Genomic DNA, 52500 nt, shown 5'->3' with positions numbered 1-52500 from the left:
TAGTCATATTTGACACCAGTCTCCTTACTTTCTAAAATGCACCTTTTATTTTATCTATTCTTTTACTTATTTCTTCTTCACAATCAACCTTTTCCGTTATCACATTTCCTAAGTATTTAAATTTCCTCGCTTGTTTTATTCTCTTTTGCTGTAGCATTACATTGACTGCAATCCATTGACTGTTTTTTTTTTTTTTTTTTTTTTTTATAGTTAATCCTTAGAGTTTGCAGACTCCACCTAGTGATTGCATAATTTTCTGTAATTTTTCCTCGGTATCTGTAATCAGCACCGTGTCATCTGCATATCTAATGTTGTTTATGTATTTCTTCCCCCAATTTCGATACCTTCCAGGTCTTCTAATTCCTTCACCACAGTATGACTATATAATGAAAACAAATCGGGCGACAGAACGCAACCTTGCCTAACCCCTTTCTTTATTTTTCCCAAAACAAATTTGCAATTGTTCTAATGTCCTTATTGTCTAAATTAGTATTTCTCAGCATTTTTATTATATCCTCGTGTCTTATTATATCAAAGGCCCTTTCGAAATCAATAAAACACAAATAAACGTTTCTTTGCATTTCTACAGCTCTCCCTAGTAACATATCCTAAGAGCAAAGATGGCATTTTCCATTTCCCTTACTAAAAACCACACTGCTCTTGCGTTAAAATTTCATCTATTCTCATCTTCATTCTTGTTCTCATCACTTTGAAAATTATTTTCCCAATGTCATCTAATAAGTTTATTATGCGATGCTTCTCGCACTAAATGCAGGGCCCTCACATGGGGGAGGGGGGGGCAGGGGGTACATATGCCCTGGGGCGGCACATTTAGGGGGGGGCGGCAATTCTAGTCTGGACATGCCGCTCACAAGGCTAGCAAAATAATTGTAATAAAAAAAAAAAGATCCAAGGAGCCCTGAATATCGTACCGCAGTATAAGAATTTTGCTTCGAATCAACAGAATATGAAATAGTTTTCCTTTATCCTTTCTACAATGGGGACATCAGATAAAAAAAATTTTTTTTAATTATTCCGCAAGCCAATAGCTATAATAGACAGGGATTGTGGAGATGGGAAGGGGTGGTGGGGGGAAGGATGCGGGGGGGAGGAGGGGGTGTCTCGCAGAACTTTGCCCCGGGGAGGCAGTAAGGCACGTTAAGTCTCTGTTCAAATATTCCTTCCTTTTTAGGTGTTGTAATAAACACAGACTCACGCAATGCCTCCGGAATATAACCTTTATATAATTTTATTACATACGTACACAATTTCCTGAATTACTCGTGCAAACTCTCCAGCTGCTTCTATTATTTCCAGCCTCCCTTGCAGCTTTCGTCCTTGTCGTATTTCTGATGCCCTCCTCAAAGGATTACAAAGGATAAGCATACTAACAGGAGACCTTTTGGTCCATAACTAGGTCGGATGCGAAAAAATATGATAACGATAAATAGATAAATAAAAATAATAATAATATAAATAATAATAAATAAAATGGATAAATACTAATAAATGGACAGATGAATAATAATAAATGATAAGCAAATGATAATAATAAACAAACAGATAAATAATGGTACATTCTGGTCTTGCTTCAATGTCGTCGTTATACAACTCTTTTTATTCTTCTCATCTATTCAATACACGTCAGTGAGGTTCGTTAGCATATTTCCAATTCTATCCTTTATTGCGGATTTCCCAGTTGCCCTCCTGTCCTCAGTTATTTCTTTGATCGACTTGTACATTCTACGTGAATCCACTCTAGAAAGTTCTTCAATTTCATCACGTTTCTGAATCAGGCACCCTTTCTAAGGAGGGAGGGGGAAGTCTTTTGGCATGCATACACTGTATGTATGCATGCATGTATGTATGCATGTATGTGTTGTATTTATACATGCATGTATTCATATGTGTATGTACACAAGCAGGATATATGTAATGTAGGTATATATGTATGCATGTCTGTCTGGTTTTCATTTATTATTAGTTATATGTCAATTTATTATTATTTACTATTTACCTGTTTGTTTATTATTTAACTATACCTATGCATTTATTCATGTATTTTATTTGTTATTTACATTATTATAGTTTTTATTTATTATTCTATTATTAATATGATTTTTTTTCGCATCCGACCTAGATATGGATCAAAAGGTCTCCTGTCGGCATGCTCCGCCTTTGTAATCCTTTGCATGTATATATGCACTGTATGTGTGCGATGAATGTTTAAATGTATGCATGTATGTATATATGCATGTGTATGTGTGCGTAATGTATGTAATACTGTATATGTAATGTATGTATATACAGTATCTCTGCAATGCATATATGCATGCGAGTACATACTGATTTAGGTGGATTCCACAGCATCCTGATCTACGTCGGGCGGTCATCGGAGCCCATCAACATTCTAGAAAGAGAAACTCGAACACTTCTACATTCACCATAAAATACATCCTAGTGACCGACGTAAAACCATGAATGTATACAAATATTCGCCAACAATATTTCCTCATTTTATTCTATTTGTCACAAGTCACAAGTAATACTTCAATTATTTACGTTGACATTTAATATTCATTCGTTTATTATAATTATTTATGAAAAAATACGTTTAAGTAATTGATGTTGCTAGAGGAAATTATTTTGCAAACGTTCAGTTTTGTGTTGCCATGAGGGCGCATCCCGCCAAAATTGAAGCTAGCGGTCCCGTTCGCATCCTAGCGACAAAACCCATGTCGAGCATACCAGAACAGCTCAGAATCCGGTTTAGTACGTTCCTGCCTTGCACATGCAAATTAAAATGGGGCCCAACGAATCTCCTAAAAAGGAAAATGACAAAAAGAAGAATTACCTACTGCTATACAAGGCATTGGCAGTGAGAAAAAAAACAAAACGCAAGAACAGCCGCCATGATTCCAAGCTTATGAAACCTCTTTTGCATTCGAGTCGTCGATGAAGATAATAATTAAATATGCAAGTCTCGCCTCTTTCGACAGGCCGAGGTGCTATTACGACAGGGAATTCTAGGTGGTCCACAGACATCATGTATATTTTTCAACTATTGTTTTACCGGATTAAAAAAACTTTTCTTGCTTTATTTACATGCAGCGTAAGCAACTAAATCCAGGAGATGGAATAACAAAAACTTTATCACTGGCTTTCCTCCTCCTTAAATTACAATCACACATTCTATCACATTCAACGTACAACTACTGTTAAGGCTGAGATTGATATCTGTTATGGAAGTATCCTGCCTTTATGCTTCTGATAGGATACACCGTGCACACAAAGAAAAAAGATTTTCCCGGATCTGGATTGTGAGCGCGCAAAAAATAGAAATGGCAATAATAATAACAATAACAATAATAATAACGATAACAACAACAACGACAACAACAGCATTAATAATAATATTAATAATAATAATAAACGTGTCTCCATGGTTATAAAAAAAAAATCACGATGTCCAGGTGTTCCTACTTAAGCGGAGCTTGATATGGAAAGAATAACCAGAAATTTTGTTAACCGGAAAGATAAGATGCTTGATACTCTATGATACAAACATATATTTTATATATAAAAACACACACACACACACACACACACATATATATATATATATATATATATATATACTGTATATATTATATACATATATATATATATATATATATATATATATATATACATACACACAGTGTGCCCCAAAAATGCACTCACTTTTTGACGGACTATTATTAATGTGTCCCAAAAAATGTATTCACTCTTTGACTTATAAGTACTCATGCATTTTGTGTTCAAGTGGGTGTTTATCGACTTAAATACAATCCGAAGGGATTACATTAAATTCAGGAAAATAAAGTGTTGTAGAAATGATTACTTAATGCCATTTAGAATTATTTAATGTTCTCATACCTGCGTGTTCACAAATGTTCAGACTGGTTTCCATTATTTTCCAAGCAAAGCTGATAACGTACAACAATGGATTCGACAACTGCCAAATATTTCGTTTGGAATTGCAAGACATTGTCTTCGGATATCATTATGTCTGTTAACTGATCCATTTGCACCAACTGGGCCCTTGAAAATCCACATTTTACTATGGAACACCATTTGAACTTAACAGGCCTTACAGTGTGGTGTGGGATGTCAGCATTGGGCATGATTTTTTTTTTTTTTTTTTTTTTTTTTACACCAAACTGTCATTGACCCAGTTTACTTATATTTACTGATGAAAAATGTCGGTCCAAGAATTGAAGAGACCTCACGCCAATGCATTTTTTTTTTAATGGGAACATCTCAAAGATAAGGTTTACGCCGCAAAACCAGCGATAATCGATGATTTTAAAATAAAATCCGAAGACACTGTCTTGCAATTCCAAACGAAATGTTCGGCACTGTTGTCGAGTCCATTATTGCACGTTACCAGCTTTGTTTTGAAAATGATGGAAACCAGTCTGAACACTTGCGAACGCGCATGATTGAGAGAACATTAAATAGTTCTAAATGACATTAAGTAATCATTTCTACAACATTTTATTTCCCTGAATTTTCTAATTTAGTCCTTTCGGATTGTATCTATGTCAATAAACACCTTCTTGAACACAAAATGCATGAGTACTGGGAAGTCAAAGAGTACATATTTTTTGGGACACATTAGTAATTGTCCGTCAGAAATTGAGTACATTTTTGGGACACCCTGTGTATATACTGTATATATATATATATATATATATATATATATATATATATATATATATATATATATATATATATATATATATATATATCACTGATGAGAAATGTAGTAACACTTTTGTAAATCACAACTAACATCACAGTCGGACGAAAGAAAGAGCTGAGTAAACGAATCTATATATTTCGATTGCTAACTGCAATCCTCTTCAGTAGTACTTGTAGTGTTAGTTGTGATATATATGTGTATGTGTATATATATATATATATATATATATATATATATATATATATATATCACAATAACCACAGGAGAAGGGAAACTTGTAGCCAGTACGTACTTTCGTATATTACATCTTCAGACTAAATGACAGAGATACAGAGTTGTGTTTAAATGTAAGTATTAGGAGGCAACCATAGGGGGGGAAGGGGGAGACAATACAATATGAGAAGGGGGGATGACCTTACCTCTATCGACCTGACCAACACATAAGGCTCAATCTGGCGGAAAGATCTTGAGCCTTATGTGTTGGTCAGGTCAATAGAGGTAAGGTCATCCCCCCCCCCTTTTCCCATTGTATTGTTGCCCACCTTCCCCCCTATGTTTGCTACCTGATACTTACATTTAAACACAACTCTATTTCTGTCCTTTAGTCTGAAGATTTAATATACAAAAGTACTTAGTGTCTATAAGTTTCCCTTCTCCTGTTGTTGTTTTGCATTTTTGAATCACGGTGATGTGATCACTTGCATATATATATATATATATATTTATATATATATATATATATATATATATATATATATATATTGCAAAAATAATCACAATAACGCGTGACTAAATAATATTGCAGAAACCACAGGGAAAAATAAAGTCTGAATACTAAACGTTTTCGTCTAAGAAGACATTCTCAGAGTACGTCGTAATACACGAAAACGTTTAGTATTCCGACTTTATTTTTCCCTGTGGTTTCTGCAATATATATATATATATATATATATATATATATATATATATAATATATATATATGTGTGTGTGTGTGTGTGTGTGTGTGTGTGTGTGTGTGTGTGTGTGTGTGTGTGTGTGTGTGTGTGTGTGTGTGTGTGTGTGTGTGTGTGTGTGTGTGTGTGTGTGTGTGTGTGTGTGTGTGTGTGTGTGTGTGTGTTGAGACATTCTGACAGGTTGACGTATGCGGAGTAGGAAACACAGGAGACTCAGTCTTGAGTTTATTCCTGACTAGTTTCGCAGGTATGCTTTATCAAAGGAATGATAAAGCACACCTGCGAAACTAGTCAGGAATAAACTCAAGACTAAGACTCCTGTATTTCCTACTCCGCATATATATATATATATATATCTGTATATATATATATATATGTATGTGTGTGTGTGTGTGTGTGTGTGTGTGTGTGTGTGTGTGTACACGTGCAATCGTCCAATGAAGCTAGGGAAGAAGCAAAATACACGATACATTCCATTCCAACAAAATGACAGATATATATATGTATATATATATATATATATACATATATACATATATATACACATACATATATGCACATATATATAAGAAATATAAGTGCTCGGGTGCATCTAATGACTATGAAAGTTATGTATCAATACAGAGAGATTTAAAAAAGACAATAAGAAAAAGAAAACGACAATACGAAATGAACATCGCTGAGAAATCCAAAGAGAATCCCAAAGAATTCTATAGTTACATTAGAGATAAAAAGGTTGTTAGGAATCACATTGGTCCACTATTATCTGCTGACGGTCAACTTGAATATTCAAATGAAGGAATGTGTAATCTCTTAAACAATTATTTTAGCTCGGTATTCGTAAACGAAACACCTCAAAGTGAATTCCAAACTGAAACCTGTGAAAAGTCTGGGGTAAACTTACTCACTACGGTAAATATAACAAAAGAAACAATTAAAAGGTGTATAGACAAACTCAAAGTTAATAAAACACCAGGGCCTGACGGTTGGCATCCAAGAATCTTAAAGGAAATGAAAAATGAGATTGTTGTTCCATTAGAAATTATTTTAAAGAAATCCATCATATCCGGAGATGTCCCAAGAGAATGGAAGCTAGCTAACGTTACTCCCATATTCAAAAAAGGTGACAAAAAGAAACCAAATAACTATAGGCCTATTAGTTTGACTTCGATCGTAGGAAAAATAATGGAAACTATCATCAGAGATGCTATCGAATATCATTTAGAAAGTAACCGTTTGATAAATGATAGCCAGCATGGTTTCAGACGGAAACGTTCTTGCGTGACTAACTTACTCGAATTCTACAACACAGTTATCTCGAATTATGACAAAAGAAACAATATAGATTTAATATATCTAGACTTTGCAAAAGCTTTTGATACCGTCCCACACGAAAGACTACTTACTAAATTAGCTTTGCATGGAATAAGTGGTAGCCTATTAGGTTGGACTAGTAATTGGTTGAAAGGTCGAAAACAGAGAGTTGTTTTAAATGGAAAAACTTCTGGATGGAAAAGTGTTGCAAGTGGAGTTCCTCAGGGTTCCGTTCTTGGGCCACTTCTATTCATAGTATATATAAATGATATAGACCATGGACTAAAATCTACTGTTTCCAAATTTGCTGATGATACAAAACTGTGCGGAGTGGCAAATGATCACTCAAACCAATTAGATATTCAAGAAGATTTAGATAAATTACAGCAATGGTCTGAAAAGTGGCTAATGAAATTTAACACAAGTAAATGCAAGGTAATGCACATAGGTAAAAATAACAGCAAGTACGATTACAAGTTATTTGGAAATTCGTTAACAAAAGTGGATAGTGAAAAAGATCTCGGCGTAATTATCAGTAACGACCTCAAATCATCCAAGCAGTGTATTTCAGCCTCTGAGAAAGCAAATAAGATTCTGGGATTGATTGCGCGATCTTTTGATTTCAAAAGTCCATCACTCATTAACAAGCTATATAAATCGTTAGTTCGTCCACATTTGGAATATGCTGTTTCCGTATGGTCACCGAATCTCATTAAAGACATTGACAGACTGGAAAAAGTACAACGGCGAGCCACAAAACTGATTCCAAATATCAAAAATAAATCATACGAAAATCGACTTAAGCACATGAATCTGTTTTCCCTAAAAAAGCGTAGACTCAGAGGTGACTCGATACAGGTCTTTAAGATTTTAAAGGGAATTGACAACATCAAAAGTGACCAAATTTTCACATTGAATGAGAATCAGACAAGAAACAATGGTCTCAAACTGTCCGGAAATAGATTCAATTTGGAAGTAGGTAGAAACAACTTTGCCAACCGTGTAGTTAATGAATGGAATAAACTTCCTGCACAGGTAGTGCAATGTAGTTCAGTTCGAAGCTTTAAGAATCATTTAGATAAATACCTAAGTAAGATGCTGTAATTATTATAATTTATGTTATATTATTTGTTTTTGTTTTGTTATCATTTGTCTGTCTGATTTTCATTTATTATTAGTTATATGTCAATTTATTATCATTTACTATTTACCTGTTTGTTTGTTATTCAACTATACCAATGCATTTATTTATGTATTTTAATTGTTATAGTTTTAATTTATTATTAATATGATTTTTTTTTCTTTTTTTTTGCATCCGACCTAGATATGGATCAAAAGGTCTCCTGTCGGCATGCTTTGCCTTTGTAATCCTTTTATATATATATATATATATATAATATATATATATATATATATATATATATAATGTATACTGTATATATATATATATATTATATATATATATATATATACTATATATATATATAAAATATATATATATTCACATATAGACATATATATATATATATATATACACTATATATATATATATATATATATATATATATATATATATATATATACATATACAATGTGTTTTTCTGTTATATGATTAAAAATTGACCAAATGATAGTCTTTTGTTAAAAAAATATATTTTGGAGTCGCGACGTGCTGATAAGGGTGAATTTTCAATTTCACCAACATCAATTGGACAACATTGGAATACAGAAGTTTCACTAGTAATTTGACATAGTTTGTTCGTGAAAGTTACTAAGTACATCATCATCAGTGTCTGCGACATGACGCAACTTATTTCTAATTTCTAGACTTGTTATTAGTAGTTGTCCTGGGAATGTTTATTTTAGCAAATCCGCGGTTTACTAATTTCCTTTGATTTCGTTCACCAGACTATGACAAATCGCAATATCCAGAAGATCGCCGTTTGTCGTCAAGTAATCCAGTTTCTTTAAAATTTAATTCATAGAATTCATGTGACGTGTTGGTATACCATAAAGTTAATTCAGCAAGTCAAAATATACTGCTCACTTTTCTGTGCTTGTTTAGTATGAAAATAATCAAGACAAGAATGCCGTGTCCAATACATCGTCTCGCTCGTAAACTTTACTGACGTAGAATCGGCCTGGCAACAGGCACCAATTGCCCAATTGCAACGAAATTCTTCTACCGTCGTTCACCGCTTGAAGTGAACTGAATATAAAATACAATATTCATACATTGCTGCAGTTATTATGTAAATAAGAATTAATTATATTAAATGTTACGTTACTTAACCAATTACTGAAATATTAAAGTGTACAAAGAATTGTGCACTTCCTGGTTTTTCCATCATTCTTTACTGCTAAAGCCTTAGAAGGTAAGGCAAACATAAAGATATTTGCCAGTCTCAATAAAAAAAAAAGTCGCTATCTACGTTACTGTTTAAATTACTCAGAATAGTAAGGGCTAGCCGATTATGGAGAATTGCAGCTGTGAAACTGGCAAACATCTATAAATCTGAGTGTGTATATATATATATATATATATTCATTTATTTATTTATATTATTGTTATTATTAATATTATCATCATCATCATCATTATAATTATTATTACCATCACCATCATCATCATCATCATCATTTTACACGTGTTCTGTAAAGGTACTGGTCAGGCTTGGGGAAAGTTCCAGTGCAGCTTGCAGACTCGCTTTTGCAGTCACCCATGGTTGCTGGTGGCCTGGCAATTATTATTCCCGGCGTCGCGGAAGGACGAGATGGCGCCTTGCCAGTTAAACTTTACATCATTTAGCAAAACCTCTGCGCCGTTCCTTACACGTGAACTGACTGGACAATACTAGGATACATCGTGCCTTGTAAAACATATTAACTTTTACTTTCATTTTCCCCGCATGAATAAGATTGCATGATTTTATTAGTTTGGGAACTTAGTGAATCTATACACAAGTCACACAACATTTCTGATTAGAGACTTTAAGTTTAACTTAAAAAATTGAACACTTTTAATTTCCATTGTCTCTCGTAATATTTTCCATAAATCTCTCCTTTACAACCTCAATAATAATTGAGCGTAATTCAGGAAGGTATTATCAACAAAAAATGCAAATACTGCATTATGAAATGCAGTTTGTGTTGCAAATGAATATTAATTCCTGTGACGTTACAGACTTGGGAAGAAATTGGTATGTAACAATGAAAGGTTGTTCAAGGGTCCAAGACACTCATCACATCTTTCGTTCCTACGAAAAAAAAATAAAGAGAGAAATAAATAAATCAGTATTTAATAGATTAAAATATTATGTTCTTAGCAGGTAGTATTCAATATCTCTTGAACATGTGATTCGTAGAAGTAAATTCACATTGCCTTAGAAATTTTATCAGCTGAAATTAAGAAGAATACGTTCAACAAAAAATGTCAAAGAACCGAAAAAAGTGGCCCCTAGTAACGTTACGATCTAGTAAGGCAAGTAAGTATTTGCGAGTATTTAAAGGTACGCAGTGCAATATTACGCATGGATACTGGCTTACATAACTATGTTATCGATAATCTATTTTGCATTTCATATTGCTAATGTATTTGACAATAACGTTTATATTTTTCGACTCGTGCCGCTCATAAAGCTAAAATTGTCCTCTTATCAATAGTGGTTGTGAGTAGAGACAAATTGTTGGGTTTTAATTTAGCGACCAGCTGATGAGACCGAATGGCTCGAGTTGCTTATTTAGACACTGGTAACCGCATTATATAATGAAAACTGAGTTTATTGTAAAATTACAAAATATATTTGATATGGGAAAAGGGTTGGTTTCACTGTTCTGTGTTGCGAGGGGGTGGTAAGGGAAAACATGATTTTATAAACAGATGTCCTATATGTGAACATTCGGAGGGGTTCGGGAGTAGGGAGAGAACTCAGGGAAGTGGAGCGGCGAGGTTGTCAACAAAGTGAGTAGAGTTTCTCTGAGAGAACTTGTTTTATATAGTTTGTTTGCGTTGACGCACATTACAAATGTAGCTAACAAAGTTCAGTGCTAACATTTTTCATGGAATACAGAAAATAAATTAAGATATTGTATTATTTTTTCCAAGACAAGTGTTACTGAGGCTGAACTGGGATGAAACCACTGAGCAGGATCAATCTACAGTATTATGTATACTTGCATACTTGCTTGTAGTTGTAATTTTTTCGTGCTAATTTTGAACTCTGTGTTGTATTCTTTGGTGTTGTGACACATTAAGTAGAAATAAAAAATACCCAGTGACAGGGCTATTAAACAACAGAATATACGTGTGCAGTGTACAGTATCTTGCAAACCTGACTAATCTAATGCATTTTTTTTTCGCAAGTAGAGTACAACAGTAACAACTGGAGTTATTCAGCGATCGTTGATATTATTAACACAAATTTGTAAAGGAATTTCGAAATGAAATATACGTTGTCCTCAGGTTTTGGGCATTATTTCAGAATTACACGCATTTTTTCACATCTTTTTTGTATTTGAAAGTATTTTTCTGTGGAATTATTACATTAGGTTAGGAGCAATTGGATAACAAATTTTACATGAAATATGTATGTCTGTGGGGTTATGGAATTTTACAGTTTGATGTAATTCTAATGATTTTTATATTAGATTTTATCAATAACCACTGGTTCCCCCCCCACTCATCCCCCACTGCTCCATCAGTCTTCGGCAAATCTGTACTTGTGTACATTTCATGTAATGTATGGTACTTGGTAGTCTTTAGACACAGTATAATGAGTATTGAGAGGGTGTATTTGAATTATATAAAAATAGATTATTAATAATGTTTTGGGATGTGTGTGTAATTTTTTACACTCAAGTAGAGGTACATTTTCTTAATGATTATGCAGCATACCTTTTTAACAGTCCAATAAATGGAGGGAACCATGACAAGTACCTGGAGAGGGTTGTTGTGCAAGATAAATGAGAGACTTTTAATCTTATAAAAAAAGGAAAGTATCAATAATATAACAGACTGGATGTGTATATAGGTATGTTTTCCTTGTACTTACTTAGTCAACATTTTCAACAATCCAGTAAGAACGAGTGCTGTCTGTAAGTGGTGATCCTGCAAGACGGATGACAAAGAGAATTATTTCGTAGTTGTCCATTGTCAGAACCTATCGGCATCCATGTCCCTATCAGGAGATGCAGCCTTAGGGGCTGACATTTGATTGTATGTAATCGTGTATTATTGTTGTTACTGTTGCAGGTTTGTTGCCGCCCTCCTTCAAGGGTATATGTATCCTCAAGTGAGCTTTATTAACATGATTTTGGTGTGTTGGTCACAATACACATATAAACTTGTTGGGGTGGAATTATGGGTTTCAAAGGACCTCAGTACCTTGCATTCGGAATCACTGAAATAGAGTTTACATTCTTCATTTTTTATTCTCTTTCACTATACATTTTCCATGTTCAGAAACATTCTGTATGAGGGGGATCATGTGTGAAACAGTTGGAATAAGTTTTACATTTGTTACCGATTACTTTTTTATCTTTTTTAATTTGTCTCATAGTATGTCATTATTCTATTTCCAGAAAGACTAAAACATGACGGAAAAGAAACCAACACCGTTCTCTCTGAAGAACATGGCGTTCAACTTGATTGCTGGAGGATCTGCTGGTATGTAATCTTTTTGGTTCCATTACATGTTCAAATCCACCAGCATGAAATAATGAACATTTTATATTGTTGGAGTTTACTTAAGAATGAGTTGTTGATACTAATATTCCTGATGACCCAAATGTTTGAAAAAAAAATTGCTTGTGTTTTGGCTGTTACTATGCTTACATACAGTGCCCATAAATATTTATAATGTTTTGGTGTACTCCATTCATATGTCTAAAAGAGGGAGGTATAGTGATGGTGGGCTGGCAGGTGAGGTTGTTTAATTTCGTCTGAAATCAGGTTAAGTGCTGGAGGAGTGCCTGTATAAGACCACTTTCAAAGGGAAAAGGGAGCACGTCTGAGTGTAGTGGGTTCAGAGGGATCAGTTTGTTGAGTAGTCGGGAAGGCATATGTGGGATTTTGATTGAGAGGATTAGGAGAGGGGCAGAGGGAGTAATTGGTGAGGAACAGTGTGGCTTAGGACAGGTAGGGGTTGTGTGGATCAGATTTTTGTGGTAAGGCAGGTGTATGAGAAAGTTTTAGGAAAAGGTAAGGATGTTTTTTGGGCCTTTATGTATTTGGAAAAGGCTTATGACAGGATAGACAGGAAGGCACTGTGGGAGATATTGCAGATATATGGGATAGGAGGAAAGCTGTTGAGGGTAGTCACGAGTTTTTACGAGAATAGTAGAGCCTGTGTTATGGTTAGAAATGGAGAGAATAAGTGGTTTGAGGTAAAGATGGGGCTTCATCAGGGATGTGTTATGTTGCCTTGGCTGATCAATTTGTACATGGATGGGGTGGTGCAAGAGGTAAATGCAAGGGTAGTGGGTCAGGGATTGGAGATGGTTAAAGAAAATGGAGAAAAATGGCAGAAAAGCCAGTATTTTTTTGCTGACAACACTGTGCTTGTGGAGGGATTAAAGAAGTTAGTGACAGTTTGGAAAGGTGTTCAAAAGAAGGAAATTGAAGATAAATGTGGGCAAAAGTAAGATGATGAGATGTACAAGGGGAGAAAGTGGCAGCAGACTGGAAGTGAGTATTAAGGGATAGAGACTGGAGGAAATGGATAGCTTTAGGTACTTGGGTGTGAATGTGGTGGGAAAGGAAGGAGTGGAGGTAGAATGTAGATTGAGAGAAGCAAGTAAATGCCTTGGAGGATTAAAAAGTGTAATGAGAAATAGACATTTGGGAATGGATGCTAAGAGGAGATTATATGAAGTAGTGATTGTGCTGACAGCACTGTATGGGGCAGAAACTTGGAACAAGAGAGAAAGAGTTTAAATGTGTTTGAGATGAAATGCCTGAGAAGTACGGTAGGGGCTACTAGGCTGGATAGAGGGAGAAATGAGGGGGTGAGGAAGAGAGCAGGTGTGAAAAGATAGTTGGGAGATAGGGTTGATGAAAGAGTATTGGGATAGTTTGGACACACAGAAAGAATGAGTAAAGAAAGATTAGTAAAAGAGGTGTGGAAAGCAGAGGTGGAAGGAGTGAACATGTGGAGGCAACCAAGGATGGGATGGATGGATTGGGTAAAGGGGGCATTGGGAAAGAGGTGAATGTCTGTTGAGGAAGGACGGGAGAGGACAGAAGATGGGAATGAGTGGAGAATAATTGTGTATGGATGATGCTGTGATGCATGGAAGGGAGTGGGTGGGGGATGGTGAGGGTGAGGGACTGTGAGTGAATGATATTTTGATGCAGCCCAAAGGAATTTCTCCCCGTCTTCTCTTTTTCTGGATGAGGGGATAGGGTTGGGGGGGGGGGGTTGCCGATTAAATGATGCGGCCTTGCTGTGGATGTGCTGTATTTTGCTCCATTGCTTCTGACCCAGGGCAGTGGGTGAGATACAGGGATGACCCGTCATCCAGGAGGACCCAAGAAAAGAGGGGGTTGGTGAATGGGAGTGGAGTATGTGGGGATGAAATGGTTGGGAGTGGATTTATGCCTCTGTTGTTGCCTATCTTCCTTGTAAGGGGAAAAAAGCCATTGGTATATGTATGTACTCCATCCATGAGTCACCATTGTCATGACACAGAATATTTTATGTGAGAATCCTGAAAGAAGCAGCAAAAAGACATATTACCTCTTTGATAGCTACACATATTACCTCTTTGATAGCTATTGGGTAATAAGGACATTTGTCGTGAAACATTTTGTTGTGGGGAGGTTCGTGGTTTTGCAAAATGGGTGATGGGGCTCTTGTTTGAATTTTTGTATGCTGGGTTAACTGAGTATCACCACAGATTTAAAGAGCTCTCCTCAGAGCTGCTTCAAGTTGTCTGGAAAAATTTAACTAAAGTTGTACAGACTACTGTTAATGTGTTTCTGCCATATCCTTATTTGGGTTTCTGTGGCAGCATTGTTGACATCTCCCTCATTATGTATAATATGCACTATCAGTGATTTTTTTTTTTTTTTCTTGTTCTTTTTCTTTGAACTAAAGAATTGCATATGCAGTTTTGGAGTTAACAGTCTTTAATCATCCAGGAGCAATATTTATCAACACTTAACACTATCCTTCATATGAATGGGTGACCTCTAAATTGACATGATCAATTCATTGTGGTCTGAATTGGCTGTCAGACACTAATGTGAAACCACTGTCTTGCTGCTTTGACTTTGACCCGGTTTTGAGGCAGGGGATAGGAATGACCCTTCATACACAAGGTGATGAATGGATATTGGATGGATGTTTTTGGTGTAGGGTGGATGTATGCTTTGACTTAGCCACCCACTTGTAAGATGGAAAATGCCTTGTAGTATGTATGTATTTATTTATAAGTAGATTTGAAATTTTCTAGCACAGCTTCAGACCTGGGCAAGAGACAGGGATGAACCTACATCCACAGGGAGCTAAGATAAAAAGGAAACAAATGAGTGGGGTTAGTGCATGCTTTAGTAGGCTGCCTCCCTTGTAAAGGGGAGGAAGCTTCTTGATTTGTAGATACACTAACACTTGAGTTTCATATTTGGTTTACTGTCACAAGCTCGCCTTCTCAGAGAAGGTTAGGATGCTACCTGGGTTTTATACTCCTACAGTAATACCTTGTTTACACACAGGTTTTGCCTGAAAAATAGATTTACAAAGATATGCTGATCAATATTTTGTATATTTACAAGGCAATAGGCGAGATGCAGGGATGACCCATCATCCAGGCGTATCCAAGGAGAGAGGGAGGGGTGGTGAATGGGAGTGGAGTGGGTGGGGATAATATGGATGGGAGTGGAATTATGCCATTTAACTTTGGGTACCTCCCTTGTAAGGGGGAAAAAAACCCTTGTTATATGTATATATCACAAGATTTCACAAACTTGTGACAAAAAAAAGCAGATCATTGCAGTGATGTAAATACAGTTTTGACTTGGTAATAGGATTAGCAGAAATGTCTGTCATGACCCCGACATATAGCTCAATCAGGTAAATATATAGGTAATGGCGGGTGGCATGGAATCATGTTGCACTATTGCATCCTGTGTGAAGGAAAGTGTTGATATGTTGGAGATGACACTAACATTTTGAGTTTTCTAACTTTTTGAGCTTTGTAGATTTCAGGTGTGAAAAGTTACATTTCCCCCTTTGGTATGTACAATAGTCTTATTATTTTAATCACGTAGTCTTAATATTTTAGCTGCCTTTTTTCTAGCACTGTAGATGGTTTAATAATTTTGATTGAATATCCTTGAAAAACAGGATTTACAGAAATTTGCATCATGCACCCGCTTGATGTGGTGAAGACGCGGTTTCAAATCCAAACCACAGGAAATCCTGCAGACCCCTTTTACTATACATCTATCTTCGACTGTTTGCGCAAGATGGCTCGGAATGAAGGTCTTTTATCCTTGTACAAAGGGGTTTTGCCTCCTGTTCTTGTGGAAACTCCGAAGAGGGCTGTCAAGGTATATGAATCAATGTTTCTTTTGGCAAAACATGTTTTGAATGTTTAGAAAGGAGCTGAGATGTCTGGTTTCTAGTCATTTATGTGCATGAAAATTGTGGACGTACAATAATGTATTCACAACATGCTTTGCACACACTCAGGACATGCTTTAAGGAAGTGGTACATTTCATCAGCATGCTTGTATTAGGTAAGCCAAGTAGGAGCAGATGTATTCAACTTACTTAAGTCTTAGGCAATTAAGGCAGTAGAATTTAAGTTAGAGAAGTATAAAATCATCCCCTTTGATTATGAAATTCTTGAAGTCCACTGCTAAGATTACACACTTAAAATCCAGTGTGCATTTACCTAAATGAAATTCACTGCCACCTATTTTAAACTTCAGAACTTTTACTTTTTATTTGTGTACACTTTTATTTATTATCCTTTCTTGGAGACTCGTTCAGATTTATCCTTCTGTAGTGGCTTTCATTTAGGTTTTAGCAAGTGTGACAAAAGTAGTTGCTTCACTTTACATGCTTTTAGACAAGTTACAAAGTACAACATAGAAGAACCCATATAGAAAACATCATAGATTGAAAACTAGAGGTGAATTTACTGAACTCAAACAACAAATAGATACAAGAGGTTAGAAACTAGTTATATAGATAAAGTAAATCACCTGTTATACATTATAAATTATGGTGAATTTTGGGTTTGTAATCCTTACCTTTAAAGAACTCCATTAATGATTATATATCTGCCAGTAAATGAGAGTTTGGGAAATGTGTGTGCATAATGACCCTTTCTTTACATAGGTTACATTTTTTGTAGAAGTATGAAATAGTATTGAAAACATACATACATATACCAAGGCTTTTTCCCCCTTCCAAGGGAGGTAGCCAAAAAGGGAAAGGCATAAAAACACTCCCACCCATTTCATCCCTAAATACACTCCACACCCCTCCCACCCTTCCTCTCATCTGAGCACCTCCTGGATGACGGGTCATCCCTGCACCCTGCCCACCGCCCTGGGTCAGAAGCAGTGTCACAAGACACAGTACATCCACAGCGAGGCCGCTTCATTTAATCGGCGACCCCCCCTCTCCGTCCCCCTTTGCATATAAGGCGAGGACGGGGAGAAATCCCTTCGGGCTGCGTCAAAATTTACTCACACATACTACCCCACCCCCCACTTCCCCGCCCATTCCTCCTCATGCAGTCACAACATCATCCATATACAACCCCTCTCCACTCACCTCTATTGAAAACATGAAAATAAAAAAAATATTGTCTTTTCTGTACAAAGTTGCAAGTGTACGATTGTGGTGGCTGTAATGGTGCTGGTGCTAGTATTGTAGGTACACTTAACACGGCATAGTCCCTAATGAACATTAGATATAATTTGCTTTCGAGAAGAAAAGGGTCATATATCTTGTCCCAGTTACTTCCCTTCCATCCATACACATAATATAAGCACTCTGTAGATCCTTCATTTGAGTTTTACTGCTCCAGTCATATATATGTCTCACACTCATCTCATAGATGTTGCCACCCCACCAAAGCTACAACTCCAAAAACATCCATGGATTATGTCATTGTTTTTTTCTGGAATGCATCCCATGTAAATTATAGGGTCCATTTTATTTAACATGATCATTAGAATATTATGGTTGGTAAGGCATTGCTGTTATTTGAGTATCAAATGAGAGGTGCTTTACTGTACAGAATTTATTTGAAACTGATGGATGTATTTGATTTCCTAAGGACTTTTTTTCGCTGGTAGGACGGACAATGACCAGAGCAGGATAGATGTTAGAAGTAATACTCTCCCCACCACGTGTTTAAGAAGCCCATCAGCACCTCTATCCTAAAGTACTACTGCTTCCAGATTTTAGCATCATTATCAGTGTAGTTCTGAAAGTCCCTATTTTTAGTTTGATTTCTTTGAGCCTTGTGTCAGGCATCATTTAAAGATGACATGGCATTTTGTGACCAGAATGACAGATGCCATGCATGTATGTAGCAAAGTTACAAATCATTAAGTAGGTGAAGTAAATAATTGTTTCCAGTCATGTCTTTAGGGGGACCAGTAAGAGCTACTTGGAGGTACAGTCCTGAGGTGCTGATACTTGGTGCCTTGACCAGGCCTAGGACTACCTGTTGCATGGTTGGGTTGTCATGTGACTAAACCAACACAGGTTTCACTCCAGTGAGGAGTGGGTGACACCCAAATGAAAAAAAAAATAATAGAATAGATAGATTAAATAAGATAAAACCATCCAAAAAGAGATGAACTACCTATTGGTCAGTGACCCTTGAAGCTCATCATGAGTCACTAACCCATGTGTTTGCTTAGTGTGTCATCACTTTAGGGCTGGAAGATGGGCAGTCCTGGAAGCTCAATGATGCCCCTCTGTTGTGGTTGCAGTGAAGCATTCCACAAGAGCGAGCAATATACCTTTTGTTCCTGATTCAGGCCAAGACAGGTGGTTGCTCTTGGCTCAGAGAGGCAAATCAGCAGTGCAACATGAATTGAATCTTTGAGTTAGGCACACCCTAAGCAAAGCAGCTTCTGCCTGAGCTTCCACCACATAGTCTGTAGCTGTCCCTTGCAGTGCAAAGGTGATGAGTGTGTATACTCTCCCATGACTACTGAGAATCTATGATTATAAATCCAGTGCTTAATCTCCTCCCTGATGGATTCCATGGTTAGTTGGGGCACGGGAAAGTGAATGGTGTGTGTATGACATCCAGACACAACAATATTGGTGATTCAACTTGTAAAATATGTGCAAACAAGGCATTAGCACCTCATATAACTTTAGAAAGGGATGCCGGACATAATGTCTCTGAACGACGGGAGGCCAGCGTGAATCACGGTGACGTAGGGGGACAAAATGTACAAAAGAGATCGGATGACCGTGATCGACCAGATGTCCGTGATGGGGGAAATGTTAATTTTGATAGGAGAAATGTTAATGAGGCATTGAACGTCAATGAAGGACCAAATAATAATATAGAGCAAGGTATAAATGAAAAACAAAATGATAATGTAAGATATGATATTGAAATTCAAAATGTGTCAAAAAGAAATAATCACGAGTTTCTTAAAACCATGTACTTTAATGCTCGTAGTATTAGAAACAAATTTCAAGAAATACAGGCGTATGTCAAAAGCGAAAATCTCGATATGATAGGAATAACTGAGACATGGTTAAATGGTACAGAGTTCGAAGCTGAATTTAATATTGCGGGATTTAAACACTTTCATCTGGATAGAAACCACACAAAAGGTGGGGGTGTTCTATTGTACGTTAAAAACAATGTTCATGCTTGTGTTTTAGAGAAAGTGAAACAGGATGCATATGATAGTTTGGGTTGAGTTAACCCCAAAAAAGGGACAAAAAAGGAATGTAGGTGTAATATATAGGCCAAAGACATTATCATTAGCAGACGACAAACTATTATTTCAAGAACTGTCTAGTTTCTGCAACCTGGATTTATTGATAATGGGTGATTTCAATTTTACTGACATTGATTGGATGACCCTTGAACATGGCCATATAGGTAGTCACTTGATTGATTTTCTTGGTGACAATTACTTAATTCAGCATGTAAAAGAGCCCACAAGATATGGAAACTTACTTGATCTTTTGATCACTAGCCGCGAAAGCATGGCAACTGATGTAGAAGTCGGTGAATCTGTTGCAAATAGTGATCACAACCTAGTTAGATTCAAACTCCTAAACAATTTTAGAATAGATACTTGTGTTTCTAAAATACCTGATTTCAGTGAAGCTCAGTTCATAGAACTCCGTCAGGAGCTTCAGCTTACAGATTGGGAGGCAAAATTAAACGAAAGACCTGTAGATCAGATGTGGGAAATATTTCAAAATACGCTCACTAAGATGATTCAAACTTACATTCCTTTTAAGGACAGACGTCCCCCAAATCAGGCTCGCCCAAAGTGGCTCGACAAAGAAACTGAAAAAAGTATTGCTAAAAAGAGACAGGCTTATAAGAAATATAAGTGCTCGGGTGTATCTAATGACTATGAAAGTTATGTATCAATACAGAGAGATTTAAAAAAAGACAATAAGAAAAAGAAAACGACAATACGAAATGAACATCGCTGAGAAATCCAAAGAGAATCCCAAAGAATTCTATAGTTACATTAGAGATAAAAAGGTTGTTCGGAATCACATTGGTCCACTATTATCTGCTGACGGTCAACTTGAATATTCAAATGAAGGAATGTGTAATATCTTAAACAATTATTTTAGCTCTGTATTCGTAAACGAAACACCTCAAGGTGAATTCCAAACTGAAACCTGTGAAAAGTCTAGGGTAAACTTACTCGGTACGGTAAATATAACAAAAGAAAAAATTAAAAGGTGTATAGATAAACTCAAAGTTAATAAAACATCAGGGCCTGACGGTTGGCATCCAAGAATCTTAAGGGAAATGAAAAAGAGATTGTTGTTCCATTAGAAATGATTTTCAAGAAATCCATCATATCCGGAGATGTCCCAAGAGAATGGAAGCTAGCTAACGTTACTCCCATATTCAAAAAAGGTGACAAAAAGAAACCAAATAACTATAGGCCTATAAGTTTGACTTCAATCGTAGGAAAAATAATGGAAACTATCATCAGAGATGCTATCGAACATCATTTAGAAAGTAACCGTTTGATAAATGATAGCCAGCATGGTTTCAGACGGAAACGTTCTTGCGTGACTAACTTACTCGAATTCTACAACACAGTTATCTCGAATTATGACAAAAGAAACAATATAGATTTAGTATATCTAGACTTTGCAAAAGCTTTTGATACCGTCCCACACGAAAGACTACTTAATAAATTAGCTTTGCATGGAATAAGTGGTAGCCTATTAGGTTGGACTAGTAATTGGTTGAATGATCGAAAACAGAGAGTTGTTTTAAATGGACAAACTTCTGGATGGAAAAGTGTTGCAAGTGGAGTTCCTCAGGGTTCCGTTCTTGGGCCACTTCTATTCATAGTATATATAAATGATATAGACCATGGACTAAAATCTACTGTTTCCAAATTTGCTGATGATACAAAACTGTGCGGAGTGGCAAATGATCACTCAAACCAATTAGATATTCAAGAAGATTTAGATAAATTACAGCAATGGTCTGAAAAGTGGCTAATGAAATTTAACACAAGTAAATGCAAGGTAATGCACATAGGTAAAAATAACAGTAAGTACGATTACAAGTTATTTGGAAATTCGTTAACAAAAGTGGATAGTGAAAAAGATCTTGGCGTAATTATCAGTAACGACCTCAAATCATCCAAGCAGTGTATTTCAGCCTCTGAGAAAGCAAATAAGATTCTAGGACTGATTGCACGATCTTTTGATTTCAAAAGTCCATCACTCATTAACAAGCTATATAAATCGTTAGTTCGTCCACATTTGGAATATGGTCACCGAATCTCATTAAAGACATTGACAGATTGGAAAGAGTACAACGGCGAGCCACAAAACTGATTCCAAATATCAAAAATAAATCATACGAAAATCGACTAAAACATATGAATCTGTTTTCCCTAAAAAAGCGTAGACTCAGAGGTGACTTGATACAGGTCTTTAAAATTCTAAAGGGAATTGACAACATCAAAAGTGACCAAATTTTTACATTGAATGAGAATCAGACAAGAAACAATGGTCTCAAACTGTCCGGAAATAGATTCAATTTGGAAGTAGGTAGAAACAACTTTGCCAACCGTGTAGTTAATGAATGGAATAAACTTCCTGCACAGGTAGTGCAATGTAGTTCAGTTCAAAGCTTTAAGAATCATTTAGATAAATACCTAAGTAAGATGCTGTAATGATTATAATTTATCTTATATTATTTGTTTTTGTTTTGTTATCATTTGTCTGTCTGATTTTTATTTATTATTAGTTATATGTCAATTTATTATTATTTACTATTTACCTGTTTGTTTATTATTTAACTATACCTATGCATTTATTTATGTATTTTATTTGTTATTTACATTATCATAGTTTTTATTTATTATTTTATTATTAATATGATTTTTTTTTTCGCATCCGACCTAGATATGGATCAAAAGGTCTCCTGTCGGCATGCTCCGCCTTTGTAATCCTTTGTAAAGTCAGCCAATTTCTAGGTTTAGATTTTGTTAGTGTAAGACTAAGTACAACATAGGCATTGAAAGGTTGAATATAGATTATTGATTTGATCGTTTTCAATTTTCTCTTTCAGTTCCTTTCCTTCGAGATATACAAACAACTTTGTGGCACTATGACTCCAACAGTAAGTAGTTTATGCTTAAGCCAGATCAAAATCTGTTAAAGGCATCACCATACTTGCTGAGCTCATATTGTCTTTTAATAAATATTGCAGGGTTTTATTTCAACTCGTGTGACTTAATGCTAAAGTGTCATAGAAATAAATTAGAAATATATTTTCTTCCTGAAACTCAATGATTTTTCTTGTACTTTATAGATGAACACTTGTCATTTTTTTTTCGCAGACCTTCTTCTTGGCTGGTCTTGGCAGTGGCGTGACTGAAGCTATTCTCGTGAATCCTTTTGAGGTGGTTAAGGTTGCGCAGCAAGCTAACAAGTGAGTATGTTACCAGGCTATTTAGTGACTACATTGAATAGTCTTTTATCCTTTTGAGGAGTGCTTTCTACAGGCTTAGGCACCTTAGCTGGCATGCTCTGGAAAGATGCAGGGTGATCTTATAGAGGTGTTCAAGTGGATCAAAATCTTTAACAAGAGTGATGCAAACAAGGTCATCATATTAAGACAACAGGTCAGGACTTGCAGTAATGGATTTAAATTGGACGCATTTAGATTTAAGAAGGATCTAGGAAAGAACGGGTTTACTATTAGAGTGATCAACGAATAGAATAGATTTAGTAACCATGTAGTTAGTGCTGAAACTAGTTGTTTTAAGAAACTGTTAGACAACTTTAAGTATGGGGATAACAGGTGGTAATGGACATGGAACTGCCTAGTGTAGGCCTTATAGTCTCTTGCAGTATCCTTTATTCTTATGTTCTTATGTCCTTATCATTTTCAATAATGTGTTTTTGTTTCCTTTGGGACAATATCATGCCAAAGAGGTGATACAGAAGAAATGTCTGGAGAATAATAGGAAGGAGACATTGAAGAAATTGAATGGTGATCATTTTTCTTTGAGTGAATTTCTTTGTAATATTACTAAGGGTTTTAATATTTTACTGTCGATTTTTTTTTTTTTTTTTTTTTTTCTGTCCCCATCCCATTTTTGTCCCCTTTTACAACTCAAATGGGAATGCTTGGTGGCAGTATTCTTTCTCCCCAACCACAGGGTTCAGCAAAAAAGGAAATGTATATTCAGAGAAGTGGCACAGGACCGTATTAAGAGTGGGGGGACAGTCACAGTATAATAAAGTAGCATCATTTCTCAATGAGATATTTTCTCTGCCATAGACAAAATGATGTGTGGTTCTGGAGTTTTAGAAATAAATATTAAAAACTACATATTTACATCACTGCATTAGAAAAATATTAAACACTTTGAGAAGTAAAGATTTAAAACTACATATTTACAACCACACTACATTAAGATGTATCATTGGGAAGAAAATTATTTATCTTTAAAGAACAAAAGTATATACGAATCATCATCTGAGCTAACAAAACTGCTCAATATTTTGTTGTTCCAGCATCTGTAGTGATTTGTAAAATGAAAGAACATCTGGATGTTCTTGAATGGCAGATGGATGTAAGTCCAAAACTCTAATGCTCCAAATATTACGAGCTCTTGAGAGAGCCACATAAGCCTGGCCAGCTTCAAACACCAGAAATAAGGAGAAGACGGGGAGAAATCCCTTTGGGCTGCGTCAAATTTTGCTCACACATACTACCTCATCCCCCCCCCCCCATTCCACCTCATGCATCACAACATCATACATATACAACCATTCTCCATTCACCCCTGTCTTCTGTCCTCTCCTGTCCTTCCTCAACAGACATTTCCCTCTTCCCCAAAGTCCCCTTCACCCCATCCATCCACCTCATCCTAGGACATCCCTTCACGTTCACTCCCTCCACGTCTGCCTTCCATACCTCTTTTACTAGTCTTTCTTCACTCATTCTTTCCATGTGTCCAAACCATCCTAATACTCTTTCATCAACCCTATCTCCCAACCCCCCCTGTTCTCCTCCTCACCTCCTAATTTCTCACTCTATCCAGCCTAGTAACCCCCATCATACTTCTCAGACACCTCATCTCAAACACATTCAAACTCCTTCTCTCTTCTTCTCTTATGTTCCATGTTTCTGTCCAATACAGTGCTGTTGGCACAATCACTCCTTCATACAGTCTTCTCTTAGCATCCATTCCCAAATGTCTATTCCTCATTACACTCTTTAACCCACCAAGGCATTTACTCGCTTCTCTCAATCTACATTGTACCTACACCTTCACTCCACCTTTTCCTGTCACATTTGCACCCAAGTATCTAAAACTATCCACTTCCCCCAGTCACTCTCCCTTAATGCTCGCTTCCAGTCTACTGCCACTTTCACCCCTTGTACATCTCATCACCTTACTTTTACCCACATTTATCTTTAGCTTTCTTCTATGACATACTCTCCCAAACTCTGCCACCAACTTCCTCAATCCCTCCTCCGATCCTGCCACAAGCGCAGTGTCGATGAAAGAGTATTAGAATGGTTTGGACACATGGAAAGAATGAGTGAAGAAAGACTAGTAAAAGAGGTATGGAAGGCAGATGTGAAGGGAGTGAACGTGAAGGGACGTCCTAGGATGAGGTGGATGGATGGGGTGAAGGGGGCTTTGGGGAAGAGGGGAATGTCTGTAGAGGAAGGATAGGAGAGGACAGAAGACAGGGGTGAATGGAGAATGGTTGTATATGGATGATGTTGTGATGCATGAGGTGGTGAGGTAGTATGTGTGAGCAAAATTTGACGCAGCCCAAAGGGATTTCTCCCCGTCTTCTCCTTTTTTGCATGGGGGGACGGAGAGGGGGTGTCGCCGATTTAATGAAGTGGCCTTGCTGTGGATGTGCTGTGTCTTGTGACACTGCTTCTGACCTAGGGCAGTGGACAAGGTGCAGGGATGACCCGTCATCCAGGAGGTGCTAAAATTAGAGGGAGGGTGGAAGGGTGTGGAGTGTATTCAGGGATGGAATGGGTGGGAATGATTTTTTGCCTTTTCCTTTTTGGCTACCTCCCTAGTAAGGGGGAAAAAGCCTTGGTATATGTATGTATGTATGTATGTCCACTTTATTGGTGGGGTGCAGAGAGACATAAACCAAGAAAAGTGAACCATTAAAGGTGCTGGTGGTATCTACCTTACAAGAAAACAACTGCCCCTCAAACTAGCTTGGGCCTTCTCAATTCACAAATCTCAGAGCATGACATTTGATAGTGCTGAAATGTCATTATTTCTGGTGTTTGAAGCTGGTCAGGCTTATGTGGCTCTCTCAAGAGCTCGTAATATTTGGAGCATTAGAGTTTTGGACTTACATCCATCTGCCATTCAAGAACATCCAGATGTTCTTTCATTTTACAAATCACTACAGATGCTGGAACAACAAAATATTGAGCAGTTTTGTTAGCTCAGATGATGATTCGTATATACTTTTGTTCTTTAAAGATAAATAATTTTCTTCCCAATGATACATCTTAATGTAGTGTGGTTGTAAATATGTAGTTTTAAATCTTTACTTCTCAAAGTGTTTACTAGGCTAGATAGAGTGAGAAATGAGGAGGTGAGGAGGAGAACAGGGGTGGAAAGGGAGCTGGGAGATAGGGTTGATGAAAGAATATTAGGATGGTTTGGACACATGGAAAGAATGAGTGAAGAAAGACTAGTAAAAGAGGTATGGAAGGCAGATGTGGAGGGAGTGAACATGAGGGGACATACTAGGATGAGATGGATGGATGGGGTGAAGGGGGCTTTGGGGAAGAGGGGAATGTCTGTTGAGGAAGGACGAGAGAGGACAGAAGACGGGTGAATGGAGAATGGTTGTATATGGATGATGTTGTGATTGCATGAGGTGGAATGGGTGGGGGGATGGGGGGTGAGGTAGTATGTGTGAGCAAAATTTGATGCAGCCCAAAAGGGATTTCTCCCCGTCTTCTCCTTTTATGCAATGGGGGGATGGAGAGGGGGGGTCGCTGATTTAATGAAGCGGCTTTGCTGTGGATGTGCTGTGTCTTGCGACACTGCTTCTGACCCAGGGCAGTGGACAAGGTGCAGGGATGACCTGTCATCCAGGAGGTGCTAAGATAAGAGGGAGGGTGGAGGGGTGTGGAGTGTATTTAGGGATGGAATGGGTGGAAATGATTTTATGCCTTTTACTTTTTGGCTACCTCCCTTGTAAGGGGGAAAAAACCTTGGTATATGTATGTATGATTCGTGATATCATTCACATCTTCTTTGTGTGTGCACAACCATGTTGCTTTGATCTTCCTTTGTTCTACTCTATTGTCTTCTGTTCCTTTCAGCTGTTTTGCCATTGTTTCTATGCATTTTCAATGCTAATATTCTGAAAAATGCTTATGAATTTATCATCATCTTGTCTGCGGACTTGTTTTAGTTCCATGTTAAGACTGATGCATCATGACCAAACTAATGTTTGGAAACAAAAGATGTCCTTCTCTCCAGGCTTTGTGACAGGGGGCAGTTGCAGAAAGTCCCCACACAGGATTAACTGGATGCCACCGAAAGGTTTGCCATTTCCCTGTACTGCCCAGGCCATAGCTTCCAGTTTCTCAAAGAATGTACCATCAACCACTGATATTTCATCAACAATTAAGTGTACATTTTCTCCATTGCTGTGCAATTACTCTCTAAGAAGCCAACAGAATGCACTGCTCCAAAGTAGCAGTGCCACTCCCAGTTCCTCCAAAGACATGGAGTGTAGTCCCTCCAATCTGACAAACAGCAATGCCAGTACTGGCTGTGGTGAAGGTAGTGTCTGGCATCAAGGCACCAACAATGCACTACTGAAGAAAGCTCTTGCCAGTTCCTGCACTACCAGTGAAGAAGACATTGTTCTCAGCTTATGTTGCCTGAAGCACATGCTTTTGTTCACCACCAAACGCCAGTGGATTAAGGAAGTGAGGGGCTTTCGTCTTTGTAGGGGGTAGAGATAGGGGTGAATGGAGGATGGTTGTGTATGGATAATGCTGTGATGCATGGAAGGGAGTGGATGGGGGATGGGGGGGGGTTTGAGGGAGGGGTTATGTGTGAATGATAGTTTATGCAGCCCAAAGGGTTTTCCCCCTGTCTTCTTCTGCATGAGAGGATGGTGAGGGAGGGTCCCTGATTAAATGAAGTGACCTTGCTGTGGATGTCCTGTGTCTTGCTGCATTGCGTCTGACCCAGGGCAGTGGATTAGATGCAGGGATGACCTGTCATCCAGGAGGAGCCAAGATAAGAGGGAGGGAGGGAGGGGTGGTGAATGGTAGTGGATTACATGAGGATGAGATGGGTGGGAGTGGATTTATGCTTTTGACCTTGGCTATCTTCCTTGTGAGGGAGAAAAAGCCCTTGGTATATGTATACATGTATATACTGTTAACATTTATTACAAAAATATGATTGATTCAGTTAATGTCACAAACACCCCCTCTTAGAGGAGAGTTTTTTAAAGCAGGAAAATTATAGTGGAATACCCTTACTATGAACTTGCCTGCAAGGCAGGGTTTGAACTGCTTTCACTCCTGACTTCCACAGTACATGAATTCAAATCTAAATATGATCATTGTAAATTGAGGATATGGATCAAGTTGGGATTGCACATACATTTGAGGCTAGGCATGAGAAGGAAGCAAACGGTGTTGGGTGGGATTGAGTGCATGTATTGATTGGCTACCCCCTATATAAGAGGGAAGAATCCCTCAGTACAAAGAGAGATGATAAATTGGAAAGTAGGAGATGGGACTCAATGAGTGTTGCTCCTTTTCTTTTATACTACAATTAAGTAAATAGAAATATTAATGCTCTAACCTACTCAGCCAGCACATGACAAAGAATGTTGCATAATGTTGTCCTCAAGGATAGACGTGGTGGTGAGTTGGATGTGACGAGATACAATACAGAGATCTGTTATATACTTGTTATTCCTTTACTGACCATGGTAGAGCAGATCAGAAGGTTGCTCCCAGTGTTTGGAAGGTGACAAGAGAAATCGTCCGTACCCAAGGTATTGGATTCCGAGGTCTCAACAAGGGAGTGACAGCAACCATTGGCAGGAATGGAGTCTTCAATATGATCTATTTTGGTGTCTTCCATTCGGTCAACTCCCGAGTCTCTCAACCAAAGGTAAGAACATAACTGATAGTCATGATATAAATATGATTATTCCCAGATCTCCTCCAGTTTTGGATATTACCATATTTGTCATTTTAACTGAGGTGGAAATTACCACTTGAGAGGAGGTTTGGGGTCATTATGATTTCATTACATCCATGATGAAGAAATGAACATATTAGCAATCATTTCACAATTTCATGCACAGTTACATGCAAATGTACCCATACCTACACAAGCAAAGCGTGATGGCCTTAAACATTAACCTCTTCCATATGATGATGCCATTGAGGACCACAATGAAAATAAGCTTTTTTTGTGTTATCCTCGGTAATTGTAATTGTTATTTCGAACTATGTGTTCTTTTCATTATCTGTATTTCATGTATGTTGATGTAATGCCAAATAAACTTACTTATGAGGCACAAGTGGGTATGCAAGAATGCTGGCTTGGGCATCTTGATTAGATTTATTTTGTAGTTGTAACTGAGTGACCCCCGTTTTCTGTGAACTGGCTTGATTGTGTTTTCTGTGGTTATTAATATTCAGAGTGAAGGAGAACAAGTAATACAGGCATGACTTAATATTTTTTAAGGTGAGTATTGTGATGCTTCATCATACATCAGGCATCTAATGCTGCATGCAAGAATGTGACTCATATTGAAGAGGTTAAGCATATGAAGGGTGTGAGGAAAGTAATACAATTAAGAGACATAATGGCATAATGAGCTTTTCCTTAATCAGAAACCACTGATAGGTAAATACTGTCAGAATCATAGCCAGGGTGAAAATTGAAATAGGGAATATAGGATAATGTATGGGGCAGAAATATGGAATTTAAGAGAAGCAGAGAGGAAAAATTTAAATGTGTTTGAGATGGAAATACTGAGAAGTAATGGTAGGGATTACAAGGTTGGATAAAGTGAGAAACAAGGAGGTGAGGAGGAGAGCTGGGATGGAAAGGAGATGGCACATAGGGCTGTTGAAAGATTATTGGGATGGTTTGGAGACATAGAAAGAATGAGCGAAGAAAGATTAGTAAAAGAGGTGTGGAAGGCGGAGGTAGATGGAGTGAACTTGAAGGGATGACTAAGGATGAGATGGATGGGGTGAAAGGGGTGTTGAGTAAGAGGGGAATGTCTGTTGAGGAAGGAAGGGAGAAGGTAAAAGATAGGGATGAATGGAGAATGACTTTGTATAGATGATACTGTGATGGAAGGAAGGGAGGGGTTGCAGAGGGTAGGGAATAATAATGTATGAATAATATTTTGACACAGCCTCAGGGGATTTCTCCCCATTTTATTTTTTTCTGCATGAGGTGATGGAGAGGAGGGTTACTGATTAAGTGAAACAGTCTTGTTGTGGATGTGCTATGTCTTGCTTCATTGCTTCTATCCCAGGGCAGTGGGCAGGATACATGGATAACCTGTCATCCATGAGGAGCTAATATGAGAGAGGGGAGTTGCTGATTAAGTGAAGTGGCCTTGCTATGGATGTGCTGTGTCATACTGCATTACTTCTGTCCCAGAGCAGTGGTTGGGATACAGGGATGACCTGTCATCCATGAGGAGCTAAGATGAGAGGGAGGAAGGGGTGATGGATGGGAGTGGAATGCGTGAGAGTGGGTACTTGCCTTTTGACTTGGCTACATCACTTATAAAGGGAAGAAAAAACCCTTGGTATATAAATAGATAAGATACTTTTGTTGTAAGTTTCAGTGGATGTGAATGCAAAAGAGAGAAACCAGTAAATGTTTCTTCTTGCAGGAGAAGTGGATGCAGAACGTACAGAAATTTGCCATTGGATTGGTTGGTGGTGTGATAGGTTCCTGCGCTAACATCCCCTTTGATGTCGCCAAGAGTCGTATTCAGGGACCGCAACCTGAACCGGGCAAGATCAAGTACAGGTCCACCTTTGCTTCCATCGCCATTGTCTACAGAGAGGAAGGGTAAGATTTCATTGTACCTTTTAAGCCCTTCACTCTTGTATACTTACAGGAACCAGCCTTAATTCTCTTCACCTTCTCTTCATCCCACTTTAACATTATAGGGGAAGTTTGAAGCAACAGTGTGTTTGGTAAGGAGTGTACAAAAAGGAGAACAAAACTACACATAGGTTATTTAGAATAAGAAAAACTTGGTCTCTTGTGGAAAGGTGTTCAAAGCCATCAGAGGTTTGGATTTCGTGGACGTCACAGTCAGGCCTAGGGCTGTTCCAGATTAGAAGCCTCTGGTGGAGATCAGCAATGAGACTGTTGGATGCAGAATTCAAATCAGGCCAGGGCTGCTGAATAACAATGTGGCTGCATGTTGTAGTGCATTGCATTGAGTCTCAGTGTGACATATGTGCTTTGACTTGCCCACCACCTTCATAAAGGGGAGTCTTTTGTATATACAATATAGATATCTTTCAAACATGTAGTCTTTCAACTTGTTCCCATGACCTTGTGTTGACCTCCTGTCCTGGACAAAGTGATCTTTTTTTGTCAGTTTTATCCAAGGAACTGAGATAGAAAGGACAAGTGGGTTTTGGATGGGTGGGGAATGGGAGAATGTGGATAATTTGTTTTGCTTTGGCCATTCACCTTGTAAGGAGGGAAGGTTTGTATAGTATATAAATGCGTATATTATTATTATTAATTTTCCTGGGGTTTCTCAAAAGCACTTTCTTTGTTTTCCAGCCTGCGAGCATTGTACAAAGGATTGGTTCCCAAAGTGTTGAGATTAGGTCCTGGTGCTGGAATCATGATGGTTGTGTACGAACATGTCCACAAGTACCTCACCCTGCGCTACCCTGACTAGAGCAATGCTTTCCTGAATAAATAAGTTCTATTGTCACAAAGTGAGGTATAAAGGTAATTTAATCATATCAAACTGATGTGTAGGCTCAGCTGATTACATCCTGGGATGTGTAATTGTAGATTGGTTGTTCTTGAGCTGTTTTGAAATTGTGGAAATATTTCACTGAGTAGATGCACAGTCGTACTTGGACTCCTCATTCAATCTTGGAATAAACTTTAGCTTTTACCATTAATGAGAGTAATCATCTAATTGACCGTATACAATTGGGTTATTTATGAAGTGACTAGATGCACATACCAGAAACTGAACTTGAATCAGAAAGCAGGAGATTTGAAAATAAGGTTTCCCAGTGTTAGGGGATTGGCACACAGAAATACCAAGGCAACCTAGATTCTTTCATTGGTATTCACCGTTTTTATTGTCTTTCCTTTTTTCAGAAAAATATATAATTTTATCTCTCTCTTTTTTCCATTTTTCTTTCTATATTACAATGTGGATGGAGTGACCTTGAGAGGTAGACAAGAGATTGTATGAATGAATTATGTGATGGGGCCTTTAGATACAAGGGACTTGTCTGTCAAGCAGGTAAAGGAAAGGTCAAGAGATAGGTGGGAGTGGAGAATAGTTGTGAATGGATGAGACATTGATGCAGCCTGGAGTGTCTGCTCTGTAATTTCCTGAGTGGACGATGGGGGAGGGTCACCATGCAATCAAGTAGTGGGGTAAACCAGATTTGGTTGTTGGGCTCTGCTGTGTTTTGATGTCACCTGAGCAGTTGGTAGAAAACGAGGACCTTTTTTCCACAAGGCGCCAAGATATAAGGGACAATGGATGGGTGTTGGATGTATGAAGTGAGGGTATACTACTTGGTTAGGCCATGCCCCTAATAAGGGGGAAAGGGCCTTTTGGTATATACCTTTCCTTTTTTTAGGAATGTCCCCTTGGGGGCGCTACAGAGAGTAGGATGTGTAGTCCTATCCCCATCCCATTTTTGTCGCCTTCTACAGCTCAAGTGGAAACACTGTATTTTTCTCTCCAACCCTCGTAAGGGGGGAAAGGCTGTTGGTATATGTATGTATAAACTAAAACCATGAAGGAGCAATATTCACATAAATTTATATGAATTATTTTTAGTGTAACTAGGAACATATGTGTAAGTGAGCTTTGGAAATGGTCACTAAATTTTTTTTTATTTATTTCTTTTTTTCTCTCCCTTTCTGAAAGGAGAATGATACCCAGATTATTATTTTTTATGCTTTGCATTGTAAGGAGTTCCCAAATTAATGGTGCTTCCATGGAATACTCATTTAATGACCATTTAATTTATTGATCTTTAATATCCATAATTTTCACTTTTGTGTTTACGTACATGAGGTGAAATAACAACAGTTGTCATAATTGTGGCTATCATGTTGAAAGGTTGAGTGAGATGCAGGGATGACCTGTCATCCAGGAGGAGCCAAGATAAGAGGGAGGGAGGGGTGAGAGTGGGAGTGTAATATGTAGGGAAGGAGTGGGTGGGAGTGGATATATGCCTTTGTTTTTTGGCTACCACCCTTCTAAGGGGGAAAAAAGCCTTTGGTATATGTATGTATCTTTTTCTTGCTGCCTCTCTCCAATTTAATAATGTTTTGTCATTTTTCATGTCATCCAATTTTCTTCTTGCTGGATGATAATACTGATAAATGTTGCCTCAATTTTCATCGACTGGGAACCTGCAACCCCCACAACAATGTGCACCATTTCTCGGACACTTCCAAAAATATCTCTCTGGAAGGGAACGGTGGGCTGTTGTTGGTGTTTTATTAGTGTAGGACTACTTTTGTTAAAGAAAGAGAGCAATCACAGGTTGTCAGCGCTCCTTGTGTGAAAAGGTGGAGCAAGACTTGATGAAGACCCTTTGCCCAGGCTAGAAAATGAGTGTCAGCCTCTCATGGCTCCTCTGTCTTGTCTTGTTCATTTATCATAGCATAGACTTTGTTAGTGTGAATTTTTAGAATGTTATCTGAATTATGGATTATATTTTGGAATTATAATGCACTTTCGGAAGAAGATGTGTGTAGTACATGATCAAAATAATGTAAGATTAGTCACCACTAGTATTGATAGAGGAGAAAAAATAAAATAGATATGTAAATCAATGAGGTGCAGTAGAAATGAAAATATTAAATAGGTGCTTTCCCATACCAAGTCCCTTTGCATACAACGAAAGTTTTGATTACCAGCGAACATTATTTGTTCAAATTTCTTTTCTTGGAGAAGTGTGGTGTAAACTTTAGCCATTGTAATGATAAAGTTCATACAAGTGCACCTCTTGAGCATTGTGACGTTCTCCGAGAAATGGCATGGTTTTAGCTAGAACAAAATCCCGCAAGTGTATCAACATCTTTAGAAATTTTGAAATTTTAGCTCTTGGGGATGAAATGGGTGCAAGTGGTTTCTATGCCTTTGTTTCTTGGCTACCTCCCCTGTAAGGGGGAAAAAGCCTTTTGTATATGTATGTATGTATGATACTCTCAAATGAACAAGTTCTCTAACATTATCTGGAGGCCATCTCTCATATAAAAGGAAGAAGCCTTTTGGTATATGCATAACCAGAACAAAACAGTGAATGATAACTTTAGGAATATGTGTCTGTAGCCTGATTCTTATCAACAGAAGGAATTCATTTGACGTACTCAGTTTGAATTTACCAAGTTGCATAAAATTAATTTCTGCTACTGATTTTATGTTATTTTGTTTTGTTTGTAATTATTACCCATGTTATGTTTGTTTTTCAATTATTATACTTATTACTGATAAGAAAATCCACTTGAAAAAAGCCCAGTGTTGAAAGTATTTGTACTATATATATATATGCAAACACCCCACAGTTAAATGTAGGAAATGCAGTGGGAGCTGATAGAGATCTTAGACTCAGTTGACAGATGGTGAAGGCATTGACAGGTTTTTAAAGATAGGCAGCATTTCTCTCTCTATCTCTTTCTCTCTCTTTATATCTATAATATATATATATATATATATATCTTTATCTCTCTTACACACACAGGAACACTACATACATTCTAAGAAGAAGAGGAAAAAGAGAGCGATTGATTATATGGCAGAAGTTGTCATTGTGTAGCCTTTTGTTCAATCCCAGTTTAAGATTAGAAATTGCTCAAGGACATTCTATCTACCTAATTTAGTTGCAAGTATTTTAGATATTTATTTAGGCTGTATGAAGTTAGCTGAAAGCGAGTGTAAGCCATGCATGGATCAAAGCTATGTAGTTCGTTATCCACATATTGCCGCACACACCAAGAAGTCGTACATGACAGGCCAAGTCTTGGTGTTGCATTGTGATAGGCAAGGTAAAAGACGTAACCATAACAATTTGTGAATTCAAATTTTTTCACTTGAAGTTTGTAACAAAATCAGTAGACTAAAGTTGGCCCTACACAATCAATATTATTGCTCAATATTCAGTATTATATAATATTATTGATGATGTATCGATGATATTGAGGAGGCATGTGTTTGGCATGCACATTTGATGTCTTCAGTGTATTGTCACATTCTTCAATACCATCCCTATTCCATGAGTAATATTGTACAATATGGGATATTGTGCAATGATATTGATCATGTAGGGCCTACTTAATGAACAATTATGCCACCCTGGCCCTGGCTTTTGAAATGTCTTTTTCAGTTTTCACTCGTAGCCAATAAGATCTTTAAACATTTGATATAAAAAAGATTGATATATGTAGAGAGGATTGTGCAAAGCATTTAAGCACAAATTTAGCCAAGGTCCTGGTGTAGTGTGAAGAATTATCCCTGAACATATAGTATATATGCTAAGTGTGAAATCATTTGTATACCAGTCACTCATTATATGTGTCTCCCAGTATGTGATGAACCTATTCTACCAAGTTCCCATTCTGTACATGAAATTTTCAGATACAAGTTGTGTGTGGTTATTGTTTTGTATACTGCCATAACTTGTGATACTGTCTTTGTTTTATAGATCTGTGAATGAAATACAGTATTCACTTTTTTGTGAATTCACTCTATTCAGAATGCATCCCAAACATATATGGAGGGATTCAGGTGGTATGGAATGTGCTGCTTGAGGTAACTTTACTACACAATTTCCCCTCGTGAAATCTACACCACCCTCCCATCCTATTATCAATGAGACACCATCAGCCCCATGGTTGCTATATCTTGTTAGCCTCATAGAAACTAGTTATTGAATTTAAATCCCCCAGTTTGTGAACTAAAGCTTAAATTACACCATAGATGATTTTAAGTCCTTCCATGTATTGTGCACCAGATGGTGATTCATTGTTAACATACATATTATAGGTCCCTTCCCCCTTATAAAGGAGTCTGACCGAGTGAAGGCACACATCCTCTTCATTCAATGCCTCTCCCACCTCAGCATTTTGTGAATGAAGGGTCATCCCTGTCCCCTGCCACACTGTTCAAGGCAAAGGCAATGCAATGAGACACAGCACTTCTAAATTAGGACCTTACAGTCAGAACTGGGAAGCCCTATTTTTTCATGTATGATTTCATTTAGCTAGAAGATCTTGTTAAAAGGAAAAGAATAGGTTTATTATCGTTTTAAGGAGATATGCAACATTTAAAATGTAAAGATATGTGTAAATGTACACATTTATATTTGGAAACTGGGTTTCCAAATTGTGAACTAAATTATGAATTGAAAGAACAAAATATTGTATTATAGTTATTTTTAACTTCATAGATATATTATGCTGAAATATTCTAGGTGTGTGTATGTGTGCTATTTTCTTTGATTAATGAGTCTCTTAATAAAAAACTTTGTTTTCTTTATTTTTCAAAGGATTGTTTTAAGAGAAACCCATTTCTTTTATTATCTAAATGTGTTATCATTCCACTGAGCTGTTTAGATGGTCTTTTTTTTTTATAACCTCTTATCTCTTATTCTTTAGGTTCTATTTTTTACACTCCTTATCTTGTCTTTATGTACTTTGTCACTTTTAAGTTAAATCATAGTAATATTCTACTTAGATTACTCTTTAACATGTAAACATGGGTTGGTGAATAAGTAATAGTGACTAACATTTGTATGTTTGAAGAATATTTCTTGAAAAGCACCACAAACTACAGATCACACAAAACAAGATGTTATGAATAATCACCACCTACACAAAGAGACTAATAATATACATACATACATATACCAATGGCCTTTTCCCCCTTACAAGGGAGGTAGCCAAAAACAAAGGCCTAAAATCCACTCCCACCCATTCGATCCCCACATACTCCACTCCCATTCACCCCCTTTCCTCCCTCTTGGCTCCTCCTGGATAATGGGTCATCCCTGCATCTCACCCACAGCCCTGGGTCAGAAGTGATGTAGCAAGACACAGCACATCCACATCAAAGCCACTTCATTTAATCAGCAACCCCCTCTCTGTCCCCTCATGCAGAAAAAGAGAAGCTGGGGAGAAATCCCTTCAGGCTGCATCAAAATATCATTCACACATACTCCATCCCCCACCCACTCCCTTCTATGCATCATGGCATCATCCATACACAACCATTCTCCCTTCCTCAACAGACATTCCTCTCTTTCCCAATGCCCCTTTTACCCCCTCCATCTCATCCTTGGTCATCCCCTCATGTTCACTCCTTCCACCTCTGCCTTCCAGACCTCTTTTACTAATTTTTCTTCACTCATTCTTTCCATGTGTCCAAACCATTACAATACTCTTTCATCAACTAAATCTCCCAACTCCCTTTCCATCTCTGTTCTCCTTGCCTCCTCATTTCTCACTCTATCCAGCCTGGTAACCCCTATCATACTTTTTAGTCATTTCATCTCAAGCACATTTAAACTCTTCCTCTCTTCTATTCCATGTTTCTGTTCCATACAGTGCTGTCGGCACAATCACTCCTTCATACAATTTTCATTCCCAAATGTCTATTTCTCATTACACTTCATCATCCACCAAGGCATTTACTTGTTTCTCTCAATCTACATTCTACCTCCACCTCCACTCCTCCCTTTCCCACCACATTCGCACCCAAGTATCTAAAGCTATCCACTTCCTCCAGTCTCTCTTCCTTAATACTCACTTTTAGTCTGCTGCCTCATTCTCCCCTTGTACACCTCATCACCTTACTTTTACCCAAATTTACCTTCAACTTCCTTCTTTCGCACACCTTCTCAAACTCCATCACTAGCTTCCAGTAATATAGTTTGTGTACTGTAAATGTCTAACAGTGCCCTACTGTAACCTTATCAAGACAACAGCTAAATATCATAAGAGCTTAAGAATGGAGAAGACTGCAAGGGACCATAAATGACTTGTAGAGCACTCCAGAAAGATTTGATGTCCCACACTGGAAGAAAGAAAATGATTGTTGCTTTTTTGAGATATGAAAGATGTGGACAAGATTGATAAAGATCTATTAGTATATGATGAAATAATACCAGGTGAACATTGCAAAAAGAAAAGAAAAAAGATAATTTTTGAAGGACATATATACAGTAAACCCTCCATATATCAAACTATATGAAGCTCTACCCTTCATTGTGTTATCCATTTTCCATATTAGTAGAAAGGAAATAAGCCCAGAACTCCAAAGGTCCAGGAATCATACAGTTTATATATTTTCATATATGGTTTTGTTGTGTAATAAATGTAAAACACTCAGTCATCCTAACTCCAATAATTCAGAGCACTTTCATTTATATAACTGAATTAATTTGCAAGTTTTTTGTTGCAGCATAATGGTTAGAAGCAACAACTTGTGGACATGACTGATGGAATGTAAACAATGTTTGCATGCCTCACTCATTTTTCCATATGTGTGAAAATGAAACAAAAATAGCTTGTAGGGGAAAACAAGAAAACAAGAATACTAGACATTTATGAGAGTCCTGGAATTGTACAGGCATATGGCCAGCCTCGGCCTTTGTTTAAAAATCTGAAAAACCTCTCGGATTTCTTTAAAATAGGATCAACGCAACATAGAACCATCCTCTACTAGCTTTGAAGTCGCTTATCCCAAGGTGTGAAGCTAAGTTTGAGGCTGTGCTTTGGATGGCAACACCCATGCCGTACTCTTACCAACTGTTGTTGTTTACGCTACTTGTACACTGCCTTATCCATATCTTCCTTGGAGACTTATCGTTATTCTTTGATCATTCTTTTTTGTTTGATATCCTCTGTATTCTTAGGGTATTCCTGGTGCTTATCCTTCAACTTCCTGATTTTATTAAAAGTAATCTTAACCCCTTGAGTACCGGATGTGTGTTTTGTGACACCTGCGTGTCACGGCTGAGTGCACCCGCCAGGAACCGAGCGTGCTCCCCGTGACACGCACGTGTCACAGTTATAAGCTGTGTGTATTGAGGGCTCTCAAGGCCTCGGTTTCTGGGTTATTTCTACCCACATGGTGGCAAGTGTCTGTGTTTACAAACATAAGGCTCCAGCCATTCGTGGGATGGTTTTAAATGTTTGTTTACGTAAGGTTGACAGGTCAGTAATGAAGGGGTTAATCTGAAATTCTGTACACTATCTGCATCATACCACCACTTTTCATGTGTTCCAGAATGTTCACTATTTTGAAAATAGATATAAAGTCCATAGCCTCGTATTTTTACAGCTAAAGGTAGCTGTTTCACTTCTGCTATGCTTTTAACCATCCATAGTCAAGGAGGATCATTTTCTGGCATAGCAAGACAAGTATGTCTATTCTCTGAAGGCAAGTGGCAGTCTGAACCCTCATGTCTGTGCCTGGACCCATGTTGTTGTTCTTGCCTCAACATCTCTCGAGTACATGTCACTAAAGATTGTGTCTACTATGGGCTTTAGCTTACTGAGGGTTTACTGTATATTGTTCTGCACAGATGCATCAATTTGTGGAATAAATTCAAAGAAACAGTCCAGGCAGACTGCGTAGATTAATTGTAAGTTAAGTTTTACAATGGAGACAAAAGATGGGATCCCACAAGCATAGATCCTGTCCTGTAGATTACTATCTATATACCAAGGGTTTTCCCTCCTATCAGGGAGGTAGCCAAAGTCAAATGGCATAAATCCACTCCCATCCACCACCCTTTCCTCCCTATCGCCCCAGCTGTATATTATAATTAGGTAAATACAGTACATATCCACAAAACTCACCACACCTATTCCACAACATGAATGACCTACCAATAGACATCATGGGACTGACAGTAGGTTCTTGCAAGTGGTGGTCTCAAAGATGAATGTCAGAAAGAATCATCTCCCTGTTGCTCATCTTCAAAATACATCAACATCCTCACTTCCATCTGGAGGTGCTACTGGAAGGGCTGACACTTGGTCACCAGTCTGTCACTTTCAGTTTTATTTTCTACACATTTTTACATGAGGAGAGCTGACTGTTGGCAAATGTTCTTCTCATACTGCTGAAAGCCATGACATAGGAAGTCTTACACTAATGCAACACAGACAACATTCCATTGTTTCTTCCTAATGAGATTGATGGGAAAGGCACAGAAACTATCAACCAGCTGCTGCAGGACTGCTTCTGGTCAGTGAAACGAGACAACAATTATTGTAGACATATACAGACTCAGAATACTGCTGCAGTGAGATACATAGCACTAGTCCTCCACCCCACCCAAACATGCTAACACAAATGAAACAGATATTTAAAGTACTCACAGACACGCCTCTAACTAGTATGTAGCTAAAAAGAATCCTTGGTTGCCCTTCCCCACCCATGTAGCACACAGGTCTGGCTAGACAGGAGAGAGAATACATATAGGTTTATTTCACTGTGATCAACACACAGTACTTGGAACATACTGACATAGATGAGGCAACAAAAGGGGCTCACACAGCCAGGACATTTAACATCCAATTACACATACCCCACCTGCTGAAAACTACTACTTGCATGCAAAATAAACACAACATATCTGGAATGGAGGACCTCTGGCATGATCCAATGAGGGTGATCATTTTCCTTTGGCATCCAGGTGCTATGACTCAGTGACGCCACAAGTGGATCAATAACAACTTCTTTTAGACGTAAAATATTCTATACCCATGGTAAACTGCATTCCAGTTCACAAGTTCTCAGTGCATTGTCTTATGCAATTGGGGAAACAGGTTTTTCAAAACTGTTTTACAGTAGTGGTATCGGTAAATAAAGAAAATTAATTTCTTGTGAATGAAAGAACAAAAGTTTTTAATTACATATTAAGACTCTTTAACACCAGTGGGTTGGGGATGGAGGAGGTTAGGGAGTGGTTATGTGTGAATGATATTTTGATTAAGTCAGAAGGGGTGTCTGCTTTTTTTTCTGCATGAGGGGACAGAGGTGGCTGGTTACTGATTAAGTAAAGTAACCTTGCTGTGTATGTGCTGCATATTGCTGCTTTGTTTCTGACCCAGGGCAGTGGGTGGGATATAGGGATGACCCGTCATCCATAAGGAGCTAAAGTGAGAGGGAGGAAAGGGTGTGAGTGGAATCGATAGGGGTGGGTTATTCCTTTTGACTTTGGCTACCTCCCTTATAAGGGAAAAAATCCTCATTATATAGCTAGACGTATTTTCCCAGCTATACTTGTTAAAACTGCTAATATATGTTTATTTCTACTGCCATACTTTTTTCTTTTTTTCATCGAAGGTCAGTGATCTTAGTACATATATTCGATAAGGAGATATACTGAATCTAGAATCTGTCATTTTATGATTTAGTGTAATTCACAACTAATGAATGACATGATCTGAGTTGGACATGATTTTTGGGAGACAAGGGACCAGTAATGGGTACCAACTAGTGGCGTCCCTGTGAGTTAAATATTGTAGAGAATCATTTCCCAGCTACCCATCTTCAAAATCCATTGACAACTCCACCCGTATGGGCTTCCCAAATAGTCTCTGGCAAGGGCCCAAAATCTTTGTATCAAATTTGACTATTTCCTCCCCAGTTTGTCACTAGTAGAGTTGATGGTTCATCTTAATCTTTTTCATTCTCATCTTCCTTTTCATCTGTTACTTGTACTGTTAGGACTACTACTATTCTTCAAGCTAATGACAGAAATAGATTTATGCCAGTACAACATAGTGATTTAAAGTTTCTTCCCAGATAGATTTGTGGGAGGTTGCAGTGACCAATTTAGGTTACTGTGAGGTTGGTTGCTATTCAATGAAACTTGAGGCAACAGTTAATGAAGAAGCTGAGAGTGAATGCACGAAAATATATTTATTGAAGTTAGACAAGGTTCAGGCTTTTTTGGGAAGATAGGTGTGCACACACACACAAATTTTTTATATATTTTCATCCTGGATTATATAAAGAATTATGTAATCATTTTATTATTTGTGTATTCAAAACTTTTATCTGCATTGTGTTGTTGTACAGAGCTGGACACATGCTCGGTGCATTCCTAGGTGTGTTGCTCAGTGTCCTGACTGACATATGTAGTCAGGACACCGAAGAACGTATGTATTCCTGTATTGATCTTGGGTTTCTTGTGGTATCAATGAAGGTAACCAGTGTTGCCTCAAATTTCTTTTACTGGAAACCCACAGCCATAAAATAGCGGGCAACAGTCATCAAGCTTTCTGTTGGATCACTCTGGAGAGAAATTGTAGTAATTGCACAAAGTAAAATTGTGTATTGACTTGTTTTGGATTTAATGAATGATCCCAGTAATATTTAAATGCCAGAAGCATGGTTAAGCAATATTTAGAATGTGTTTGCTCAATAGTAGTTTGAAGTAATGTGGGGAGAAGACAATTCTACATAGATTTTTTTTGCATCAAGGTTTTTATCATTTCTGTGTAGCATTTCTCTTTCAAGATAATTGAACAGAAGAACAGATGAATATTTTATTCAAAATAGTTTTATTTGGTTATTTAGATTTTGATTATGCTATACATCAGTGGTTCTTAACTTTTTTTTTTATGCTGCGACCCAAAATACTGTCCAGATCGACTATCGCAACCCTCACCTTAAGGAACACTTCTATTTAGATTATAAAATACTTGTGATTATAAAAACATGTGACAGAAACAATGTTTTGTTTAACCTTAGATAATAATGACTTAGGGATTCTACAATTGGGATTAATACTTTGATAATATTTTGAATAGAAATATTGGAAAAATAATAAGTCCACAAATCCTCGGTGACCCAAGGGTTAAGAACCGCTGATAAACACATATTGATTAGACACATTGGAGTGCCAGTGTGGATGTTGCAAGTACTTATGTGAGTTATCCAAGAAATTGAAAATATATTTCACTTGCATGTTGTGATTATATGAAATGAAGACATTGCAATAGAATAGATTACAGGTGTGCAGCTTAATGAGCAATATCTAATGTTACATTATGATTTTAGTGAAGGTCTTTTTCACGCAACCAGGCAGGGTTGTAGTAAAATAATAATTTAATCAATGTTGTGTAGTCCGCTGCAACGGATACTGTGCATGATTCAGGTTCATCAATGTTACATGCACTTTGTACATAGATTGATGCTAGTTAGTACTCCGTAACTATACAACATTGTATGATGTTATCATTAGAAACTTTAGAAAATCTTAAACTGTTAAAAATGTCATAAAATGTCATTCAATGGTAGAAATTGGTTTAAGAGCCACAGGCTTCAAGTTTGTCATTTTTATTGTTTATTTTTTGTACAACCACTGTGCCTCACATTATTTTTAACTTGATAGAAAATTTTACACTGGTAATAAAGAATGTCATGTATTTTTTATCGGTTTTCTTTTCATGGTTTGCAGGTTTCAAAGATCTAGACTGGAGCCAAGAATGGAAAATTAAATTAAATGCCAGAAAATGCAAATTATTGGAAATGGGAATAGGTAAATATATATATAATTGAAGTATTGAATTAGAAGAGAAATCATTACAAATCAAAAATAGAAGAAACAGCTGGGAGTATTGATAAGGGATACCCAGTTATCTGATAAACATATCAGTAAGCTTGTGGTAAGACAAGGATTGTTGAAAACCATAAAGATGGCTTTTCACTTTATGGATAAAAAGAAAACTATGGGAAAAGAAATCACATTCTAATTTGTTCTAGATTGTCCCCACAAAAAGTGAGATGTAACCAAGATTGTGAGAAAATAAAAGCAACAAGCAAAATACTTTTTAGTGGTTGATTTGTACAGGGATGGTAGGAGGGAAGCTTGTTAGCCATCTACAAGGCTGAGCAGCCTTCTTTAGGATCCATTCTGTTCACCCCACATGAGAAAAAGATGTAAAAATGTGTCATAAACATAACCTGTTCCTACCTAGCTAAGAAACTACCCTGAGTAAGGTCACCCATTCTGTGGTTAGAATAACAAATTGGCTATCAGGTGAGGGGAGGAAACTGTGGAACTCCCAGATCCATCAAAGCTCCTCTCCCCAATGCCTTGTAACAACTATAAAAGAAGATATATATATATATATACATACATATACCAAAGGCTGTTTCCCCCTTACACGGGGGGTAGCCAAAAAGAAAAAGGCATAGAAATCACCCTCACCCTTTTCATTTCCCATATATTCCACTCCCCTCCACCCTCTTCCCTCCCTCCCATCTTGGCACATCCTGGATGACGGGTCATCCCTGCATCCTGTCCACTGCCCTGGGTCAGAACCAGTGTCACAAGACAGCACATCCACAGCAAGGCCGCTTCATAAATTTGGCGACCCCCCCTCCGTCCCCTCACACAGGAAAGGAGAAGATGGGGAGAAACCCCTTCGGGCTGCGTCAAATTTTTTTCTCATACTTCCTTACCCCCCACCCACTCCCCCTTATGCATCACAGCCTCATCTATACACAACCCTTCTCCATTCACCCCTATCTTCTGTCCTCTCCCGTCCTTCCTCTACAGACATTCCTCTCTTTTATAAAGCCCCTTGCACCCCATCCATCCATCTCATCCTAGGACGCCCCCTCATATTCACTCCTTCCACCTCCGCCTTCCACACTTTTTTTTTACTAACATATCTTCACTCATTCTTTCCATGTGTCCAAACCATCCCAACACTCTTTCATCAACCCTATCTCCCAGCTCCCTTTCCACCCCTGTTCTCCTCACCTCCTCATTTCTCACTCTATCTAGCCTAGTAACCCCTATCCTACTTCTCAGACATTTCATCTCAAACACATTCAAACTCCTTCTCTCTTCCTCTCTTATGTTCCATGTTTCTGCCCCGTAAATTGCTGTTGGCACAATCACTCCTTCATATAACCTCCTCTTAGCATCCATTCCCAGATGTCAATTTCTCATTACACTTTTTAAACCACCAAGGCATTTACTCGCTTCTCTCAATCTACATTCTACCTCCACCCCCACTCCTCCCTTTCCTGTCACATTCGCACCCAAGTATCTGAAACTATCAATTTCCTCCAGTTTCTCACCCTTAATGCTCACTTCCAGCCTGCTGTCACACTCTCCCCTTGTACATCTCACCATCTTACTTTTGCCCACATTTATCTTCAGCTTCCTTCTTTCACACACCTCAAACTCTGTCACTAATTTCCTCAATCCCTCCTCTGATCCTGCTACAAGCGCAGGGTCATTCACCTCTCGCACCACCCCATCCATGTAAAGATTGAACAGCCAGGGTGACATAACACACCCCTGACGAAGTCCCACCTTTACCTCAAACCATTCACTCTCTCCATTACTAATCCTAATGCAAACTCTACTACTCTCATAAAAACTCTTGACTGCTCTTAACAGCATTCCTCCTATTCCATATATATGCAGTACCTCCCACAGTGTCTTCCTGTCTACCCTGTCGTAAGCCTTTTCCAGATCCATAAAAGCCCAAAAAACATCCTTACCTTTTGCTATAGCTTTCTCACATATCTGGCTTACCACAAAAATCTGATCTACACATTCCCTACCTGTCCTAAAACCCCACTGTTCCTCACCAATTACTCCCTCTGTTCCTCTCCTAATCCTCGCAATCAAGACCCTCCCATAAGCCTTCCCAACTACACTCAACAAGCTGATCCCTCTGAAACTACTACACTCACACTTGTCCTCCTTTCCTTTGTAAAGCGGAACTATGCAGGCACTCCTCTAGTCCTCTGGCACTCTACCCTCTTAAACAAACATTAAATAACCTCACCAGCCAGTTCATCATAACTGTACCTCCTTTCTTCAGACATTCTGCATGGCATCCATCCAACCCAGGTGCCTTACCTGCTCTCATCATCTTAACAGCTGCTTTCACTTCATCCTTCCCTATTTCTCCTCCATTTTCCTCACTCATCACTCTCATTTTCTTAGCGCTTCCCACTGCAACCGCCTTTCCCTCCCTATCCTCCTTCACATTTAGCAACTCCCTAAAATACTCTGCCCACCTTCCTCTCACTGCCTTCTCTTCCATTATCATCTCTCCATCTACACCTTTTACCTTTTCTTCTCTACTTGATTCGCCTCCTCTTCCTCTCTTAATTTCTTTCCAAAACATCTTTTTATTACTTTCAAAATTTTCTGTCATACTCTTTCCCCATTTCACATCTGCTCTCCTCTTTGCTTCCTTTATCTTATGCTTAACTTCCTTTCTCTTTACTTTGTACCTCTCATACGATTCCCTCGTCCTAGTTTGTAGCCAATCTATGAATGCCTGCTTCTTCTCTTCTACACCCTTCTTTGCTTCCTCATCCCACCACTCACTACCCTTCTTTCTATTTCCTCCCGCCCTCCTTGTTCCACACACCATCTTTGCACACTTAATGATTCCCTCCTTGAACCATCCCCATTCCTCCTCCACTCCTAGTTCTACTCTATCCTTTACTCTCTCCCACTCCTTTCTCAACTTCTTATATTCATTCTCCTTTTTTCCTCATTTAAGCAGTTCACTCTAAGTTCCTCCCTACCTTCTGCCCTTTTCCTCTTTCTCCACCTATTCTCCACTCTCAATTTACCTTCCACCAGGAAATGATCTGATATTTCCCCACTCTCTCCCCTTAGAACATGTACATCCTTAACTCTTCCTACCATACTCCTGGTCACCACTACATAGTCCATTAATGCTCTATCTTCCACCCTTCCATCCACCACCCTCTACCATGTGTAATTATGTTTGACTTTCCTCTTAAACACTGTATTTGCTATCAACAACTCTCTTTCAAGACACATCTCCACCATCAATTCTCCACTACGATTTTTGCCTGGAACTCCATACTTCCCCATCACTCCGTCAATTGGTTCATTTCCTACCCTAGCATTTAGGTCTCGCAATACAACTACATTGACATTTCTCCCTAATCCCTCTATGCACTCATTTATATCTACCCAAAATGCCTCCCTTTCCTCTATGCTCTTCTCACTACCAGGCCCATACGCACTTACAAAAACCCACATATCCTTTCCCAGCTTCACCTTCATCCACATCAACCTTGATGACACCTCCTTCCACTCCACTACCCGCTTATATCTTCACTTACTAGTATAGCCACCCCTTCTTTCCCTCGTCCCCTTCACTCCTGAGTACCTCCCAGCTACACTCCCAAACTCACAGTTGCCCTTTAATTTCATTTTAGTTTCACTCAAATCCAGTACATCCATCTTTCTTCTCTCAAACATACTGCCTATCTCTTCCCATTTACTCTCATCTGTACCACATCCGTGCACATTAAGACCCAAACCTTAGGGTACTGGTTGGAAAGCTCCCAAACCCTCTTATGCCTTTTCTTTTTTAGGAATGTCCCCTTTTGGGGCTACAGGTAGTAAGACTCCTAATCCCATCCCCCGTCCCTTTTTTTTCGCCTTTTACGACTCAAGTGGAAATACTTGGTGGCAGTATTCTTTCCCCCCACCACAGGGTAGGTAGGCAAAAAAAGGAAATGAATATTCAGAGAAATTGTACAGGACAGTAACAAGGGGTGGGGGGACAGCATAACGGAGGGACAGTCGTAGTATAAGTGTCATTTCTCTATGTACAGAGTTTTCCTCTATCGCAGACAAAATGATGTGTGGTTCTGGTCCGTAGGAGTGCCCCATGTAGGCCCTGAAGTATCAACTGCATGCTATATATATATACATATACATAAAGATCTAGACAAATGTATATGGTCTGTAATGTAACTGGGAGAGGACGTTCGAGATGATCATGCTCCATTGATTATAACAAATTGTCAAACATAAAACTTAACAAGAAAAATGTAACACAGAAAAAATACAATAAAAGTGAAACCAAAAACAAACCATATAATAAGAGTGAAACAAAAACATACACAGAAGTGTCTGAATAACTGCACCAAGGCAGTGGACAAAATTTACCATGGAAATGGGAAAACCTTGTGAACAGATAAACAAGGGTGGGAATGATTTTATGCCTTTTCTTTTTTGGCTACCTCCCTTGTAAGGGGGAAAAAGCCTTGGTATATGTATGTATGTAATTTTTGCACATGAGAGCTATGTGAACACAACAAACATTGGGATTACATGTTAACTGGACAAGGGGGGTGGGAAATGCTGTGACTGAAATAACCAAAGAAAGTGTCTGGTGACTGGAGATTAAGTGGATGAGTTAGAACACTGATCAGTTATCACAAATTCAAATACATTTAAGAAGCAAAATGGAAACTGAAACCTGATCAAGAACAAACTAAATCAAAACAAGTATATAAAACATTGATGAAATGTAAACGAAGAACACTATTGATAATTGAACAAAGATAAGTAATGTTAAAACTGAAAAAGGAAAGTTGGTGTCTGGGTGGGTCTGAACCAAGTGATCACTGAGTATAAACTGCCTTGTGCAAAATTAAAAATAAAAGTAAAACAGTTAAAGAACAATTCTAATCGTAACCCAATTGTGATGCCATTACAATTTAGGAGTTATGCCGTTGAGGTCGACGATTTAATACACTTTGATATACCTTGAATATATATATATATATATATATAAACCTTAGACCCTGTTCACACTATCGGATTGAACCACGTGGAAACCGCGGCGGTACCGCATATTATAGGAAAAAAACCGGTTGTGTGTGAACGCCTCCATTGACTAACAGTGTAATTCAACCGCCACGGTTGAAACTGCTAGTGTGAACAAGGCCTTGAGACGAAGTAGAATCCGGCCAGGACATCTTTAGTCCACAACATTCCCAATGCATCCTTTGCATCGCAGTATATCTTTATAAGTAAACACTTTATCTATTGACATTGAGTGCCCTAGTAACGGAATTCGATTCCCTACACAACAAGTTCAAACCTTTCGAACTTTACCAAAGCCTCGAATCAAAATTAACCACAGCTCCTGCGCCCAAATACAGGTAGTAACATAAGTCGACTGTTCTTAAAGAAACAATAGACGGCATAAAGATTCCATCTCCCACACATGTAAAGTGTTAATTTCACCCACATCACCCAGCCATTTCTACGAAGGATAACCGATATTACAATGATGTGTGTATTAGCTTGCAGGTATGGTGGTAGCAACTTAGCCTACAAACTCAGCGGTCTTGAGTTCGGTCGTGTCGAGGACTGAAAAGCATCACAACACTGCAAATCGTCATACGCTTTCTTGGGCAGTGGGATGATAGTGTGTATGTGTGTAGCATTACCCACAGGTCGGTAATATATGAGCTCTGAGCTCTCGTTCCGGAGGGTAATAGCTGTCGGTCACGAATCCAGCACGTGATCCAAGACCATGGTGAATAGCATGTATCTGGAATCGACATCCATCGGGGAAGCCGATGCTAAGTGTGAGGTTATGGCAGCTGCAATAGTTATTAGTATATCATATATTCATTTAAGACTCGAATTCCGATACCCCTATCATCTCTGACTTTCTTTCGCGAGACAAAAACTCCTTAACAGATGTATCTTCATTATTATTAGCGTTATTATTATTATCATTACTATTTTATTATTTTTTGTTATTATTATTATAATTATTATTATTAATTATTATCATTATTATTATTTTTTATTATCTTTACCATTATTATCAACATGATAGCCGATATTTCTCCAATTTCCTCTGCATTTCTTTGTCTGGTTTGCTGGAAATGACCATATAAGGAAATAGGAATCGGTGGCTATGGGAATGTTGATACACGTTAGAAGCTTTTTATGATTTGATAATTGTTTACTCTAAAATGTGTGGAGAGATGATAGGCGTGTTTGTGTTTTTCCAAAGGCGTGTTGCGTGACTTGTTTGAGGAGGTAGGTTGAGGCAAGGTAAAATGAATACTATATTCGTTTTACCTTGGGTTGAGGTATGTTGTGAGGGGTTGAGGTGGGGACGTTATTGTAGAATATGTGACATTGTAGAGGAGGTACCATATGCGCATCTGGGAGGGGCACCTTCAGTTATCATTCTCCTATATTTACATCACCCCACCCCCGCCCTACTAACCCACTACTACCACCGGATTCTCTTGTCGTTATGTTATCTTCGGCGGAATTGCTGGTGAACAGTCAATGATGAAATGCAATTATTGGAACTTTTGTCAATAAAGGAACGACCGCGGTAACGACACACATTTCTTATTTAATCCAACTTTCAATTGAATCCATTCTATTTCCTGTAAGCACAGGCCAAATACACGTTTTCAATTTTAGCCGACTTCACTTATACAGGTGACCTTCTCTGTTCTTATTTTTTATATATTTTTTTATATTCATTAGTACCATACACATCTCCCCTCCAACACTCGAAGACTTTCGTTCACTTGTTTGAACGTAAACTCACATTCCATTCTTTCAGGTCAGTAGATCTTATCTGTGTGCGTGACCAGGTTTATAGGGCGCAAGATATATGAATATCTAATATGTAATCTTTTAAAACATTTTCTAATTTCCGGTAAGTTTTTTTTTTTTTAATATTGGAATTCAATACATCATAATAATGTATTTTAATCGACATCATAACATAATGACGGTTCCGAGTTCTTCCTCATGGAAAAAAGTCTTTATTAATTTTGTGGATGGTCGGTGAGATTTGGTATAACTATAAAAAGGTAAAGAATCGTTATTCTAAATTTACCCAAATCCTTCAAACATATTCACGTTGTTTGTATGATTTTCTTTTAATCCTGCCAAAGTCATTCTTGTGATGTTGAGTGAAATATTTTCAACTCGTGAAACTCACCCGACGTCAATCATGAAACAATCTCTAAATATGCCACCATGGAGGTAAATATTTATTTAACATGACCATTTGCGTCTGCTGTATGGCAGCCCTGAAGAATGCTTCCAAATCTAAGCAGGGCAGAGATAAGACAAGGCTATCTCGTTACACCACTGATAAGCGGGCTAAAACTTCAGGCAGGCTTCTCGTGCAATATGTTGAACCAGTACTGTCGTATGTGATCGAAGAAAAACTGTGTGTGTGTGTGGTTCTTTTGAAGACTCCAATTTCCTGGTCAAGTTCATTACAACGTCCTGATCTTTGGAGACGACACGGGACAGGAAAGGTAAACTGCCTTGACGACGAAATCTCAGGTAGTATGAGTGATGATGGATGTAGAAAATATATATATATTATCCGGGCACATTTAACGTAAATAACAAATATCCAGAAATACCTGTACGCCATTTTGATTTTCTCAAAATTATCAAAATAAGACTTGCATGCTACCAAGTAATGTAGGGTTGTTTAAGCTTGATGTACTACCCTCGACCTGTATATCAATGGTGGATAGATATGATTATATTATTATTATTCTAGTGCACGTGTATTTTCATTTTTTTGTTTTTCGATGTATCTCACCGAGTCGTGAGTTTATAACAAAACACCTAATTTAGGTCCTTTAGTAATGGCGTACGGCGAACGGAATGTTTGTATTTAGTGTGTTCATTATTTTGCTAACATGCCTTTCCTTCTGCTACTGGTTATTTTAAAAATGTGTTATGGTATTTTGAGATAAGAAAAACATAACACGATTCTGACACTCCTTGATAATGTCGGCCTAATTTGTAGGCTCGTCAACTAGCAAGCATATTCAAACGTCTACTACGTTTCGTTAGCGTCCTCTGGTTGCGGCGTACCAAAACTGATACAGCTCAAAGGCGCATGTGATTTGTATGTTGTTGCCACTAATTCACGTATCCTCGGCAATATTGCACCTAAATGTTATAATAGGACTATAGAATAAGGTGGTAGGTAATTTTATTACGAGTATATCGCCCACTGACCAGGGCTTCTATCCTGATATCGTAGATCATAACGGGGTTAGGGGGCATGAGTGGATTATTACAGTAAATATTGGGGTGAATATGGGAACCTGATATTTTCCAACAACAGGAACGTTGGGATTAAAGTTTGAGAAATTAGTTTATTGAAAGAAAATGTATACAAAGAATAAAAGGCCTGGTAACCGTTATTTGAGGAGGAAGGTGAGGAAGGAGGAGAGGAGGAGGAGGCAGTAGACAGTAGGTAGGTCATTCAAGAAGAATGCGAAGGAGTAACATGAGAAGTACAAGTGCAAGAAGTAACTTGACCACACTCGTGGCGCAGTGGTAGAGTTCCGGGCTGCCCCTACGACGGTACGGGTTCGAATCCTGTCCAGGGCTGAAATAATTTCAGTATCGCTGCGCTGCGGGTCGTTACTCCAACTCTCGTGGATGGGTAGTTGTGTGTGCGTGTAAGGTCGCAGCATTACCCATAGATCGCTCATATATGAGCTCTGAGCTCTCTTCCGGGAAGGAAATAGCTGTCGATCACGAGTCCAACGCGTGATCCAAGACCATGGTGAATCATACACAGAGATAACCCGCTAACATGTATAATTCCCCTCCAACCCCTATATTTTGTTGTATTTATTTTTCCCATCACGATGCTGAGGAAACAC

General features: G+C 38.0%; 2 protein-coding genes and 1 pseudogene across 6 annotated transcripts in view; 2 read left to right on the top strand and 1 right to left on the bottom strand.

Annotated features, from left to right (window-relative positions):
* The first annotated feature begins 10861 nt into the window (after positions 1–10861).
* LOC143020974 (mitochondrial 2-oxodicarboxylate carrier) lies at positions 10862–43815 on the top strand. Of its 3 annotated transcripts, XR_012965961.1 has the most exons (9): positions 10862–10976; positions 12596–12680; positions 16360–16565; positions 22802–22852; positions 23073–23164; positions 28709–28889; positions 30643–30824; positions 31557–31730; positions 43463–43815. XR_012965961.1 is itself a non-coding variant. In XM_076178029.1 (8 exons), exons 2-8 carry the CDS (start codon positions 12608–12610, stop codon positions 31675–31677), a joined length of 906 nt encoding a protein of 301 aa, XP_076034144.1. In that variant the 5' UTR covers positions 10863–10976; positions 12596–12607; the 3' UTR covers positions 31678–43446. The 3 variants fall into 3 exon arrangements, 2 of the variants coding, with proteins under 2 accessions (XP_076034144.1, XP_076034145.1); XM_076178029.1 differs by lacking the exon at positions 43463–43815 and having other exon boundaries at positions 10863–10976; positions 31557–43446; XM_076178030.1 differs by lacking the exons at positions 10862–10976; positions 43463–43815 and adding an exon at positions 10993–11182 and having other exon boundaries at positions 31557–43446.
* LOC143021292 (ATP-dependent DNA helicase PIF1-like) lies at positions 26776–28591 on the bottom strand (annotated as a pseudogene).
* Positions 43816–50844: 7029 nt separating the features above from the next.
* LOC143020972 (uncharacterized) overlaps positions 50845–52500 on the top strand; it is a 46023-nt gene continuing 44367 nt past the window's right edge. For 2 of the 3 annotated variants that reach the window (XM_076178027.1, XM_076178026.1), the window contains exon 1: positions 50845–51151. In XM_076178027.1, the coding sequence (XP_076034142.1) occupies positions 50860–51151 (292 nt within the window). In that variant the 5' untranslated portion in view covers positions 50845–50859. The remainder of the gene's footprint in view (positions 51152–52500) is intronic. The other variant, XM_076178028.1, reaches the window with a different exon arrangement.

Source organism: Oratosquilla oratoria, chromosome 41, assembly GCF_046742065.1.
Source record: "Oratosquilla oratoria isolate Oo_2021 chromosome 41, ASM4674206v1, whole genome shotgun sequence".
NCBI classification, from domain to species: Eukaryota; Metazoa; Arthropoda; class Malacostraca; order Stomatopoda; family Squillidae; genus Oratosquilla; species Oratosquilla oratoria.
The sequence above is the reverse complement of the archived record's forward strand: the minus strand, read 5'-3'. Positions and strand labels throughout refer to the sequence as shown.

What these genes read in the sequence shown, in the direction of transcription:
- LOC143020974 (XM_076178029.1), top strand. Translation starts at nt 12,608, where the DNA reads ATGACGGAAAAGAAACCAACACCGTTCTCTCTGAAGAACATGGCGTTC. An exon ending in GTTGCGCAGCAAGCTAACAA is followed by an intron (nt 23,165 to 28,708) that starts GTGAGTATGTTA and finishes TGACCATGGTAG; the next exon opens with AGCAGATCAGAAGGTTGCTC. An exon ending in CCCGAGTCTCTCAACCAAAG is followed by an intron (nt 28,890 to 30,642) that starts GTAAGAACATAA and finishes TTCTTCTTGCAG; the next exon opens with GAGAAGTGGATGCAGAACGT.